Source organism: Hemibagrus wyckioides, linkage group LG05 (assembly GCF_019097595.1).
Source record: "Hemibagrus wyckioides isolate EC202008001 linkage group LG05, SWU_Hwy_1.0, whole genome shotgun sequence".
NCBI lineage: Eukaryota > Metazoa > Chordata > Actinopteri > Siluriformes > Bagridae > Hemibagrus > Hemibagrus wyckioides.
Window position 1 is genome coordinate 6210005 of NC_080714.1, and position 72089 is coordinate 6282093.

Consider the following 72089-nt stretch of genomic DNA (forward strand, 5'->3'; position numbering starts at 1 on the left):
AGGAAATGAATCATCGCGACCAGGCTTGAGAGCGAAAGTAGAAATACACAAAGCATGAGCAGACTGAGGTTTGGTTGTACAACGTTTGTTATCAGAATTTCTCAGACGTGTGTGTGATTGATATCCAGTTGAATTAGTCTGATGCAAAACAAGCAGCTCGGCTGAGTAGGCTACAGGTGAACAGGTCTGTCCAGTTGTGGCCGGTGTCTGAGGGTAAATTTTTAATCTTCGCAATCAGCAAATAACGAATGACTAACAAATGAGACACCGAAACTGTTCAAACCTCGTATTTTTTTCAAGCGCACTTTGTGCAAAGTTGTTGTTTTTCTCTCTCAAAAAAAGTGAAATCTGTACATCAACAAGAGTAAAATAAATAACTAGCCTTGTTTAACTGGTCATGTATGCATTGGGCTGTGAAAGAAACAAACACAGACACAGTTCACAGCTGTCTTCATCACCCCGCAAAATAACCCCCCACCCCCCACCCCCGAGCGAAATACTGCACGCTAAATGTTACATCCACTGAGAGAGAAAGAGAGAGAGAGAGAGAGAGAGAGAGGGAGGTGGGGGGAAAGCGGAGTGGGAGGGAATAACCAAGAGCGAAAGAGAGCGTAAGGGTGCAGTGCCACAGTTCACTCGTACATTCGGAGCAGGAGTGTCACTGCTCTTTGAGCTTTGGCAGTCGAATCACCTTCACTTTATTGCACTCAAGCCACAGCAAAACAAAACAAAAAAAACATCCCAAGCAAATGGACTACGTCTACAGGATCTGCCTTTCTTCTGGAATACATGAAGATCTTTTTTGTTTTCTATATATCTAACAAAAAGTAAAGGCACTTTTTTTTTAATGACTCTCCACAGTACTTTCTCACCTGGACTAGTGTTTCTCCAGCAGTTCGTTTTCTTCAAGACATCTAGAAGATCTTCAAGACGTCCACTGCATGAACTTTTCTTTTACCTCTACAGGGGCAGATGTATTCGTCAGGATGAGTGATGGTGAAGTTAAAAGGAATCATGTGTTGTGTGACACTGTGGTAATTTACGATCGCTCAAATATGTCTGTGTCAAATCAAGCCTCGGTCTAAAGGATCTCCTGCAAAACGCCTGACAAAGAAACCATCTGTGGTCGAGCTCACACGTTAGGGGCCGTAAACGCATATCAGGAATGCCATCGCTGGGACTTGTTCACTTTCTAAATGTCAAAACGAAGAGTTAGCTTTTAGTCTTGTAGGTGCCTTTCAACTACGAAGATGAGCAACGCGACCAATATAACAAATTCAAATGAGACTATGGAAGGTTACAGGTTCCTGATACCTGTTGTGATTATCATCATCATCATCATCATCTTGGGCAACCTGCTGGTCATCATTGCGATCGCACGGACAGCCCTGCTCCAGACTGTAACCAACATCTTCATTATGTCCTTGGCATGCGCCGATCTCATCATGGGGGTTATGGTGGTGCCCCTGGGTGCCACTATAGTCGTAACAGGTAAATGGCATCTCGGTGAAACATGGTGCAATTTATGGACGTCGGTGGACATCCTGTGCGTGACTGCCAGCATTGAGACACTGTGTGCGATCTCAGTGGACCGATACATCGCGATCACCAGACCCCTACGCCACAAGGTGCTGCTTAGCAAGTGGCGCGTTCGACTGATCGTGTGCGTAGTGTGGGTCGTGTCTGCTCTCATCTCGTTCCCCCTTGTCATGACCAGGGTTTGGCGGGCTGACCCCATAGATGAGGTTGCTAAAAACTGCTACGAAGATCCCCACTGTTGTGATTTCATCACGAATACAGGTTTCGCAATTATATCATCAGGCATTTCGTTTTACATCCCTCTAGTCATCATGATCTTTGTGTATGCCAAGGTGTTCGTCATTGCTGCAAGGCAGGTGCAGCAAATAGGGAAGAATCGCCAACGTTTCCAGAAGGAAAATCCGTCCAGCAATGGCAACAACAACCTCCCACGGAACACAAGCAGTAGCAGCCTTACGTCGGGCAAAAGGAAATCCTCGCGACGAAGGCCTTCTAGATTAAGCGTGGTGAAAGAGCAGAAGGCCTTAAAGACGCTGGGGATCATCATGGGATGCTTTACTCTGTGCTGGCTGCCCTTCTTCGTAGCCAACATCATCAACACCTATGATCGTGACCTGATCCCGTCGGACGTTTTCCGATTACTAAACTGGCTCGGCTACATCAATTCCGGCCTCAACCCCATAATCTACTGTAGAAGCAAAGAATTCCGTACAGCCTTCAAGAGCCTCCTAGGATGTCCCTGGCTGCAATTGCCCAGCATGAACTACCTTTATAAGGAGCTTAGGACTCGATGTCCGTGTTTCCTGGGCTTGACAGAAGCAGGCATGAATGGAGCTTTCCAGAAGCCTGTCAGCTCACAAGGGACAAAACCAGATCCTGTGCCGCAGGAGGACGGAGAAGAAAGTCTAGGAAGCAGTCAGAGCAGCTACAAGAGCGACAAGCCGTCACCGGGACTCGTTCGCTCCAACAGCAGCACACACTTCAGTTATTGCTCTGAAACGGAGATCGAGTTGTAAGTCAAACTTTTTTGTTCTAGCTGGTTAATAAAAAAAATAAAAATCCACCTTTTCACCAGTAATGCTAATAACGAGCTTATAACTGTCTTAACTTGGCTTGGCAATGTTCCAAAAGCTACATTTATGCATGTCATCAGCATATCCAGTGCAATATATTAATTTAGGCAGTGATCTTGTTTTATTGTGCTTAGTTCTGGGCAAATTTTTTACTCTGCATGGTAAACATGTCCAAATAGAAATGTATACATCTTCACCTGTATCACACATGTGAACATGTTTAAGAGGTTTAGCTTCATGAGTAAAGCACTTTAAGTCGCTACAGATGGGGGGGGGGATTCTTTGAACTTTTTGTGCAACTTGTCATGTTGTGGCCGAGAAAGTTTGTGAAAGAAAAATAAGTACAGGGTTCATAAGCGCCCATGTTTGCGGTCATATAAGTGGTGGAGTGTTGTTGGACACACATGGTTTTTAAGAAGCCACTTGCTTCCCTCTGAGTTCTCTCTCTCTCTCTCTCTCTCTCTCTCTCTCTCTCTCGATAAAAGCCACTACACAGTGAACCAGCAGTGCAGAATAGTTCCTGTGACTCACCGTTTAGCAGCCGTTTATCAAAGAATATTACACAAGCAAGGAGGAACACTTGGCCCAGTGTAAACATCACCACCTGTCCTGATGCCTGCCATCTTAATATTCATTATACTCATTTAGAATTTATAGCTTTTAATAACGCATTAATACGACGGGGAGATTTCACCAGGCACGTATCGGATGCTCTATCCATGGATCAGAGCTACAAGCTGAAAAACAGAAATCCGAACCGGAAAAAATAAGAGGTTGAGAAGAGGCGGCTGCTGTGAAATAATTCATCTACAAAATAAAACTGATTTAAAAAAAAAAAAAGGGATTCAGGATATGAGCAGACGTTTGTAACCTGCTTGACCGTAAACTGTTTCAAAAATTATTTACTGCTTAGAGGATTTAACAGATGATAACAGAGGATAAACACGGACAGTTATAGAGGGGGGAATAGAAGAAGAATATTTTTTATGGCAAACTGTCTACTCTCTACTGTACTTGCAAACTTTTAAACTGAGAAAGAAAGAGAGAGAGATGCATAGAAAAAAGAGAGAAAAATAGAGAGACAGAGAGAGAGAGGGATTATAGAAACAGAGAGAAATATAGAGAGATCTTAGTGAGAGAGAGAGAGTGGAGAGAGAAACAAAGTGAGATAGGTATAGAAAAAGAGAGAACAGAAATAGAGAGATAGATAAAGAGAGATTTGAGAGAGAAAAAAGAGAGACAGATTTAGAAAAAAGAGAAAAAATTGAGAGATATGTAGATAAAGAGAGAGAGAGAGAGAGAAGAAAGAAAGAGCACAAGAATGAGAGAGATAGAAAAGAAAAAAGACAGAGATTTTAGAGAAAGATTTCATTTTCATTTCATTTCATTTTCATCACCATTCATTTTCCCAGTAGGGGTGTACAAACTTTTGCACTTGCTTGTATTTCTGGAAAGATCTGACTGTTAGTTATCTACACGCTCCTTTACATCTCATTACTTATTATTTTCATTGTGTCCCACATTTACACGGATTGTTTTGATGCTCGGTGCAGTGTTTTATTTTAAGTTTGAAGAAGCTGACCTGCGAGACGAACGTTAACCCTTTAGCGTTTTTTTTTTTTTTTGGTATCAATACGACGTGTTTAATTGCAGACATCGTAGGATGGAGATGTGTAAGTTTGCACGATTAAAGTGAAAACGATACACGGCTACAGGAACCAGCAGCAGAGACTCTTCCTAGAAACGGCAGAGGAGAGGCTTTAACTCAGATGTTAAAGAGGGGTAGGCGGGCAAACCCTAGAGACCACTGCCTAGCTGAAATGAAGCGGAAAAAATGTCCGCACACACACACACACACACACACACATACGGCCTGGAGGGAGGAGGTCTGATTTAATCGACAGTAAGAAAGTAAGAAAATAAACACATTTTTTTCACTCATTTGGTCACTAAACCAGCAGCTAAATGTAGATCTCTTCCATCATAAAGACTAGAAAAAGGATTCGCCTTGTTTTTATTATTTAATTCCCCAAAACCCAGAAGTTTAAGCCAGGAGCTCAATTCGGTTTATTAAGTAAATCCACTCCACATCTGTTGAATTCTTAATTCCGGTCAGATACGGCAGCCGTAAAGTCGTGTTATTTTAGACGGCGTTTGAGTAACGAATGATGATTGATGTGGCTGAAGCTGTCTTTAAGGAGGATGCTTATTTATTTATAGATTTGTGGAAGGAGTCTCCAGTGTCAGGAGTTTTCTGTGCTTTCTGGTTTCTTAATAAGATGACGAAGCAAAAGAGAGAGAGAGAGAGCACAAGAAAGAGCGAGAAAGAGGGGGAGAGAATGGCAGAGAGTGAGAGAGAACGACAGAGAGAGAGAGTAAGAGAGAGAGAGGGAGTAAGGGGGAGTAAGAGAGAGAGAGAGAGAGAGTAAGGGGGGAGTAAGAGAGAGAGAGAGAAAATAGAATGCGAGAGGGGGGGGTAAGAGAGAGAGAGCCTGAAAGAGAGAGAGTAAGAGAGGGAGAGGGCGCAAGAGGGAGAGAGAGAGAGAAAGAGTAAGAGAGAGGGAGAGAAAGAGGAGGAGAAAATGACAGAGAGAGAGAGCACAAGAGAGAGAGGGAGAAAGAGGGAGAGGGAAAAAATAGAATGCGAGAGAGAGAGAGAGAGAGAGAGACTATTTATAGCTAAGTGGATGTTTCACAACATTAAATGTAATTATAAAGGGATAAATAAAACACTGTATGATCATTAATTCAGTAAAAATAATCTTAATGCTCTGTAAATAATCAGCTTCAGGTTTAGAAGTGTGACTCCAGCACTTCATCCCACTCCTGATTATTTTCCTATCACATCATTGGATTTTTTTTTTTCCTATTTCGGTGCATACTTTTAAGATTGCCACTATAAGGACTATTTGACCTTGGCGGATGATGTCACTCAACCTCCGAGAGCAATAAGCTAGAAACCAATCCGAGTCGAGCGACCTTTTTTTTTTTTTTTCCATTTGCAGAGATGACAGAATAATTTGTCTCGAATTTTACTGATTATCTAATCACCATGCTTGAAATATTATGTTACCTGTAATTTGCGTCTAGAAGAACATCTGTTTTTATCGTCTATACGTATACAGAAAGAAGCAGACGCTCACTCGGGTTTAATAAACAGCAATCGCGGACAAGATTAGACTCTGATCTCGTTCCAATTTTAACATTTCCGAATACAAGCAACAGATTGTTGTCCAGCAAAAGATTTTATCCAGACTGGAATTTGCCGGTTTTGTTTTGTTTCGTTTTTGTTTTGTTTTCCAGCAAAAGGAACAAAAGTCACATTACTGGTCAGTGGCACAGATCCCTCACGCACGTACCAGGTGTCGGTGTGCTGAGTGAAATCAAATCAGTGCTGTGAACTGCGAGAGGCCCTCGCATATCCTCACGTATCAGCCGTGTTAAAAGGCTGTTTGCTGAACGCTGATCCGTTCAGACGCCATCCGTCGCGTTAACACGCCGAGCCGTGTGGATGCTGTTAGGAGCTCGGCGCTGTTCCTAATCATTCGATGCCAGAGCACGTTGAACGCGTTTCGCTAAGCAGAAACGCCTTTATACTTTTAGGCCCAACGTTCGGTTCAGCTAGTTCAAGATGGTGCTGATTATTGACACTCATATTCTGGATGAGGTTTGGATAATGGAAAATAAATAAATAAATAAATCGATAAAAAACAGCAGAAGTGTCGGTCAGGATCTCGGCGTGCGTCACGGATAATAGCTCCGGCAGCGGTGTTGATTAACAATAAATGGAAGGGCATTTTCACGAGGCCACTTCTGCACTCGCAGATGGAACAGTGATTATTTCAACGCTGCCTCGACAACAACAAAAAAAAAAAAACGTTCGGTTATGAAACGACTGGAAAAGGAGGTCGGGCCTGGACGGCTTGTGACTGACTGCTGCGTTCAAACTTTAACGTGCTTGCTCTGCACCGAGATAATATTGAAGTGTGTTTAGTAGCGTGAGTGTATTTAGTGGCATGAGTTTGGAAGCACTCCCAACAGCTGATAAACGTTATCACTGAGCCACAACACTTCCGCTTCTCAGGAGAGGCTGTTTACCACCTAAAGAGAACACCAGCTCCGCAAACTAAATGTTAACGGATCTTCAATTACTGCTTTAGCAGTGAAACGCGCAATGATGAAGCAAAACTGATTCAGAAATATTCTCTAGTGATTACACAACATGGATTTCATCCATGGGTTAAAATGAAGATTTAATTGTTACAATAATAATAATAATAATAATAATAATAATAATAATAATAATAATAATAATAATAATTATTATTATTATTATTGTATACAATTGTTACAATAATAATATTAATAATAATAATAATAATTATTATTATTATTATTATTATTTACACTCTCTCTCTCTCTCTCTCTCTCTCTAATATATATATATATACATATATATATTAGTGTGCATTTGCATTATATTTTCCTTTTTGTTTATTTATACACAATACACAATACAGTATATTATATTTAATATTTATATTGTATTTATATAACAATTTGTTATATTATTTGTTTAACTGAATATATAGAACATTATTCTTATAATATTATTATAAATAATATATTATTTAAATTATTTATATTATTCCAATTAAAAATATATTAAATAATTAATTATTATTATTTTCAATTTATAATTATAATACTTTTTTTTTTTTACATATTTATTTATTTTTTTTTTTAGAATTTTTTCATTTAAATTTCTTTTAACTATAATCTGCATACAGAAGTATTTATACTTCTAAGAAGTAATTTAGTAATTTTCTTTAGTAAGAAAGTATTTATATATTAGATATATTATTAAACATCCATTGTTTTTAACAATATTATTAAATAATTGTTAGATATTAAATTAGATATTAAATAGTTATTAACTATACATAACTGTCCAGAATTTTTTTTTTTTTTGTAGCATTATCCTCAAGCTTTCTGATACAGTCATGTAAAGACATTTCTTCTACATATCGACGTTTTGTTTTGACTCATCGGGTTATTCCTCCCGCGCATGATTAGCAAAAAACTTCACCATCCACCACACGGTAAACAGACCGCCGCATTGGAAAGAGTAACATCACAGTAAAGAGCTCATCTGTCCAGTGCTGAGACATAAAGTACAAGCTTTTCTAAAACGTTGTGTCAAATCAAGCGATCAGAAAAGCAGCACCTCGTTTACATATCACAGGAACAAGCATGGCTTCATCCAAATCGACTGTTTGGCCCTCTGTGGTCATTAGCCATTTTTGTTTTTTGAACACAGTACAGCTAAATAAATCTTTATCTCTTTATCGTTTCAGGTTTGTTTTGATTCGCTGTTTAGGTGCTGGGCAGTTTCCAAAGAAACCAGAGTGACTTAACTACTGGGGTCGATCTGTCTACACCCAGTATTTTAGACACATGAATCAGATTCCTGTGTGATATTAAAAAAATAAATAAATGAATAAAACACCAGTCATTTAGGTTAATCAGTAATGCTAGAGAAGTGACGCAGAACTTTATGTCACACTCACGCATGTCTACTTGCTCACTCATATTTCACAGACTACACAATGCCAGAGCGAGGCGTCGAACCCGACACACTTCCTGTCGGACTGTTTCATACAATATTTCTGTTTCTGCATTGATGCGAACTGGAGTAAAGTCGTGAAGAAGAAAAGAAGTAGTCATGTTCTGTAACACTATCTGTCCCGTGTGCACTAAAGCATATGCTGTGCATTAACAAACACATGCCAGCCGCTGATTACAGCACCGGGCAGTTTAAAAAGAAAAGGAAGGAGGGAAGGAGATATAAGCAATGAGGTCATGCTTTACTTCAGGATATTAATACAATATGGAGGAATTCTTTCAAAATCAGACGTCTGGGAGGATGCCAGATCTTTCTTAAGCAAACATTTTGAATATATATATAGAGAGAGAAAGATATTTCCAAAAGATGACATTGGACGTGAGATTTACGTAAAAACGCTGGTGCTGGCGCTTCTTACAGATGGATAAAGGGAGGTGATGGTCAGTCAGTCAATCAGTCAGCGAGTCATCATGCTCCAGGTGGTGTGTGTTAAACTGTTTGTTTCAATCTGCTATGTTTCCAAACATACTAACACATTACTTCATCTAGCACATGGTCTAGCGCCTAGTTTCCAATTGGGGTTCATCATACAAATCAGATGATGCAGAAGGATACGCGCTTAGCAGGTGTGCGTCTCAAAACGATTCCTCATGCGATCGGCTTCACGGTTTATCTGATATTACTGTGTAATTATGATGATAAAATGGCAGGATGAAGGGCTTCAGCTTTCGGGTTGTAGGAAAACCATCAAGGATTTCATTTTTATCCATTTAGAGCTACGTTGTGGGACGTCCGTGTGAATTACCACGTTATAATGGCTTTATCGTCGTCCCCTCATCAGATTCTTTTACATTAATAAGACAAAACCTGAGTGCAGTTTGTCCTGGACACTCTATTTATCTTTCGGGACTCTTGACAATCCTGTGCAGAAACCTTTAGCATATCAACACTGCCAGCTGTGTCACCATAGAAACGATAGACTGCCCTTATAGAAAAGCGAATCAACCAATCAGCTGTATTCGCGGTAAACCTTTTAAACGGTTTTTCAAATCCTCCATGTCCTGATCTTTCCGTCCGATTTGGCAGACAAATTTGAGACAGCGTTGAATAAATATTTTAAGACTTGTTTATTTGTACAAGGGCCTCTTTAGCCATTAGAGCGCATTTGCATTCGAAAAATAAACTCAACAGCCAACCTGCTAGAGTGCTTTACGAGTCGCGAGTTGTAAAAAAAATAAAATAAAATACAAAAATGTAATGATTGATCCAATCAACAGTATGCTGCTATGCGTGGAAGGAAGTCCAGAGAGACTTCAGTTTGGACGATAAACACACACGCTGACTTCAGGTTTGGACTCTCATCACAGTGGTGGGATTGGAAGAGAGAGGACACATTATAAAACCATTAGCACCCATTAAAAGCAAAAACATAGAAGGACGTCTTTTGGAAATCAGGCGGGTGTCTGCAAGAGCAGTTATTCCTTGTAATAAGAGGAGGCAGGGGAGGTCTGGAGGCTGGACGAGGCGTGCCTTGGCGTGGGATGGATGGAGATTTTGGGTGGCTTTGAAAGCGACTCTGTGCACCACTGGGAACTGCTCAATTGGCTGGTTGTGGGACCGACGCCTCACTCGTGCCAAGTGAGTGTGAGCAGGCGAGCGTTAAAGCAAGTCTCGAAGCAAAGGACATGATTCTCTTTTGAAAGAGCAGGCAGGTCACAGCTTTCCTAGCCTGCATTGCAGAATGTTTAGTAACATGATGAAGGAAAAGTCCGGGTGGAGGTGTGGGTGAATAGGCTTTATGCTCTGGTTGAGTGAGTAGGTGTTTTGCTAGATAGAACTGTGCACCTTCCAGTGAAAGCAGAGAGTCTGATCTTCAACCGCAGATTTATTTTCTTAGACAGAGATCTAGGTATGCGTCCACTACCCACATCAACACACAGGGGAGCTTGCCGTGTCAGTCACGTAGACACGGATGAGAGTGCAGAATTGGCCGGCTTTAAGTGTTTACCAAAGGAGACGTTTTAACACATAGGGGCATTCCAACAAATTTCCTAATTTCCAATTTTAACCTTTTCTTCGTTCATTTCAGTTATATTTTTAAACCTTTCTGGTGGAAATAGACTTTTTTTTTTTTTTCAATTTAAAAAAAAAAATTATTTATAAAATTTATTATTGAATATTTGACTTTTATACTTTGTGTGGTGAAACAAATAGAAACAATTTTAAAAAGGAGCCCAAAAAATGATGTTATGAATCTCCATCTCCTATTTTATTAAATAAATAAATAAATAAATAAATAAATAAATAAATAAATAAATAAATAAATAAATAAATAAATAAATATGTGGCATCTGCTTGATTTTATTTTTATAATTAAAATGGGGTAAAGTAAATAAATAATTAAACATTTATTTATTTATTTATTTATTTATTTATTTATTTATTTATTTATTTATTTATTTATTTATTTACTTTTCCCAATTTTGATTTTAAACCTAAAATCAAACAGACGCCACATATCCAGATCGTGGAAGTCCTCTCGGAAACATCATACCAGAATAAAATCTACAGCTTAAGTAATCTTTGCTACTGTAACCCGTTATTAAAGGTATATGCGAATTCCTTCTCTGGAACTTCCTAAGACTTTAAAAGACCTTGAAAGACAACAGAGAGTCTGGAGGGAAATATTTTTCTATGGGCTATAGTTGGCACAAAGCTCATAACCGAATACCAACCATAAATCCTTTCTTAAAGGTTCATGGAGTACATCCACCTGCTGGCCTTTACCGTGTTAAGTACATAATACATTTTGCAGACTTTCGCCCAAAGGCACGATTAGACAATTAGACACACTACCGCAACCGCCACACACAAACCAGACGGTTCTATGGAAGGCTGATTCAGCTGAGATCCTGACGTCAACTCTGGAACACGATGCCAAAGTCACACTGTAGCGAAGAAGCAGAAAAAAAACGAAGCAATTAATCTGGCTTTGGACAAAGACATAAGACATATAGGGACGTTCTGATCTCAGTCACTAAGAGACTGCCAGCAAAATAATGAAACTCTGTTTATGATTCAAATCAAAACAAGGCCAACAAACAAACCTGCCAAAGTACTCTTTGTCTCGGGTCTGGGGTTTTGCCTTTCTCTCTGGAAAACAGGTCCAGTGTGGATGTGTTCAGAGTTCATGCACACCGCCTTCATAAAGTTGTTTATGGGATGCAACTGATCTGTAAAGCAAAGCCTGAGAAATGTCTTCCCTCATGCCGTAATTATCATCACGTAGCAGGACCAGCAGTAACCTGCGGCGCTCAGGATTTCCCCACTTCAACCGTATTCTCCATGTTACTTATTGATTTTTTTATATAAATCCACTGAACCTCATTATGCACCACTTCACATAACCTGATCAGCAAATCCCTCTTACATAATCTCCCTGGCCTGTGTATTATCAACTTTGTACTTTGCTGCAAAACATTCCTCCAATCACAAATGACAGCAATAGCGAGCTGTTTACATGGTTCCTGTACCTCCTGCCCAGTGCTGTCGGCTTCGATGAACACTGTTTAAATTGTTCAGTATTTCTCAGCTTGAAAAATATGATTGGACTTTTCTGTCAAAAAAAAATGCGCCATATTCAACAAATGGTTCAAAGTAGTTATGGAGATGGACGGTAAAAAAAAAAACAAGGAACGAGGAAAACGTGTTTTTATCACTTCGGAAATCAGATCGATCTGATTTGGGGTTGATCTGATTTGCTGCATATACAAACACGCTAATTAGGTTGGTAATTCTGTTTAAGAATTCTGATCCAAATAGATTTCAGATGAGCGAGGGGCGGGGGGGGAGGCGACGAAGGACTGGAAAGAGTTACAAAGTGCTTTCCCGAGCCAGACAGATTTCCAAATGGAAGTAATTCAGCACTGTTGATGCTCCACCTACAAAGCATGCATAAGTGCAAGGGTATGTGATACAATCCTTAAACTGGGAATTCAGTTTTTTTTTGTTCAGCTTTGTTTCTAGCGCTTATAACAACAGACCAAAACAATATGAGGAGACAACAAAAAGGAAGTGAGAAATCACTAAGGGTCAGGATCTTTAGAATCCGTAAACTTTTGTGATTCCAGACTGAGACAGACGGCAAGAAAGACAGAATATCTGCTTAACGCAATGATGAGCAAGCAGGGGTCAAAAGTCAGCTTAGTGGTTTCGGTTGGCAGACGAGTATATAAGAAGTAATCTGTACCCTCGAGGCTGGACTGGTTCAAACAGACCAGGGGAAATATTTTCCAAATTCTGCCGGCATTTTGTTGACAGCCGCCAGTGCCAATGCTACTTCTGTCTTATGTCTCAAAAGACAGACTAGTACAAAAGCTCCTTCAGAACTCCTTCAGAACGATCTGTTTGGCCACAAAATCATATTAGTCGCATTCTTCCCCAAAACGGATGATTTCATTTAGAAATCACATGAAGTCCACTGTACTCTGACGTTTGCCGTAGCTGTAACTGGCCCTATTCAATCCTTGTATGAATTTACAGCCATGGCATATGTAACATGTCACTTAGTTGCTGACAAAGCTTGGTCAAACACGCCAATGTTGTGGTTGGACGGGGCGGAGCAACTGATCTCAGCCGTCCGGATTCCAAAGCAAATTCGCAGCGGCTATTTCGAGACCGGGGCGAGCGAAATAGTGACAGTAAAAAAATCTACAGATGTGTTTACGCTGAAATTGGACCTAAAGAACACCGCATTAATATCTTGGCTTCTGGTCGAGGTGCCGTAACGGTGGCTGGTGAGAAGACAGTCTTGGAGGGTTAACGTTGTGCAGACTGTGCGAAACGCTCAAGGCTAGCTAAAAGTAATCGACGTATTAGCAGAACAGTCTGAGCAGAAGGGGTTCTTGGGAGAAAATGACAAACATGCTACACATCAGAGATGACGTACACAGTCTTGTTGTAAAAAAAATAAATAAATAAAAGGGACAAAGGTGTGGGCAAATAATTTTGAGATTTGTTGAAGATATAATATTTATATATTATAAGATATAAAGTTTAGTATTTTATGAATAGAGCTACTTTTAGTCTAAATCTTATAAACTAGTGATCCTCAAGCATTCTTTGGTAAACGGTTATAACTTCCTCAAGAGCTTGTACCTGAAACTATTTCTCGAAGCAAAAAACTCTGATGTTGGTTCTACCCAGAACCGTTAACAGTAAGAAAGTCAGACCACAAAACCCTTTTTTTGTTTGTCCTTGATTGACCTTCTTTTCTAAGCAAGCCCCTGAAGAGCAATAACGAACTTTCTTTTCCAATTATGTTCATATTAATACACATGAGGCGGACGGTTAAATCTGTCTGTTTGTCTCTCTGGGTCTAATACCTCTCTAATCTGTCAAAAAAAAATCGGAAAGTCCCACAGAACCTTCGCTCTGTTGTTTTCCACCACTCCCTGTGGTTCCTCCCACTATCCTCGGCCCAGCACAAATATTATCGGCGCACCATCCAGATCAAGCCTGAGGACTAGGTACAGAGTAAATGTATATAAATGGCGATGTGTTTAAACTGGGTCTGGACTTTTTTCTCATGATTAATTTGAAGAACAGCAGGAGCGAGTTCATATACTGTTGCATGTTATGCAATTCCCAGTTGCATCTGTGTCCCGTTCACTTTCTATGCTCGGGGTAAAGCCTGGCACCATGCGTCAGATTTCCTTTCAATGTGTGGGCAATTTTCTCATGAGAAAGAAGTTCTTTCAGCGTAACAAATCTAAACGCAGTCCGATTGTGTCTTTTTTGTCAATCCAACATTCGGTTATATTCAGGGGGAGTGAGGATTGATGAAAACTGTATGTCCTCCATCACTGCCTTGGGTATAAATAATGTCTTACAGGAACACAACAGGCCCTCCAGTGTACATGTAGAACCTATTTAATGTAACATAAATCATCCATGTCCATTGTTGGGCCGCATCAACACGCCGGTAACCTCGTTTCCCTCTTAGATGTACTAAGTGACAGGTATTGTACTGGGACTATATGGTGGTCAACTCAGTAAATCACTCGAATTTCTCACTGGGGAAACCTGAATGCGGAAGTGACCTCAGAGAAATATTTCCACTCTTGTTTCTTTAGGCGCAGTCATAGATGGTGCTGATTTTTTTTTTCCTTTTTGGATAGTTTCGGTCTACGTTTCAATTTGGCTGTAAAAACAGAACAGCGGGTCCATTGAGACTCTCGGCACACGCAGTCACCCGTGTTGGAGTTAATATATAGCCCCTAAAATGCAAACAGAAAGGGTGTGTACTGTTGACTGAGTCAAAGGGCAAAAGGTTTCGTGACATATGAAGAGAGGCGCAAATTAAGTATTGGCTTGTGGTGTGAGGGTTGAGTGTTCTCGTCACGTCTCACCTAGCGATAGCGATGTTAGCTAGGTTTATGCGGCAGTAATTAAATCCCATGATTGCCAGACAGCTTTACGCCTCGATTACATAATTATTATTGCGTCTATGGATCTTTGTGCACGTCTTCGGAAACCGACGGTACGTGTTGCAGTGGTGTAATATGTGTAATCATCCAGCTAAACAACTGCATATTTATTACGTCAATCGAAAGCAATTACAGCTCAGCACCAAGCGACGGCTAGCAAGGAAATGAGTGGGATAATTCTGATTAGCTACAGATGGTTAGGATGTACGCAGTGTCGTCGTTTACACCTGGTCTTTTCATGCGTATTGTATTTGGAGTGAATTCTGGTAGATTTTATCGATACGCAGCGCCGGATAGCCGTATCGCCTTCACTATGCTGATTCCCTCTTAACACTTGTTTCTACTGTATGTCTTCCCTCATTTGACATCGTTTTATGCTAAAAGGATGGAAATCAGGAAATTTGAATTCCTTTGAGATGTCAGATTCGGCCCTCGTGGACCAAAGCCGTTATGTTGTGTTTGGAGACCTTTCACCTGTCAGATTTACACGCTTATGAATCTGATTAAAATGCGTCTCACGCTTCGAGGTACAGCTCGAGCGCTGCAAATTAGATCTGCTTTAAATGCACCGTCTGTCTAAGACACTCGAGTCACAGAAAAAGTCCAGGTTTAAACAGGGTCAAAGCGTCTGCTGGGTGACTAAATGGAAATGATGCTGATGTTTGAAACATCTTAGTGTGTCTGAGCTGAAAATAGCGGTCTGGCTATAAAAATAAAACACGGTGAAGTGATTTTTCACAACTTGAATCGTTCCCCAAATCCTAAATCTTAATAAGAAATCAAAAATGTAAAGATAAGAAATAAAAAGAATAAAGAAAGCAAGTGGAAAATCCACAGGAAAATGAGACGGGTTTTTCTTTGTTGTTGTTGTTGTTTGGGAGAGTTGTATGTAACTGTGAGAAGGGATAGAAACATGACCCATTACACCGGGTTGATACGATTCTTTCTCTTGCTGATTTCGAAAAACGAGTCGCTGATCAAGATCAAAGGTCCAGAGATTAAACATGTGGTTGCACATCTGCCCCTTGCTCTTTTCAATCTTTATGCTTAGAAGATAATAGAAGCTAAAAAAAAAATGTATTGGAAATGTACATGGCCAAAAAAGATAATTAATTAAAAAATAATAATAATAATTCCATTTTAATTATCCATTTTATCCTTAAATTACTATAATTAAAAATTAAAATAGCCCTGATCTGCAAGATCACATGAGTGTTTAATAGAGTACTTTTTATTATGGATTTTATTTTTGGAATAAATGGCAGGCACACTTATCTAGCATTTTTTTTTTTTTTTAATTATGATTTATTATTTATTTAAACAAAATTTATTTCGTTTCTTTAATTATTAATTCTTGACATCTTTTAACAAGATGACATGCGCCTATATTTGTTGTGGCTTTATTAGTATAATCGCATTACATATTATACTTTTTTTCAAGCAGTGCCTAAAATTCACCGATTTCACCTCTTCTTCATCAGGAATTTCTTTCTAGAAAGTTCTTCCAATAATTTACGCATATACACAAAGTCATGATACTGTCTATACACCACTAAAGGTATCGTGTTAACAGTGTTTCTTTTTATTAGATTATTTTCTTATCATGGTATAGCATGTGGTGGCTCTGTAGTGCATCATCAGGTGCAGTAGAACTGGCACCTCACAACTCCAAGGTTCCTGTCAGGCTTAGGTTACTGCCTGTGTGGGGTTTTGCATGTTGTTCTGATATCCGTGTGGGTTTCCTCCAGGCTCTAAAGGGGTTCTACGTCCAGTAGGTGGATTAACTGCTTGATGTTGTGAATGTGTGTGAGTGTGCATGAAGTCTTGATGACGGACTGGCATCCCATCCAGCGTGTTTCCTTCTTGCACCCGGTGTTGCCGGGATTGTCTCCAGATCCAGGACACTGACCGGGATAAAGCACTTAAGCTTGATGAATGAAGGAATGATTACAGTTCCTGTACCGTGACCTGTTCTGCAGCTGCTTCTACCCTCTCGAGTCCTGGAGTAGCGCCTCTAGGAATCAACCCTGACCAGGATGAAGCAGTGCAGTTACTGAAAGATGGATGAATGATGAATGGTATACCATTTTACTGATCAACCGTCACACCGTTTATTGTCTCCAAATGATTTTTCAAAATGGATCCTTTACATCATTCCCTCATAACAGGGCCATTGAGTTTAATGGTCTCAGATATCCCTCTGGCCTTTTTAAAGAATAGTCTTGAAAGTAAAAATGAAAAAAAAAAAAAAAAAGCAAGCAGCAGAACTGCAAGTGGGAAAAAACACAGGGAAAGGTTTGAGATGAGTTAGCAGAATGGTAATATGAAGAAACATTAGACACGAGCCAGGTGGCCATTATGGGCCCGGCAGCAAAGAGAGACTTGATTCAAATATTTTCAGACCATCAATCATGGAAATCAGCAGACGTCTGGGTCTGACACCTCACTGGCGCGTTTTACCAAATACAGCAGCAGTCCATGGAACAGCATGAAATCAATCAATTTACTTACAACGGGAACAATTATTCACAATGATTAATTGGTCTATATTTTTAAGTGCGGACACAAACGCAGAGGTAATCTGATTAATCGAGCTGAAAAACGTCAGTAGAGGACTTGGATCAAGCTTAGGCAAGGTCTAGGCAATATATTGTTTCTTGTCATATATGACACCCTACCATTTACTGAAAGGATATATATATATATATATATATATATATATATAAGCTACCAGGGCCAGCAGATTAGCCTTGGCTATGTACAGAGACTTAATTAAAGTGTTTAAGGTCGCTATAGCGGAAAAATCATTGGATATACACCAGGACGAGACCAGGCAAAGTTTTTTGTTTTTTTTTCCTTCAGCCGTCTAGCAGATTTGGTGAGCCTGTAGCCTCGGATTCATGTTCTTGGCTGATATGACTGGAACCCGATGTGGTGCTCTACAGTTGTAGCTCATTCGCCTTATGGGTTTTGGCATGTTGAGATGTTTTTCTGCTCATCATGGTTGTAAAGAGTGGTTACAGACGTTGTGACTTCCTGTCAGGTCAAACCAGTCCAGCCATTTTTCCTTCACCAGTAAACACTTTTCATCGTTTAGATCTGATTAATCCGAAGGCAGGATTTGGTGGTGGTGTAATGTGAAATTATTAAACCTCGATTCTGGAGTGCTAGATCCAAGCTTCTGAGTGCTCCTCTGAAACGAGATCCTGTACACAAACACGCAAGTTATGCAAGCTGAGTTAGCATCATGAGGCCTGTGATTATTTACATATGGCACATGCATCATATTTAAGTAACGTTACCTTAATTATCTTTTCTATTTACGCGTTTACATCCAACAACACGCCATTTTCCCGACCAGTCGAGGGGTTAAGCTCCTTGTTTAAAGACTCCAACCGCAGCCATCTGAAGTTGTGACCCGAGATTTAAACAAGTGCGCAGAAACGTAACCACTTTAGCGTCGCTGTCAGTCAAAAGTCCGCCGCTTCTCTAGCCTACCAGGTGCAAAAACAAGGCTTTAAAATGACATCACTCACGATGGGATCTGCACTCTCTCCTATGCCTTGGAGGATTGAACTAAAGGGCCTGGCCCTCTCTGAACATTTCTTAGTTTGACCTCCCCCGCTAACCCCCCTCCCCCCTCCACCCACCCACCCAAACTTTTCCCTCTGATAGGACATAAACGCTGGGTATTGTTTATCTGTTCCTGTGGAGACATGTACAGTACAGTAGCTGCGATAGGATCGGAATCTGCGGCATTCCGAGTGATGAAGGGAGCGGTGATGAGATCAGCCGTGGAGGGAGGGGAACGGCATGAAGGGGAAAAAGATGAGCGACGGCATATGTTACAGGGACGAGGGATATGTGATATGCTCCCGACACTGTATTGCAGATCACTATAACTTTTTTTTGTTTTTTTTAAAACACAGTCAAATTTCAGACAGGATGCTTGAAGGGAAAAGTAGGAAAGGATATGTGGGAGGTTTAAGCTTTAAACTTAAAACCTAGCACTAATGCCGTAGTCATGTGCTGCATTTTCTGTCATCTCCAAGTCGTTCCCCGGTTGCCAAGTTCAACAGGACAGCCAAGCAGATGAGAAAACTGGCTTTAAATATATGGATGTTTAAGCAATGAGACCACAGATTTGAGATATTTTGACAAAGAAAACAGAGTAAAAGAAAGAGAGAGAGAGAGAGAGAGAGAGAGCTTCAGGCTTTAGCAATAATACAGCATTTTTAGGTCGTATCTATTGGGGAATAAAGTAGGTTATGCACACTATAAAAAAACACTCGAGCATTTAACAGTGTTGCAACACAGTAAACATCTGAGAGCAGTCAGTTAATCAGTTGTTGAATAGAAAGCTCTTTGACAAACACTTGTATAACATGTTTCCTTATTGAATTACGCTGTTTGTGGCCCCACCAGTGATCAGCGCTGTAACTCCAGCGTGTTCCAGTTCTTTAACAGAATTGCCATCATTTTATCATCTCATTACGCCGCAGTTCAGTGGAGCGTGACAGAATTTGTCATTTGTCATTTCAATTGCTTTCTGATTTCTCGTGTGTTTCACATCAAAGTAAGGAACAGAACATGAGTGTTTTATGTCTTTAATACTGTACCACAGTTGCCAAGAATGACTTGATGCTTATTAAAGAATGACATTTTATAGTTTCTAATCTGTTTAAAGTTACAGTTGATGACCACAAAAAGTCCCACAAACAATCCTGCTCACCTGCCGCTCTCTCTCCTCTCTCTGTCCTCTCTCTGTCTGTCTCTCTCTCTCTCTCTTCTCCTTCGTTCTTCTCCCTCTTTTGTCCCCCTCCCTTGCTCTTTTCGCCCTATTTCTTCTCTCTCTTCTTCTCTCTCTCTCTCTCTCTTTTTCTCCCTCCTCTCTCATCGTCTCTCTTCCATTCCTCTTTCTCTCTCTCACTTTTTCTCCCTCCTCTCCCTTTTCTCTCTACTTCTCTACCTTGCTCTGTTCGCCTTCTTTCCTCTCCCTCTTTCTTCTCTCTCGTCCTTCTCTCTTCCCTCTCCCCCCCCCCTCTCTTTGTCACTTTTCTCTTTACCTCTCTCTTCTCTCCCTCATTCTTCTCCCTCTTTTGTCTCTCTCATCTTTCTCTCTTTCTTCTCTCTCATCGTCTCTTCCCTTCTTCTTTCTCTCTCTTTTTCTCCCTCCTCTCTCAGTGTCTCTTTTCTCTCTACTTCTCTCCCTTACTCTGTTCACCCTCTTTTTTCCCCCTCTTTCTTCTCTCTCATCCTTCTCTCTTCCCTCTCTCTCTCTCTCTCTCTTTCTCTCTCTCCCCCCTCCTATCTCTTTGTCACTTTTCTCTTTACCGCTCTCTTTCCTCCCTCATTCTTCTCCCTCTTTTGTCTCTCTCATCTCCCCCCCTTGCTCCTTTCACCCTATTTCTTCTCTCTCTTTCTTCTCTCTCATCATCTCTCTTCCCTTCCTCTTTCTCTCTCTCTCTCTCTGTGTCTCTTTTCTCGCTACTTCTCTCCCTTGCTCTGTTCACCCTATTTCTTCTCCCTCTTTCTTCTCTCTCATCCTTCTCTCTTCCCTCTCTCTCTCTCCCTACTGCAAAATCACAAAATGTCCTCTATCTTGAAGACTTTCCAATGGCAGAAACCTTACTAGTGACACTGGTTTTTCGATTACTGCGGACCATCAAAAAAAGTCAACAAGCAGATGAAACTGACTTTCTGAACCGAGAAAACAGTGCTGTATTAATACAAACAAACAAACAAATAAACAAACAAGCAAATAAATAAAAATTTATTGTATCGTGTCATTTTAAACTTCAGACTTTATCTAGTGCACAGACAACACTTTCTACTTAAAGGTCGACGGCTAAATGGTTAAAAGATGAATAATCCGTCTTCTGTCTTCATTTGGGATAGAAGGTACACGTTAGAAAGCAAAGGAGTTACAGATGGTTTAAGGATGCCTGCTCTTGCGTGCTGCTCATGATTTGTCCATTAATTTTCATGATTTCTCAAAAGAGAGAGAGAGAGAGAGAGAGAGAGAGAGAGAGAGAGAGAGAGCAGCTTTCAAGGAAACCAAGCCCTCCTTTTCAGTTCTGCTAAGATGAAGCTATAGATTAAAAACGAATCATATATGGAAGAAATGCATGAGTGTCTGGCAAAGCTTCTAAGAAAATCTCCTTCTATTTCTTTTCTCTAGTTCCACCGTACATGGGCTGGGAGAATGAGAAGAAGAGAAGCTGAAATACAGAGCGAGAGAAAGAAAGAAAGAAACAGAGAAGACTAATTTCAGCTGAGATTGGAGAAACTTTCTGGCCGGCAGAACCGCGGACTGCAAGGAGCCACAAAAGCAACCTTTTAAATGACTGCGATGAAATACACAAACAAGATAAACCAAATGGGAACGGCTGATCGGACGGTGGCACGCACAGAGACGGCGCGCGCACAAGAGCGGATGGACAGCGGGGAGCGCGTCCAGGCTGCTATTACTCTTGGCCTTTAGGGAAAATAACTGGATTAAACCAGTTAAGCTGGGCCGGTGTGATGGACAACGATCTATAAGGGGTTGGTGGAAGCCAAGTTGGATCCGGAGTAGTCTCTGAGCACTCCGAATTTTCTCACAGGCCGACATCGTTCCAGCAACTTTCTATCTTTTTCCCAAAAAACAAAGACACAAACACTTATGGCGCACAAAACAAGACTTTTTATTATTATTATTTTTTCTTTTTCCTTTTTTTTGGAAGCACAAACAGATGTGATTTTTAGAATACAGAAAGTAGTGGTTGAAAGCAAATTTTGTACTTCATGTTAAATTATTTCCTATTTATTTTTTATCCCCTGATGTTACCTGTGAATGTGCTTTATCAGAGTTTATCAGAACGATACATGTATTCATGTCGTACAGGTTCGCGTCTGTTCACCGACATATACAGCTAATAGTATGGTAGCTAATGTTTTCTGTGTTTTTTGTTTTTGCATCTTTTATAAGCTGCAAACACCATGTGCACAAAAAAAACAACAAAAAAAACAAAAAACAAACAACCCTCAAACCCTTTGGCTCCACAAAAAAAAAAAAAAACAACTAAAAAGGAAAAAAAAGAGGAGAATTTCTTTCTTTTTCTCTACTTTTCATTCCCTTTCAGAGCTGCTAACATTTTTGAATTTCTTTCATAGGCAAAAAGACTGATGATGCGTATCGGTGGTCTGATCCCAAAGGCATGACGCACGATATTATTATTATTCTGTATTATATATATATATATATATATATATATATATATATATATATATATATATATATATATATATTTTACAAATAGCTTTTCATACTAACAAAACATCCTGATATAGAATTTATTCTAACATTAAAAGAAAAGAAAGAGAAAAAAAACCCCAACAACATAGGAAGAACAGATGACGCTTTTTCACGTGTTTCATTGTCAGGTGCAATTGCTGAGGATTTCAATTTCCGCCAGGAAAAGTAAACGAAAATGAATAATAATAGGATAAGATGTATTAAATGCAACGACGGACACACTTTCTGTGGATCTCAGGATATTTGTTGTGCCCTCTGATACAGTTCTGTTTTTTATTATTATTATTATTATTATTTTTATATATATATGTATATATATTTTTTTTTTTCTTCAGAGGAATCAGTCGGTAGCATCCATACTGCTTTTTGAGCTCTGTACATAATTCCTTCTTCAATGTGATTTTCTTGTAACATTATCGGAGCAGAATAATAACAGGAAATATGTAATAAATAAATAAATAAATAAATAAATAAATAAATAAATAAATAAATAAATAAATAAATAAATATCCAGGGCTGCACAATTATGTTTGAAAAATATTATTTTTTATTATATCTTTTATTTTTTCAGTGTTGTCATTGTGGTCTTTATCAGTTTGTTATTGTGTTAGAAAGTGATCTATATATAATAAAGCCGAATCCTGGAGTTATGAGCCGTTCTCCAGAGAGATTGAAACATTATGCTGAAGCTTAAACTCAAGCTGATCCCTTAATGCTAAAACACAGACATGTGACAGAATATTCGAAACCAAAAATGCCTTATTTCAGCGTAAGTGTACCACTATATACAACATCCGGCATTGATTGAGATTGTATGATTAATTATGCAGCCCTATAAAAATATATATTATAAATAAATAAAGTTAAAACTCTTAAGAGTCAGATTCCATTTTGTTGATGGTTGGTTGGTTGGTTGGGGAAAGAGGGAGGAAAGAGAAAGGGAAGGAAAGAAGGAAGAAGGTAAAGGGATGGGAGGAAAAGAGGAGAAAGAAAGGAACTGAGGCAGACAAAGAAAGCAAGCAGTGAAAGAAAGAAAGGAGAAAAGGAAATGAAAAAGGGAAGCAACAGAAAGAAAGAAGTGAGTTAAGGGAAGGAAGGAATGAATGAAGGAAGGAACGAATGAAGGAGGGCAGGTTTAAAGAAAGCTAGGGTAGGAAGGAAAGGTAAGGGAAAAAAGGAAAGAACAAAAAAAGGAGTAGGAAAGGAAGGAAGGAAGGAAGGAAGGGCAGGTTAAATGAATGGTAGAAAGGAAAGAAAGAGAAAGAAAGAAAGAAAGAAAGAAAGAAAGAAAGAAAGAAAGAAAGAAAGAAAGAAAGAAAGAAAGAAAGGGAAGGTTGAATGAATGGTAGGGTACAAAGAAAGAAAGAAAGAAAGAAAGAAAGAAAGAAAGAAAGAAAGAAAGAAAGAAAGAAAGGAAAGTGACCTTGAAGAATGGTAGTTAAGGGAAGGAAGGAAGGAAGGAAGGAAGGAAGGAAGGAATAAAAGACGGAAGGAAAAAATTAGATTGAACTCAAAGAAAGATTGAAGTTAAGGGAAGGAAGGAGGAAAGGAATGAAGGAAGAGAGAAAAGAAGGAAGGAAGGAAGGAAGGAAGGAAGGAAGGAAGGAAAGTGAACTTTAAGAAACAGAAGCTAAGGGAAGGAAGGAAGGCAGGAAGGAAGGAAGGGAGGTGAACTTAAAAAAAAGTTAGAAACTAAGGGATGGAAGAAAAGGAAAGAGGAAGAACTGAAAGTAAGAAATCTGATTCCAATTTGTGTTAGTACACTCTGGTAAACAACAACACAATCTATTTATTTACTAATAAAATAAATGCACTGTTTGTACTCCAAACTAACTGGAGTGTTTTCAGTGACACAGAGCAAGTGCTTGTGATTAGCGCTGTCCACTGCATTGTGTCTAAACGCTGTGTGAAGGTGCTCTGCTTCACCACACACCTCCACACACCAGCCATGGCAGTGCCCGGGCACCAGTGCCAGGTCTGGCCTGATGTTAAACACACAGCTGGAACCTTTTAGCTAAAAATGCTGCCGAGGACACGACATGTTCAGCCTGGTTTTGCTCCTGAACCAACAGGGAAGAGCAGATCCACAAAAACAGTGGGTTATGACAAGGTTTTGAGCCATATGAAAAGTTAATAAATACAGCGCTTCTTCAAATCCAAAAACTTTCATCTCTTAAGAAATCCCATAAATATTGAACGAGTTCAGGTCGAGGCAGATAGCCGTTTGTGAAGATAACCGAACTAAACTGGCACCACGATCTTATCGACGGAGGCATTTTCGTCATCTCGAGACGCACATGAGCCTCGGCTTCATCTCTCCCCGGTCGGGTAAAGCCTGGAGCTTGCAGCATTTCAACGCTGTTACATTTCAAAGAGCAGAATGAAAGCAGACAGGCTGCGTGGAGGACAGGCTTCCTGGAAGAGTACATCACGTTACACTTGAGCGTTGAGTAACAGTAGCCTACATGCAGATTCTCCAAAGCAAATACATGGTTGAATTGGAAAGTACATCAGTGGGCAAAGCGTCTCTGAAAACACACTGTCCGGTTTTACCAGATATGATCAAATTATAACCAAATGTACAGTCAAGACATTTCTTCCTGGACAGAACCAGGCAGAGTTTTCCATTGCAAGTGTCTATTTGCAATGCAATTTGACCAATGTTTAAAAAAAACAAAAAAAAAACTGAAATAATAACGTCCATTTGGAAAGCCAAGTGAAAACAAAAAAGCTGTGGAGTTACTTCTGAAAGAACTATAACGGTGGAGAACAAGGCAAAAATGTTCAAGCAGAAAAAGCAGAGTGAAATTCTGTTCTTTGTATATTCCAGCTTAGGGTATTAAGGTCATAGCACAGGGTTAAGGGCCTCACTAAAGAGGCAAAAGTGTCAGCTTGGAAAGAAGGAAGGAAGGAAGGGCAGGTTGAATGAATGGTAGAAAGAAAGAAAGAAAGAAAGAAAGAAAGAAAGAAAGAAAGAAAGAAAGAAAGAAAGAAAGAAAGAAAGAAAGAAAGAAAGAAAGAAAGAAAGAAAGAAAGAAAGAAAGAAAGAAAGCACAGTGAAATTATTTTCTTTGTATATCCCATCTTAGGAAGCACCTTGCTAAAGAGTCCAAAAGTGTCATCTTAGAAGGAAGGAAGGAAGGAAGGAAGGAAGGAAGGAAGGAAGGAAGGGAGGGAGGGAGAGAGGAAGGAAGGAATTGATTGGTAGGGTAGGAAGGAAAGAAAGGGAAAAAAGGAAAGTCCAAAAAACGGGAGTAAGAAAGAAAGAAAGAAAGAAAGAAAGAAAGAAAGAAAGAAAGGAAGCACAGTGAAATTATTTTCTTTGTATATCCCATCTTAGGAAGCACCTTGCTAAAGAGCCCAAAAGTGTCATCTTAGAAGGAGGGAGGGAGGGAGGGAGGAAGGGAGGGAGAGAGGAAGGAAGGAATTGATTGGTAGGGTAGGAAGGAAAGAAAGGGAAAAAAGGAAAGTCCAAAAAACGGGAGTAGGAAAGAAAGAAAGAAAGAAAGAAAGAAAGAAAGAAAGAAAGAAAGAAAGGAAGCACAGTGAAATTATTTTCTTTGTATATCCCATCTTAGGAAGCACCTTGCTAAAGAGCCCAAAAGTGTCATCTTAGAAGGAGGGAGGGAGGGAGGGAGGGAGGAAGGAAGGAATTGATTGGTAGGGTAGGAAGGAAAGAAAGGGAAAAAAGGAAAGTCCAAAAAACGGGAGTAGGAAAGAAAGAAAGAAAGAAAGAAAGAAAGAAAGAAAGAAAGAAAGAAAGTTGAGGTCATAGCACAGATGAGAGTTAAGCACCTTGCTAAAGAGCCTAAAAGTGTAAGCTTAGAAGGGAGGGAGGGAGGGAGAGAGAGAGAGAGAGAGAGAGAGAAAGAAAGAAAGAAAGAAAGAAAGAAAGAAAGAAAGAAAGAAAGAAAGAAAGAAAGAAAGAAAGAAAGTTGAGGTCATAGCACAGATGAGAGTTAAGCACCTTGCTAAAGAGCCTAAAAGTGTCAGCTTAGAAGGGAGGGAGGGAGAGAGAGAGAGAGAGAGAGAGAGAGAGAGAGAGAGAGAGAGAGAGAGAGAGAGAGAAAGAAAGAAAGAAAGAAAGAAAGAAAGAAAGAAAGAAAGAAAGAAAGAAAGAAAGAAAGAAAGCTGTGGAGTTACTTCTAAAAAGAACTGTAAAGTAAAGTACTACTCAAAAATTTTCACGCTAAAAAAGCAGAGTGAAATTCTTTGCTTTGTATATCCCAGATTAGGAAGTTGAGGTCATAGCACAGTTGAGGGCCTCAGTAAAGAGCACAAAAGTGTCAGCTTGGCAGAGCTCAGGGTTGAAGCCTCAGCTTTCCAATGAACAACCCAAAGCTTTAACCAGTTGAGCCTCCCGCAGTATGTTACTAATTATGCTAGTAACTGTATGCTTCTAATGGTTAGACTTAATGGTAAAAAAAAAAACAAAAAAAAAACAACAACAACAAACGAGGACTAGTCCAGTCTAACAACATATTTCTCATTTTGTCTTCAGAGGCGAAGGGACCGGTGGTTTTTGTCCTGAAAGTAAACTGCAGCGCTCGGCAGGGTGTTGAAGTGCAGATAAGCAGACGCACAAGATAACGGCAGGATAGCGTGAGTCGTGTGTGCACCTTCTGAGAATTCAGTGAAGATGAAACAGGAATTCCTTTTAAGAGTCAAGATAAAAAAAAGTCAGTCAAAGTACCGGCTCGACGGACCGACGGGCTCGGAAAGAAAAAACACGGCAGACAGTTGGTTCGAGAATGCCACCTGGTAGCTGAAAGTCACCCGTCGGCTACGCCCAGGAGGCCGTCTGGAGTTTAAGAATCTGTTGCTTCTCATCTGCATTGGTGCTTCTTGCCGTATGCTTTTAGCAAAAGGGACTTTGAAGTTGAAGCAGCATTACAACCAAACCATAAAGCTAAGCAGTTGAGGGTTAAAGGTCTTGCTCAAGGGCCACACACTGGAATTTACAAGACTGGGGTCCAGTTGTTTCCCACTGATATCACTAACTTTTTAAGTTAAAAAAAGAAATTTTGAAACTTAAAATACTTTTCACTCATCACATGTTCAACTGGGCAGTTACATCAACAAATTTCCTAAATATCATGGAAAAAAACAAGGAAAAAAGATATCTGTTACTTTTGTCATGGTCGGAAATAAATTATTAATTTAAAAAGTAAATTTGAATAAATAATTTGCATTTATTTTTAAAACTTAAATATATGTAAATAATTTTATTTATTTATTTGATTATTTGCTACTCCACTTTATCTTTTTTTTTTTTGTCTTATTCCATTTCATTTCATTTTGTCTATGTTTTTTTTTAATCAAGAATCGATTTTAAAATTGATTTTATTTTTTATAAAACATAGTCGTAAAAAAGCATTTTACTGCATGTGTCAAATCGTGTATGATTTTGTATGTGATATTTCTATATTTCAAATTGATATTTCTATTTATTCCAACAGCTTGATTCTGATATTAACAGACAAATGGGGGGAAAACACATGAGGCTCTGAAAACTCCATTTCAAAAATTACCAGGTGGTGAAAAGAAGCAATCGTAGATTAAATATAATATATAGATATAATAGTAAAGAATAATATAAATATAATAGTAAAGAATAGCCCTTCAAAAAAACATCCCCATGTGCTTGTAATATTAGCAAATGTCTTCCTTATGCAACTTAGGAACAGCCTTCAAAGCTTCTCAAAAAAACGTTCATAGCTATGGGAATAGTGAAAGTCTTCACCCTCCTGCTTGTAAATGTATTAATCACACCTAAACACAAAAGAGCAAAAAAAAAAAACTGAAGACCTAAAAAGTGAATGTTTTGGCTAACTGTCACAGCTAAAGTAATAAACGAGCAATTTACGTAGTCACGCTGCAAAGTATACAGTAGTTTCCCCCAGGTTTAATCTGGCACATCCACATCATCCAAAAGTCAACAATCTCTACTGTGGATCAATTATGCTCTATTCCAGGGCTTCTCAGTTCACCCTTCTCAGCACATTCTTGCGATTCCTCTGCTCGAACACCAGCAGCGAGGTTTGAAATCCAGACTTCCCTGAGAAAAGCACTCGGGTCCACCTCGGCTCCACCAACCTCCATCTTTAGACACCACGTTCCAGGTTCCTGTTCATCTCAAGGCCTCTTCAATCACTTGAACTCTTCTTAGAGGAGCTCAGCACCTGATTCCAATCATTTTATAAAAAAGTACACCTTTCAGCATCACACCAGCCAGAAGAAAAGGACCAATATGCTGGTTTGACGTTTTACTCCTTCATTTATCTTCATGAACCGCTCCAGCTTGGTCATGGTGGAGCCGGAGCCAAACCCAGGAACAGTGGGTGCAGGGTGGGAATAGACTCTGAACTGACACACCAGTTCATCAATTCAGAGCAGCCAACCCACCTGCCTGCATGTTTTTGCAACGTGGATGAAAACCTGGATGTCCCATTTGGGCCAGTTTACTGTTTTCAGAAGAAACCAAACCAAAGGAGTTCAAACCGGATAGCGAACTTTTGAAAAGAAAGCAAAATGTAAAGAAAAATAGCTCAATGCTGTTTTTATAACGTATTCCATTAAAAACATTAGTTCTGAACCAAACGTCATAACTGGAAATACTAAAGAAAATCCTTCATTTAAATCTAAAAGTTGTAACCAAAAACTGCAATATTTCTGTTGGTTGTTTAATTATACAAGATCGTACAAGCAAGCAGGCCGTTTTTTTAAGCAGTAGGTAATCACAGCTGTGATGATATTCAGCACAGCAGCATGACTCTGTTTAGGCAACAAGAAATTAATATCACGCTAACTGACATTCCAGACACAACATGGTCAAGAACTGTGTTTATATTTCCTCAGACAAGGAAAATAGATCCCGGTTGTGTTACCATGCCAGCGCACAGACTGACTGACACATGGTCACAAATTATTACACAATTTTGAAATTGTATGTAGCAAATAGAGACAAGAGGAGTGATAAAAACACATCCCAGTTTTACACAAGTGTGTAGGATAATAGTGTGAGTAGTGTGTTCCTACAAGAAGAAGTACCAGGATGATGCACTTATTCACCCGCAAAAATATTGGACACTCACAGTTTTTCTTACGTTGCAGAAGAAAGGCGGAGCTGACGCTGGGTGAGAAGAAAATTTCAAGATGGCTGACGACACTCTGGCGGATAAGCCAAGACGTCTTTTTTAATGAACTCATATTGTGTGATTGATTTTTTAAACATGTTCTACTATAGCCAGATTGACATCATTTGCTATCCACTGGGAAATGGCTTATACTTCCAGTTAGTGCTCCATTTGAGACGATCCCACCCTTCTGAAGTCCATACATGAGACACTAGGGTACATAGTGTAAGTGTATAGTACATCATTTGGGACACAGTGAAATGCATCAGTGCTGTTATACTTGCAGCACAAACGCTGATGGACCAAACCAATTAGTGGACTGTTGTATAACATACCCTCATTTTTCTGTATGTCACCCTTAACATCTTAGTGTTTAAAACTAGTTACAAATTTTAATACAATGGCCTGTGCCTCATGCATGCAATCCTTCTTTGCACCTTACACACTTTAGTGTAGACGGGGCAAATGAAAGATTTTTACAATCCCAGGGTGACCCCTGATCTCAGTTCCAACAACAGAAGCAGAAGAATTTGCCTCTTGTTATCAGTGCTGTTTTTGTCACTCTTACAGTTGAACAGAGCTACATACAAGATAAACTCTGCATTCCTGCATGCGAGACAAAGTGCTTCGTGTTCACCCCGTGCATCCGGCTGCATGCTCAATGGTGTCCGACTGCTGCATAAACGTACACGGGCAGGTAGCGTGAACAATCTGTTTCAGTGTGAGCCTTTCAAATGACAACGTGGACATAAGATCGTAGTTTTTTTGTGTGTGTGTTAATCATGTGTTTTTATCGACTGAATGCAAGAACCATGATCATATTCCGTGTGAAACCAATTACAGCATTTTTTTCTGATTATTATTAAAGTCAAGCATTGCTAAATAAAGAGGGCAAATTGATGCAAGACAAAATCCCAGCAGAGTCTTCAGTGTTTTTACTGGCAGAAGGGATTACAGCAATTACAGCTCAGACAGCCATATGCATCCAGCTTGTAAGCCTTGTAAGAGTATAAAAAGGTTTTGTTGAATAAGAACGAGAACAGGAACATGCTTTTTCGATTAAAGCGTTGGATTTGAAGTGAACAGGTCCAAATTCGTTAACATTAATATGTTAAGATATGGCGGTTTTTAGAGGAACTACTGAAGCAAATGTTGGAGATTTCTTTTGTCTTCAATCAGCCCCATTTTTTCTCTTCCATTCATTTGTTATGTACTTTAAACAATCACTTAAAGATGCTGCTAGGCTACTGTGGTTTGAATCTCTTTAAGTGGAACCATGTGTATGTGCCATTATAGCAACTTTTATCAAGGGCCCCATAATTAACATTAATAAAAGGCTGATATTTATCAGTGTAGTCGCGGTGGATCACTATGTGATGACCTCCGGGTGGTTGCATGTCTCTTCCGTTTTTGGCAGAACCTAAATGTAGTGCTTTTTTTTATACAGACTTTTGTGTTTTAAACCAACTTTGGATTTTTACTTCAGAACTGCACCAGTGTACATCATGCACACCTCCCAACTTTCCTTCTTACAAAACTGATTCCACAATTCTGATGCCATTTGTGTGAAATGCATTATAAACATAGTCAAATTGTCCTTCACAACAACTTCTTGCTGGCCCACAGCTCCAGGGTCCTGAGTTCAATCTTGAGCTCAGGTTACTGTCTGTTTGTGAGTTTTGCACGTTCTCCTCATATATTTTTCCTCCAGGTTCTCCAGGTTTCTCCCACTGTCCAAAAACATGTAGAGAGACTATGCAACATTCCCCCTAGATGAGCATGAGTGTGTGACAACCTCTAAACACACATAGAAAACAGTATTTTTCATCACCCCAGTCTACTATAACTAAAATTTAATGGTATTTAATGGTTAGAATAGTTCACAACCACTTCACTACTGTTTTATCCCGAATTTCCTCAAGATCATCGGAAGAAGAAAAATATGTTTAGACTGTTTGTAATGTCATCTTGATATTAGCATGGATGAAAGTTCACATTTTGTGTATCTGGTCATTTACTTCAACAATTTTTTGCCTGAGATTAGTTAACACGTTTTTCAATGGTACGGGAATGCTTTTGTTAACTGCTTTTAAATGATTTTTTTTTAGAAGTTTAAAGAGCTCAATGGAACCCCAAAGGAATCAGCAACCTGTCACTTTTCGACGCCAGTCACTGACCCTCTGAAGGAACAGGTAGCCCATACCTGACCTAAGCATCTTTCAACTTCATAATTTAGTTTAAGAAACACTTTTGTTTCTTCGAATTGAAGTCTTTTCACCATGACAAGCAGCAGAACACTAAGTCCGTCCAAAATTCAAACAGGTTTTGTTTTTATTCATTTAACATCTCCATGCTTAGCCAACTCCACGCGGAAGCCATGTTGTTTAAAGGTCTCGCGCTGCCCTCTGGCGGCCATTTTAGTTTATCAGGCTGTTTTACGGCGTTCAGTAAACACCTGAGATTCATTCACTAATTTTTTTTCATTAATCACTCGCGTCTTCGAGTCTGATTTCGCCTCGTCTTTCAGTAAGTTAAAATGTCCTAGCACTAAAATCATAACGATCTAAGTCATTAAGAAGGTATAAACACTGAGCTTAATGAAAACAGATCTCTCAATTGAACTGAATGTAGCATTTAAGTTTGAAGTCACGTGCATGTCATACTTGTAATAATGACTTGTTTAATGTATGACTGCATGGCATATAACGAATGTTTAATCAATTTAAGCTATTCTGTGGCTTAAATGCAACACCAAATACTTTCATAAGTACAACTATCACCCATGAACATCTCTGCATTTTGCTTGTGAGGTCTGAAATTTCAAAGAAATGACCACCTGCATTGCTGAAGACATTTCCATAACTTCAGTCGATTTGTCAGACGTAACCAGCTCTTCATCCATTTCCGATAAAGTCTGTGTTCACTGGGGTAGGACCTGGCTGTTTTATTTCTTACCTTATTTTTTGTTTTCGAATAACTACCACCAGCCACTCTGCATTCATGTGTTTGTCTTTTATCCAGGATGTGAGCTCAGTTCCAGCCAAACCACAGTCGTGTTTGAGGCAGAAGATGATCTTTTGGAGAACCAGTTCTTCATCAAAACAGTAAGATCACTCATCTGTTCATAAGTGACTGATCGTCTGCCCTGGATTGGACCGAAACCAGATTTAGGTTGAAGATGTCTAGAATGTGTCTCGAATAGAGCAAGATGCTGTTTTTCCCTACTGGGCTTAAAATAAAAGAAGATAAGACAGGATAAGTGGACCCGATCAATACTGTGTGAAAATCCGATCCGTTCTTTCCATCCCCGATGAAAAACTCGCATACTATTATTAGTTGTGCCAAATCTGAGATGGCCCAGTGCCAGCCAACCCGTACCACTTTCGTTCGGCCCGCATATGGCCATGGAACAATGGCAACGAACTCATCCAAAACTGGCTCCCAGAACACAGCAACAACTCAACCTTGATGACATCTTTGCTGAAAACATGATATGAACCAGAGCATACAGTTGAGCCCAAAACTGCAATCCTTTGCTAGTACATATGGGTCGATGAATCTGGCCCAGATTCTAGATGCTATTAAAAACCTTAAAAGTGGATAATCTCAAGTCTCTTCATTGTGTTAACTTCCATTTACGTCCCTGAACTGTCTGAAACGTGGGTAGTTGTTCCACGCTTGGTAAATGAATTTGCTGCTGCATGGGTGGAATATTGTGTATAAATTTGCAATTTTGGAATAAATGGTGTGAGCAGCTGTACTGTGAGTAACAAGTTTCAGTGGGAATGCAAATGATCAACTTTCTTACTTCATTCTGTTTGTGTTGAGCTTCTGAAAATGTGCAACAGCTTTTTTTTCCCCATATTTTTTATTACAGGTTAGAGAATCACTCAGACAGCATAATAATCACTTATTCGTTTGGCCTATCTTGGTGTCTCAACTGCAAGTTGTCTATTTTTTTTTTTTTCTACCTATTTTTTCAAGTGGGTTGAAATGTGCTTTTTACTTAAAGGCAAGAGCAGCAAATGTACCCTCCTAAAGTTTCAGACAGTTCAAGATTGGTGATTAGAATTTAATTCCACTTTCTCCGGCTGCTGGTACAGATATGCCTGAGTGCACAGGCAAGTGATGAGCTGCATGTAGTTGCTGTATCTGACGGAGTTGGCGAGTCCAAGCCTATTCCGATTGCGACCCTGCGTCACTGTATGCCCACAGTGAGTCGATCACAATCTAACAAACTAATTTCTCGGTCAGTACATTTATGCAGCATGCACTTGATCACGCACTTTATCTGGTGTTTCAGGTCAGCTTCCCTGCCTTGGAGCTAATGCCGCCTGTTACCTTCAATTTGTGTTCAGGCAAAGGGCCGGTCTTCATCTCTGCACAGCACATTACACGTGAGCACCAAGTATGTAGTGTATATAGCTTGGGTATGGTTTTAATAAACAGTTATATTTTCCATTTTTGTTTTTTCAGTTAATCCTACTGAAAATACAGAAGAGGAGGAGGATGGAGGAGGAAGCTTCTTGGTTGATGATCTGACAGACTGAACTATCATCAATCCAATGTGTGGATGAATTTGAGCATTTTTTGAGATCAAAATGTTGACAACAGCTTGGATGTGTGGGATCGGTGATGTGATGTTTATGATTCGGAATGAAAGAAATATGTCACAGGAAACAAATCCAGAGTCTTGGTATATTTAGGCAGCAGGCTGTGATGTTATTTGTCTGCCTTTTCTTTTAGCACTAATCAGATACAGGCGATGAACCCACGGTCAAGTGCTTACTTGCTGAAATTAATGAATGCGATGCAAATTAGAAAAGAGCAACGATGATTGCCGCACTGAATTCACTGATGCGTCTTAATATATGAATAGAAGTGGGTTTGATCATCTGTCTGACCGTGAATAATAGTGATTTGTATTGTTAATATGAAAAGTGTGACTGGGGTTTTTTTTTGTGTGTGTGTGACGAAAATGCAATTAAATGTCATTTTTATCACTGATGCAAATCAGACTGGGTGTGAAATAAAACATTAAGAAGGGCAGGGAAGTGTGTGTGTAGGGGGGGGGGTGTCCATGAAATCAGCATAACTATAATTGTAAACTAACACTAGGTTTTAAACAAGCTGTAACACGGGCTGCGTCCCAAATTTCCTTCTAAACACTTCAGTTGACCATGCATGGTGTAGTGGACTAGTATGTTTAGGCATATTATGCGGTTTAGGACATGCACCATGGCTGCCGGTTACCGAGAAACGTCTCGTGCTACCTTAGCAACTACTAGTAAACACACGTAGGCCACATTGGTTCACGCGACGCACCTGCAATATCGCGAGAGCCGAATCCTTTTACATTTATTAAGTTAAACGACATTTCACATAGTAATGGTTTCCTGGCTTTCTGCCCTCCGGGACACCCCCGGGGTTACGCTCAACACCGAGGAGAAACTTTTGGCAGATTTTCAGCGTGACTCGCATCCTGACAAGGTCTGCCTCGCGGGCAGGGGTGAGTGACGCAACTGCCGGATTTGCAGGCGCGCGCGAGACATCAATTAACTCAGGGGCTACTGTACAACATCCAAAAATTGAAATAGATTCAGAAACGTGGGTCTTAAATATCATCAGGATTATAAAATGCAGATGGAAATGTCCAGAAGGCAATTTCAAAAAGAGATTTTTTTTTTACTCTGGAATTCGATTTCATCCATCTTAATTCAGATTAAATTCACATCAAAATCCGGGTGTAGATGCACCTCGGAATTACCTGTTCATTTCATGCGTCTTAATTCAGATTTAATTCACATTAAACTCCAGATGTAAATGCATCTGAGACGTTCCTGTTGATTTCATGCGTCTTAATTCAGATTTAATTCACATTAAACTCCAGATGTAAATGCATCCGAGACGTTCCTGTTGATTTCATGCGTCTTAATTCGGATTTGATTGACATCAAACTCCAGATGTAAATGCACCTGAGACGTTCCTGTTGATTTCATACGTCTTAATTCAGATTTAATTCACATTAAACTCCAGATGTAAATGCACCCGAGACGTACCTGTTCATTTCATGCCTCTTAATTTGTATTTGCTTCACATCGAACTCCAGATGTAAATGCACCCGAGACGTACCTGGTCATTTCATACATCTTAATTCGGATTTAATTCACATCAAACTCCAGAAGTAAATGCACCTGAGACGTTCCTGTTCATTTCATGCGTCTTAATTCAGATTTAATTCACATCAAACTCCAGATGTAAATGCACCCGAGACGTACCTGTTCATTTCATGCCTCTTAATTTGTATTTGCTTCACATCAAACTCCAGATGTAAATGCACCCGAGACGTACCTGTTCATTTCATGCGTCTTAATTCAGATTTAATTCACATCAAACTCCAGAAGTAAATGCACCTGAGACGTTCCTGTTCATTTCATGCGTCTTAATTCAGATTTAATTCACATCAAACTCCAGATGTAAATGCACCTGAGACGTTCCTGTTCATTTCATGCCTCTTAATTTGTATTTGCTTCACATCAAACTCCAGAAGTAAATGCACCTGAGACGTTCCTGTTCATTTCATGCGTCTTAATTAAAATAGAATATGATTGGTCGGTTTCTGGAAAGGAAGCAAACCTAATTCTAATTCTAACTGGTTGTCATGCAGGTTCATTTACAGTATATCTGACCTCAGACCTCTAGAAATGCTCTTGGATTTAAATCTGTTTATCCTTGCTGCATTTACATGTGCATTTTGATGTGGTTTATTCAGATATTTTGAGGATAATCACTATGAATGGCATGACCAGTAGCAAAGATATCACCACCGATCTCGCTGCTCTGCTACACCAACTGACCCGTAAACAGTCTGATAAATTGAACCAGGTGAACAGAGAACTGACCAAACTGCACCACCGAACACTGGCACCGTGCATGAGAACCTCTACTGCACTAATCATTAACTTTGTGTTCTTCTACTTCAGAATATTTGGGTGAGAATGGTCAGCCCATTGTGAATCCTCTCATCAAGAAGATCAAACAGCAAATTGCCACTGACCCTACCCTTATCCCAGAGTACCCACCTCCACTCGGAATCCCAGAATTCACCAGCAGGGCGGCGCAGCTGGCTTTAGGACGTGATAGCCGTGCCATTGTGGAGAACAGGGTGAAGTCTGTTTCTGTTTGTATGACACACACCATCTGGTGTAGTCATTGTGATTTCAGTGAACGTTTCTTATCACACTTTAGATTGTCCCAGTAAAATCTTGGCTGGATAATGTGCATTTTTCCATGTCAGATTAAATGACGATCCTCTAAAAAAGTAACGATTCACCAGAAAATGACTTCAGTACCTTTTGCTGATGTCATCAATCAGAGTGATTTGGGCTTGTGTAGAAAACAAGCTCACATAAATGGAAACTCGATTCAAAAAGGCGCTTATGTGTATTTTGTATTCTGTCCTTTAGCTTGTCTCATTTACCTTCACCACTTGGAGCTGTCCTGTGAGTCTCCTGTAATCCTGTGCCATCTTCCTATTGGTGGCTTTTAGACAAGCATAATCACACTTCCTACCAGTGCCAGTACTTGACCGTGTTTAGTCGTAATCAACACCACGTCACGTTTATGCAAAACTCAATTTATTAATGAATTCTTTTACAACGTTTACGTCTGCGACACCGACGCCCTACCGCTGCGGTCTGTCTGTATGAGATACGACTCTGTTTGTTGAAATTGCTCGTTAAAATCCCTGAGCTTTTTATTAGTCGCTGACGACTTGCCAGCTGAATACACTGATAACACCAGTGACAATATCTACACACTGTAGGATGTTTAGACGAGAAACAAGAACACTTTGAAGCCTTTGACTGGATGTTGGTTTGATCTGTAAACCAAAGCCCGGTCTTTCTTATATGTAAATATGTAATCTTGTCGCACCATCATTTGTCATCATCCAGACGGTAATAGACGAACGTGTCTGGGTTACGCGAAATGACGACAACGATGACAGGCACAGCTACAGAGAGATATTTTGACCTCCATGTAATTTCTTTCTGAATTGCTTAATAGTGGGGCCTGCCATGTAAGACTTTCCTCCACTCACATAATTGTAGCTTTCACTAGGGGTGAAATCTCCTTGCTTGTACTTGACATTGGCCCTGTAATTGGAAATCCATCCAGCATTCACAAGGTGGTAGCTGTGAAGCCGTAGGAATGAGAAACAATTCAAAAGCTAAACACTGTTTTTTGGGGTTTTTTTTTAATACCCGTGTTTTCATTTCTGCCAGTCAGCAAGGCTTATAGTAGGAACCTTCAATTAAATCTACTGAGACTAGTCATTTGGCAGTTTTTTCATCTTTCTCATTAAGACGCATTCAAATGGAAGTACAAACCTCATTACAAGGAATATAAGCATCTAAACACACCGAATACTGAACATCAGTTTTGTCCAATGCACAAAGCATCACCTATGAATGCCTACTCGAAAGAAATTCTGTAAATATGACTAATTTTAATCAGTTAATGTGATAAATCACCTATTTTTGTAGCCCAGAAACATAACCCTGTTAATCACAGCGTGCTCCAGTTGATCTGTCTGGGCTTTTTGGCACGAATATTGAATAAAAAAAAATAAATAAATAAATAAAATAAAAATAAACATTCAACACTGATAAAATTTGAGTGTTTCAGGTCTACGAGATGACACACACTCTAACTGCTGCCCCTTAAACATTCTGCTCCCATTGTAAGCAGACAAATATTGAAAATAATAATAGTAAAATACACAGGCTGGCTCTCATTTTTCTTTTCTAGCTCATAAAAGGCAAGCCATCACAGATGAATAAGATGAAGATTATAGGCCAGATAGGGACGTTATTGCACTGGAAAGAAAGGTGAGATGCAATAGACAGACAGAATTGCTTCTTTTGTGACATTTGAAAAACGTGCCATAGTGAAAAGGAAAACCTTCACTGTATTACTGCTATAGTATGCTGTATTATTTCTCAGTGGAAAAACAGTCAGCCGGAGGAGAAGCAGTGAAAGCTTTTTAACAAATCCAGCTTGTAATGTTATGTAAAGGAATGTTGCGTCCTCAGGTTATAGTGTGGAGTTTTTATATCTGGCCGCTTCTTGATATTGCTTCACTTGCTGTAGGTTTTAGGTGTTCAGGCGGTGGGCAGCACCGGAGCCGTGCGTCTGGGAGCCGAGTTACTGAAGCGCTGCTCATCCTGGGCTGGTCATGTTCTCCTGTCTTCTCCATGTGATGGTGTGTATAACAAGAAGCACTAGGATAAAGGTTCGAAAGACTCCCTAGCACCTTGTACCTTCTCAAAGTGAAAGAGTAGACAGAATGTTAAAGAATTCTCCTCATGCTATAGTGGTTAAGGGTTTGAGTTCCAGGTCCACCAAGCTGCCACTGCTGGGCCCCTGAGCAAGGCACTTAACCTTCAGTTATATAAAATGAGATTTACCAATTCTGAGCAGTGACAGGTGACGTGAATAACACTGATGATCTCCTCATCATGGCACCTGTTAGTGGGTGGGATATATTAGGCAGCAAATGAACATTTTGTCCTCAAAGGTGATGTGTTAGAAGCAGGACAAGCGTAAGGATTTGAGCGAATTTGACAAGGGCCAAACTGTGATATCTAGATGACTGGATCAGAGTATCTCCAAAACTGCAGCTCTAGTGGTCAGAATCTATCAAAAGTATCCTTTAAGTCTTGTAACCTGCAACTTAGAGGACTTAAAGGATCTGCTGTTAACATCTTGGTGCGAGATACCACAGAAGACCTTCAGGGATCTAGTGGAGTCCATGCCTCCACAGGTCAGCAAAAGAGGGACCAACATATACTGTAATATTAAGCAGGTGGTCATAATGTTATGCCTGATCAGTGTAAAATGTAAGTCGCTCTGGATAAGGGCATCTACCAAATTCCATAAATGGAAATGTACTAGTAATGAACAAAGACCTTCCATAAAAGGGCTGTTTACTTTAAATAAATGGTAGCCTATCTAGCTCATAAGACATACCAGGTAAAAAAAAACAGAGACTCTTACTGCTCTGTTACAAAAACCGACCCGTTAATGGACTGATAAATTGAACCAGGTGAACAGGGAATTGATCAAACTGCGCCATCAAACACTGTCACTGTGCACTAATCACTAACCTATGTGCCGTTCCTCCTCTTGTATGTAGGAGTAGGAGAACACCTCTATATCGAGGAGTACAATATGTGAGCGAGGATGGTCTAACAACATGAAGAGCAGAGAAAACAACAGTATATAATATGATATTGTGCTGTAGGGTTAGCTTCAGCTTTTCACACAGTCCCACTACTTCATAGATATGAATTCAGACAACTACAAGAAATCTAGACTTTAACATGTTTAGTATCAGCATACAAAATGCACTTTAACAGCTACCACTGATAAGACTGCACTGATACCAAAAACATTTTTATTGTTAAATTCCATTTATTTGTTCACAGAGTCATTACCTGGTATATTCGAGGCAGCCGGCATCGAGACGGTGAAGCGTCACCGCTACTGGGACGCCAGGAATCGCAAAGTGTGTGTGGAGGAAATGGTGGAAGACCTAGAGAAAGCTCCGGAACAAAGCGTGGTGGTCCTGTCTGCCTCAGGACACTGTCCCACCGGAGCGGATCTCTCGCAGGACGAATGGAAACGTGTGACTGAAATCCTGGTGGTAAAGGCACTGCTTTGTTTCTGTTTAGTAACAAACGTAGTCACAATTTTCGAAAAAACATGCGAATAAAATATATTGAAAATCTGATCAATTCTCCCGTAGTATTATTATATTAATATTATATTGCAGTGTAGTCCATTTTTATATGATGCCACCCTGTACAATAAATACTTTATCAAATAAAGGTAAAAAATAATGTTAAAATATTTGTTTTTTTTAATCTTAAAATCATTTAGTATATCACTTTGCACTAATAATTAAACACACCCTTATTTATTATACATATAACCCAAATACACATAAAAGCAATTAAGCTAATTCAGCACTTTTTTTAAGATATTTATAATAGTTAGCAGTCATAAATCTGTAGAAAAATGAGAATGCACTCTTGTAGGGCGCGAGTCTTTGACATGTTATTGTTTAATCACGAATGTTGTATCAGGGTCATCTTTATTCACTTGCTCTCTATTTCACCTTTCTCAGAAACGTCAGCTTCTGCCCTTCTTCTTACTGCCAGCTCAGGGTTTGCACAGCAGGGATATAGATGAAGACTCCTGGCCACTGAGATATTGTGTATCTTTGGGGATGGAAGTGCTGTGTGCTCAGTCTTTCTCCCACAACTTCAACCTGTATGGTAGGAGGAAATGTAGAAATATAGCAGTACACCTTCGTAGAAAATACAATAAAATAAAATAAATAAGTAACACCATGAACAGTTGTATTGCCCAGTAGATACAGATGACTTTTTTTCTTTCCCTAAATGCAACAAGTATCCTTTAGACAATGGACACAACCCCATATAATATGAATAAGTAAATAAAATAAAAATAGCACAAGATTATTAAAGGCTGTATTCAGAGTTGAGCTGCAGTATTCAGACATAATGACACACTCATGAACCAGCAGCTGCACTTTTATATATTAGGTAGCAAGTGAACATCTTGTCCTCAAAGTCGATGTGTTAGAAGCAGGAAAAATGGACAAGCGTAAGGACTTGAGCGAGTTTGACCAGGGCCAAATCGTGATGGCTAGACCACTGGATCAGAGCATCTCCAAAACTGCAGCTCTTGTGGGGTGTTCCCGCTCTGCAGTGGACAGTATCTATCAAAAGTATCCTTTAAGTCCTGTTAATTTGCGAGGTGGGGCCTTAAAGAATCTGCTTGGTGCCAGATACCACAGCAGACCTTCAGGGATCTAGTGGAGTCCATGCCTCAGTGGGTCATTTTGGCAACACAATAACAGGCAGGTGGTCATAATATTATGCCTGATCAGTGTATAGCCCTTATGAGTAATTTTTATATCCAACTATTGATGAAGTTACTTGATTAGCTTGAGGAAGTTGTGTTCATCAATGAGTTTGTGTGTATGTTTTGACTCAAAAACTATAGCTTTTGTATTCTGTTTCTTCGTTTAACCCAGACAGCCAGATGTAACATTGTGTAACTACACATTACTCCACAGACAGTCTGCCTCTGTTTGGAAAATTATACCGAATGTGTTCAGTGAAATCTTTCAGTTCAGACTTACACTTCATCCTTCACTTTCCACATTCTCAGGAGAGAGAGTGGCTCACCTCCTGTGTGTCCTGAAGGAAAACACAGATCTGGTGGCCATCCAATCCCAGGCAGAGAAGATCGTCCAAACGCTCTGGTCCCGCCCACCGGTGGAAGGTGCCAGAGTGGTGACAACGGTGCTCAGCAATCCTGCACATATGGTGGAATGGTAATTCTGTTCAAATTCTTTTTACAGTTCATCATTTCTGATTGTACTTTGGAAACAGTGGGGCCTTTATTTATAGCTTGACTTTGTACTTTGAATACGGTCCAAAGACTTGACCCAAGAAATGCAAGTGAAATAAAATTCTGTATTATATTTCGAAATGTAAAGAAAGGTACAAAGTAGACACTTTTCTGACAGTATGTTGTGCTGAAATTCCTGCAGATCCGGAAACTATGGAAAGCCATATTCAAGGTTAATATATGATACTTAGAATATTATCACACTATAAATGAATTATTGCCCATATAAACTTCAATTCGATTTTAATTTGTATAGCAAGGGGCATTGTTACAAAGCAGCTTTACAGAAATATATAAATTATACATTGTAATTTTAAATGTATGCCTAATGAGTAAGCCAGAGGTGATGGTGGTGTGGAAAAACTCTGAGGAAGAAACCTTGAGAGGAACCGGACTCATAAGGGGACCTTATCTTTATTTGGGTGACACTGGAGAGTGTGATTAGAAATCTTTCTATAACTGTATACTATATGGTCCAAAAGTGCAGCTAAATAACCAGGATTCTGGATTCAGGATTAGGATTTCATGCTAAATTCTATTTAGCATGAAATCTGTCTTGCTGACGATATCAACTCTTGCACCTTCCATCCACAGCAATCCCATGTATCTCTTGGCTGTCCATGTAGGGCCATCATCAGATCCTAAAATCCACCAAATCTGTCTTTAGTTCATTTTTTTCTGATTTTCCCGGCTTCACATCAAAAGGTGTCTGCTTAAAAAAATACAGCGCAGATGTTTCTAGTTAAGAAAAATCTGGCAACCTAAACATGAATTATATGCATGTAACTTTAATAATCTGACTGATTTAATCCAGAGAAGCAGCTGGATCTGACCACAATGAACTAAATATCTCCAACTTAGTTCCAAAAGTGAAATACATCAGTTCTACTGTGAAAAGGCTTGATACATTGTGAAGCGACTGCTTTAAATGGCTTTTCTGTCAGGCAGGAAGGGCTGAAAGGCACAGTGGAGAGATGCACGCTGACGAAAGAGCGTCTCCGAGAGAAGATGAGGCTGTTAGGAAGCCGGGTTGCATGGGAGAACTTGATGAAGTCGGGAGGACTCTACTGTTGTATTGGACTCTCTGGTGAGCGATGTGTGTGTTAACAAATCAATTCAATAAAGCGACTAAATTCTAACAGCAGTGTGTGTGACTACGATCACAGATTCATTAGTGGAAAATCAAGACCGAGATCGACTTTTTGGGAAGTCACCGAACAGCACGTTTTGTTCTGTACACAGGGGTTAAGTAAAGAGGGAAAGATTTTCACTGTGGATGTGGAAGTGCTCTGCAAAGACTACAAAGTTGTTCATTTTTAAGCTGTCGCGAGTCTCAAATCTCCTTGTACTGGTTTAGGTTAAGAAAGAGAAGTGAATAAGCTGATCTGAGATTGTTAGCATGTCGGTTTTCCTTCCTCAGAGTGATGCTGACTCTTTAACAGTGAAAAGGTTTAGCCTTCTTGTGGTCGTTTGATGGTTGTGTCGAGACAGAATCCTGAGTCATGCCTCCTTTTGCCAGAAGAAACGATGACTAAACAATAACCCAGTCGCACATCTGTCAAAATCTGTGAGTTATTTCTGACATTTAGTCAAACTCTTAAGAAGCTTGAATTCTCTGTCTTCTGCATCTCCGGATGATCAATTTAGCGAGCTAGTCACACAATCTGAAACAGCTTTAAATTGTAATGGGAGAATTTTGAAGTCTGTGCTCTTTTCAGATCGTTAGAGAAGAGACGCTTGTCCTTTCAAAAACTTTCGCTGTCTAATGAGAGGTTGAGTGTGTGTGAAATCTTTTAAAGAATTTTAATGCATGAAATGTCATTTCGCTGGCAATCTTTGTCTTGATCTTTCGCTAATGAATGAGCACGAATGCAAATGCAGGAATGATGTCTGTTGTAAGTGGTGTCCATCTGACACTGGTAGTGTGCGAGGTGAGAAAAAAAAAGATGAACTCACTGACTGAGGTTGTTCAGTACAGTATTTAGGACTCGTGCTTGTAAAAAGAAAGGGGGGGGGGGCGTAATTTCGCCAAACAATTCTGAACAAGAGCTTTACATCAGTGATTCATCCAGTGGGAAGTGATTCTGAAAGGAAAGGTTGAACAGAAGGTTAATAAATGGTTGCCTGTTTCTAAGCATTTAATTCGTTTCGCCCGTTAGTTCAGCAGGTGGAATTTCTGGTGAAGCAGAGACACGTGTATCTGCTCCCGGGGGGCTGCTTCAACGTGAGTGCCATCAACAGCTCTAACCTGGACTACGTGGCAGAATCTCTTCATTTGACTTTGACCTCTCAGCTCTGACCTACACAGCATAGACAGTTACTGTGGAACCTCGGCATATGAACTGAATTAGAAAATATGTGAATGCAGATAATCTGTTCCAGCCACCCAAAAATATTACCAATATTATCAATATGAAGCGTATGTAAACTGTATGGCTGCTTTCAAAGAACTGACCCAAGCCGAGCATTCCAAGTCAAGGGTCCTCACAGGAAGTTGTGCCACCAAGCTTGGGCTAAAAATAGAACAGATCACCCACGCCCCCAATCTGTCAACAAAAAACACACAAGAATTCACATAGTAAACTCTCTTCGGTTAGCTTCGCTTGGCTTTCCATTGACGCAAACAAGTTTTGAACGGCTCTCGGGCGTACGCGCAACTTAGCCGGCTTTCGGTTTGGTTCGTTCTTATGCTAAAAATGCTTCGTACGGCGATATACGAAGATGTCAATTCTTAAGCTGAAAATTCGTAAGGGAGGGCATTATGCTGAGGTTCCACTGTACAGAATATCTGAAACACGTCATGTCGATCTACTGTGCTGGATAATCATATAGTTATGTCTTTCTATGTCTAGAAAAATAGGCTGTAGATTTTTTGCATTAAATAGATCTCAGCTTATAGCGACATCTGAAGTTGTTTGCAAATCATGTTAGTTATCGCTTACCTTATAACAGCTATAAACCTCCTTAGCCACTCTTTTATTCTGTATGTTATCACTAAGATGAAAAAAAGCACAACTCGTCACATGACTAAGAAACCAGGAAGTGCAATATCCTGAAGATTATCCTGACTGCTACAAAGCACTGATTTTTGGAGACTCCTTCAATAAATGTTATATAAAACATCTTCCTCTATCTTTCTTTGTGGAATCTTGCGTCTGAATCATGAGACATTCTTAAGATCATTATGAAAAACACGTTCAATTAAATCCAGACACTCAGTCACTAGCATTTCATCTGTAGCCCAATCAAATAGAATACATGTCACATTGCAACGCAGTCATTACAGCAGTGTAATCCATTATGTTTCTACCCGGATGCTTGATATGTTTTCAAATAAATGTCTAAATAATAAATTGGCAGCTTTTTCGTAATTGAATGCAAGCCACCTTGAAATAAACTCAGCAGCCCATTCCGGTGTTGAAGTCTTGAAGTACACCGAGTTCAATTTGATGCCATGCAGGAGAGAAGTGTATAATTTCACAGCCTTAATAACGATAACGATTTCAACCCAGCAGCTCTTTTATTCAACCCGAAGGCATTTCTCTACCGAGGTGCTTTCATAGATAACCATCACAAAACCTAATTTATTCATTTGCACCGATGATCTTAACTGGCTACAGGAAAAATATTTTATGACATTTTTATTAGAGATGCCTCTGGGAACTCATAATAATAACCACAGGTTAAAATATGTATGTAAAGACATTTCCATTCATCCTGCTTGGTAATGTGGTTACTGTTTATATTGCACAGAGGTGTAATGATTCTCTGTTTCCTAACGTTTCGGAGGTGATCTGAAAACTCACTGAAGTCTCTGACATATCCATTTTATGTGACATAAATATATTTTACCCAAATGACATAGAAACCATTTTAATTTGGTGTCATGTTTGAACATTTTTTTTTTTCTTTCCCTAATATTTTTTGTGCTGACTTTAGCCTTAGATTCCTGTTCTTGGCTAGTGATAGCTGATCCAGGTGAGGTTTTTTTGCTGTTGCTGCCAATCCTCTTAATGTTTTGCGTACTGTGATGCTCTTCTGCTCATTAGATTAGATTATATTAGATTACATTAGATTAAGTGCAAAGTATCAGTGCAGTATAAAAATATGTACCACTTTTGATAGATACTGACCACTGCAGACCGGGAACACCCCACATGAGCTGCAGTTTTGGAGATGCTCTGATCCAGTGGTCTAGCCATCACAATTTGGCCCTTCCTCAAACTCACTCAAATCCTTACTCTTGTCCTTTTTTCCTGCTTCTAACACATCAACTTTGAGGACAAAATGTTCACTAGCTGCCTAATATATCCCACCCACTAACAGGGGCCATGATGAGGAGATCATCAGTGTTATTCACATCACCTGTCACTTCACCAATCATGCATGATTGGTGTATATATATATATATATATATATATATATATATATATATATATATATATATATATTACAGTTGTAAAGAGCAGTAATTAAGTTACACTCGACATTCTATCAATTCAAAGCATTTCTCCTTTGTCCTCTCGTCTCTAGTATCGGAAAGAGATGTTAGATGTGGGGGGTTTTTCCTCCACCCTATTTTGTGTATGTCTATTCACTGCAAACTGTAGCGTGTCAGCCACTGAATCTAAATCTGCATATTAGTGTAATCTGTGAGAGGCAGTGAAGCTCAAAAACTCTTTTCATGGCCAATAATTCCTGCCATGGTGATTTTATGTGCAATAATACCCTTACACAATGTGCAATAACATACACCACAAACTTTTCATGTGCAATATCTCAAAAACCGCCACACTACAGACCCCTCATGTGCAATAATACCCTTACATAGTGATTTCTCATGTGCAATAACGTACACCACAGACTTTTCATGTGCAATAACTCAATACCCACCACACTACAGACCCCTCATGTGCAATAACTCAATAACTTCACTACAGACCCCTTATGTGCAATAACTCAATAACTGCCACACTACAGACCCCTCATGTGCAATAACAGGAATGTACACATTGTTATCCACTCATTGTACTGCTTACTGTTTACATAGCACTGTTGCTCTTTACTATTACTCTGTCTAGTCTTTCTAAATTTTCAGTAATTAGTTTTGTTTCCTCTTATACCACATGTTCTGGAATGACAGTAAACCTGCCTTGATTCTTGATCCTATTAGTTTTAGATCATGTGGAGCATCTGTCATTAAAGTACCCGTGAATTAGTCATTGCTGTAAACATTAATACTAAAATGGGTATTTTAATAGAGACCTAAACAATACAGCCAGTAGTATGTGGACATTTGCCAAGGTTGGAGTAGAAGAACTCGAATTGGTGTGCACACGACCCTGACCTCAACCCCACTGAACATTCTTTGGGATGGGCTGGAAAGTTTACGGTGCACCAGCTCTCCTGCCTGGGCATCAATGATACTCTGGTGGCCATAAATCCAGTTGAATGCTTTCCCAGTTGGAGTGGAGGTTATTACAACAGCAAAACGGTGACTAAATCTGTAATGGAAATGGAATGTTCATGAAGTACATATCAGTGTGATGGTCCCTGACATTCAGTGACTGCTTCAAACTAAACTTCAATTCATATATTCCCAAAACATTGCAATGATTTATTGTGACACATCAATTTGCAGGCGGTGAAGCATGTGTCACACACCATATGAGCCACTTAAGACTCACTGTGTTTCAGATGCAACAAAGTCCAATTTCCGCATATTACAGGGAGGCGACAGCACATCAGCAGTGCCTTAAAGAAACCTGCCAACGTGCTACTTCTAATCTCCGCACAGTCTGAACCATCATCTGTTCCAGATAATAAGGCCACAAATCAGCCAAATTACTTGCACAAATGACTTCGCGAGCCCTGGTAAACGTGGACTGGCCCTAAAGAGTCTATTTGCTATTTACACAAAAATGAATGCACATCACAGAACATGAACGGACGCGGAGGTTTGCTTACAACAGATCAGGTTTTGAGGGATGATCAAAAAAACGCCGCACGTCCACTCACATCTTCTTCTTGATCTTAGTCAATAAGCTACAATCAGCGTTGCACTCTTCTGCGTCAGACCACAAATGAGAGTGGAAAGAAATGAATAACTGGGGTATGAATGGCATCACAAGAAGGTTGAAATATAAGGCTAAATAATTTAACCCTTTAAATTCCTAGATTATTGTTACTGTTATATTTTAAAGGTTAGTTAATGCACTGAAGTTGATTATTTTCAATTATATATTTAATAATTTATAGCTATTATACCAGTTATACACATTTTCATTTATTACACAACGACACGTCATTCATATAATCTGTTTATAGATACAGGTAATGCAATTAAAGTTTGAGAAAGCTGTCCATCCTCAAGACTTTCCCGTGATGGAAAACGTACAGCTTTCACTCTCACTGACACTGGAGACTCCTTCCAAAAACTACTAATTAAACAACTCTTTTCAGAAAACGTCATCAGATCACAGTTTTTAATCCTGTATTATGTGAACCAGTGAGATTTGAGAATTCACACTTCAGTGGTGTTTCAAATACATTATTCGCTCCATTCTTAGACAACAAGAAGAAGCACAACAAAAAAAAAGTAAAGCCGCTAGCACTTTTTGAATTTCTGTTCACATCCTATTCCAATCCTGTCTGTCCAGACCGGTGATAAGAGAGACAACACAACCATTTACTGTAATTTACTGTAAATTCTGGCCACTCAGGCCGGTGGTATCATAATAGCTCAAAATAGCTCTTCTTATGTGCACAGCCTTAAAGGTCTATATCTTCAGCCATGGTGTATGTTATGGATTATATAAAGCTGTTTCTTATATTACTATAAGATATTAAAACAAATACTATAGGTTGGATATCCATATGAAAAGGTAGCTGAGGGAGACTCACTCTTCTGCTTTAGGTGCCAGCAGAGTGCTGGTTTGAGGAAACAGCTGCTGCAAGTATTATTGCATGTAATTCCCTGAAGATCTGGAAAATATATGCCATTATGTAGTCAGAATGAAAATGTTGGGTGTGCAAGCCTACTAGATGTGGTGAAATAAACCCAATTTATATATCATAAACACTGGAAAATTCTTGTCCTATTCACATACGTTCATAAGAATTTGGACAGTGAGACAATTTTGCCTCTCTTCACCACTACAATGGACGTGAATCAATAAAGCAATCAAGACACGGAAGATTAAATTGTTTTGGCCTTATTATCTGAAGCATATAGGCAGGTCCATACATAACATTGCCCAACAATGGCTGTGAAATTAAGTAATCAAGATGTGATTGAAGTGTAGAGTTTCAGATTTAATTCAAGGGGTTAAACAAAAATAGCAAATAAAACGTTTAGGAATTACAGCCTTATTTTTTCCTCTGGAGTTGATTCCAAGTGTCGAATTTACATGTCCATGGGAGCTCTCACTATGTGGTCCGAAGAGGTGTAGAGTGAATTGAAGGAGTGGTAGGCTCGAAGAAAACAAAAGAGATCTATCAGAGAGATCGTAGAGATACAGAAGTGGCCAAATAAACTGGTTCGGCCTTAAAAAGAAAGAATGCACTAGAGATCTTGGAGAACACCAAAAGGTCTAGAAGACCACAGAAGACAATTAAAGGTGATGAATGCCGAATTCAAAAAAACCCCTTCACAACATCTTGCCAATTCAAGAAAATTTTCAAGGAGGTAGGCGTATCATTGTCAATGTCTACAATCAAGACACCCTCATGAATATAAATTCAGGTTGTAATACACTGGTAACACTCAAGACGCAGAAAGGCCAGATAAGACTTCGCTAGGAAATGTCTTAAAAAACCCTGCACTTTTCTGGAACAAGATTCTTTGATGATACCAAGGTTAGCTTCTACCAGAATGAAGGAAAAAGTAGAGTATGGAGGAAAAAATGGCAGGGTCGCTAGTGTTTATTGATGATGTGATGCGGATGTAAGCAGCACAATAAATTCTGAAGTGAATAGAGCTGTACTGTCTGCTCAGATTCATTCAAATGCTGCAAAACTAAGATAGTGCTACAGATGAATAATGACTCAAAACATACTGCACAAACAGCCGAGAAGCTTCTTAAGGCAGAGAAATGGAATGAAAAAGTTACCTGACCTCAACTCAATAAAACATGGTTTTCAATTACTGAAGACAAAACTGAAAGCAGAAACTCCAACAAACAAGCAGCAGCTAAAGGAAGCCACAGTAAAAGCTTTACAAAGCATATCAAGCGAGAAAAGTGGCATTTTGGGATGACAATGGGTTCCAGACTTTAGGTGGTCATTGACTGCAAAGGAGTAAAATAATCCCTATATTTATAATGATGTTCATTTCTTTAATTACTTTTGAGCCTGTATTGAATTAAAGCTGAAAGTCTGCACATCAATCAATCTTGATTTCTTCATTTGCTTCACTCATTGTTGTGGACTGTGGTGTATGGGCAAATGGGTTCACTGTTTTTCTTTCGCCGTCATCTTATTTTCCGTTTCTTGAAGCCTGCGAACACACTCACATCATTATAGTGCAAAGACTCGTACACCACATACCACAGGAAAAAGCACAGAGGATAAAAGACAAAATGCTAATGAAGTACAAATGATGGAAGACGCAAAGATGTCACCGGAAGGTCCGACCACTTAGAGATAATTAAAGACCTCACAAGATCCATGACTTTACACGCTATCCATCAAGTCAAGCCTAATGTGAATGCCACTGTTGCCATGTCAGCCTCAATCAGATCAGTCTGCTTACTTTGTGTGTATTTTTATCCTTATACCGAATAATAGTTAACTTAATACACTAAATGGCAAAAAAGTATGTGGATACCTGACCATCACACCCACATGTGCTTGTTTTAGCATTTGCAACAACTTCCACTATTCTAGGAAGGTTTACCAATTGATTCTGGAGCATGGCTGTGAGGTTTTGTGCCCAGTGAGCCACAAGAGCATTACAGAGATTGAGCAGTGATGTCAGGCAATAAGGCCTTGTCTGCTTTCTAACTCATCCCAAAGCTGTTCAGAGGGGTTGAAGTCATGGATCTGTGCACACCACTCGAGCACTTCTACTCCAGCCTTCGCAAACAAAGTTTTTATGGAACTACTAAGATTTAATTTAACTTAATCTTAATCCTATATCCTTAATAGACATCCTATACGATTGTGTGGAGTTCAGAGAAGACCCACATATGTGGAGTTTTTCCACACCAAAATTGGCAAATAATGTCTTTGTGAGCACGGTTGGGTCCCTTTGTTTGTCATTCTAGAAAATTTTGTGACATTTTGGCAACTGACATATAGGTGTGATGGTCGTGTCCACATACTTTTGGCTATACAGTGCATCTGCTGGAGATGAAAAAGAAAGGAAACAGCTGTTGCCTTGTTTTCCCTCCTTCAGCCTCTTTCTCTTCCCTCCTCTAATCTTTAACTCCATTTTCTGACAAAACCATTTTCTCCCTTCATATGTCGCTCGTTTTTTTTTTTTGTTTTTTTTTTAATACCCGTTTCCTCCAGGGATGTATAATTAGTAGTATATTCACAGCTCTGAGTGTCTGTTAAAATCCAGCTGAGAGGAGACGTAATGTGCTAACTGGTTTTCACCGACAGACATTGACAATATGCGTAATTACTCAGGATCACAGAGAAAGCCATTAGTGCCTTGAAATTAGGGCTCTATGCTGACCCTACTTTCACTCACTGTGTGCTTACACAACCGCACATATATCGAAAGCAAAGGCTGCTTTCAGTGCACCTGAGCTAATGTGGCTGAGATCTAGAGCCCTGGCTAATCTGTTAAAAGCACTGCTACCAAGGTGGAGGTCAATTCTTCCAATAGGATTCACAAGAAAATTGGCCCACTGGATGGGAAGAAAAGTAATATTCTGTCTCTTTTGTCAAGAAGAAATGTAGGTAGTGAGTGAGGACTCTATTTCCAGGCTCTGTACATGTCAATTCATATGAAATCCATCTGGAGACATGTTCACAACCTTGTAGTGAAAAGAATTGCTGAGATGCTTCTTCAACATTTTTACTAATGAAAGGTGGCAACTAGTATTGGTGCATCACATCTCCATATGTTTTTCCTCATTTTTGAATACTTTTGTCTATGTCCCACAAAATAGAAAGTAAGATGTCAAATTGAACCAATCACTTATCTTCCACAATAAAAGATATTTCGCACCAATTTCATTTTGCTTGAAGAGAATCCCATGGCAGTAATTTCGAGAAGACGAGGGATCAGTTCTCTGGACCACTCCGCCAAGCATTCTGATCTCTCAAGCCCCAAGTGTGTAGAAAAACAGCAGACAAAATTGTAAAACTTTCCCTAGATATCATGCAAGCGACTGGCGCCCCATGCAGGGTGTATTTCTCCTAAATCCACCAAAACCCTGACCAAGATCAAATCTGTAGCTAGTTAAAAAATATCATATTCAATGAAGATGGCATGTATTAATGACTATTATATGATTTTGTTTCCACTAGAATCCAGTCATTTGGATCAAAAAACATGGCCGTCGTTTGATTGATTTCCATTGGTATGAAGAATGTGCTGTTTGTGAAAAAAAGAAATCCATCTAGATGAACCAGGCTAATTTATTTGCTCCATGTATTCCAGGCGGGGAGCTTTGGGAAATCTCTCTTTGACTGCACACACTTATTATATCTCCTTATCTTTAACCGTTTTACCAATTTCCCTTGCACTAACCTCATGAGAGAACCTGTCCAACCTTAAGCGAAGGGATTTTGCATGATTTCATAAATCATAACTCACTGTGCAGATCTTTTCATCCGACTTCACCCAGGTGAAACTGTGGCAGATAACAGATTAGTCACAGCAGAGTGGTGAGATTAAAGATTGAACATCATTGCAAGTCACCTTCGCAAGGTTTGTGCCTGCGGTTTGAGTTTATTGGGCGGTCCATTTGTACCCAATAAGAGACAGGGACTAGCAGGCAGCCCCCCCGACAGGCAGCTTCAACACAGTAAATTGTGGGTATTGATTTATTCAGTGAAGCCTAAATACAGGTTTTAACCAAGCTGCTCTCTGAACCACATGGCAGTCATTTAAAGTAAGACAGAAACACAGTCAAGTGGCAGTGTTAAAGCGATACATTTGCGTATCCAATTTTTCATCAAACACTTTCGATCCACTATGTAAAATCACATAATCGCCAGAAGTTCTGAGGGAGAAGCATCTGTGTGGACTTTTAGGCTTCATAATTGCAACTGGCTGAATAAACTCTTTCTGATTAAAGTGCTTGGAAGAGAAGTCTTTTATATACGTTGACTCATTCCACGAAGAGCATAATATCCTCAGCGTCCCCCGGATAACACAATGTGCCAGTGAGCAGAAAGAAATGTCACAAATGTCGTGGGCGTAAGTAAATCAGTCCTGTTGCTTCAAGAGACTGACTGAGTGACTGACTGCATGAGGGAGGTTTGCCTGAGGGGGGAGAAAAAGTGTTGTTTGCATCTTAGAGCTAAGAAATGAACATTCAATGCATGGAAATGAACGTATGGGAAGTGTACAGACATCTCACAGACGTTAGAAAGCCCACATAGAAAGTCTTCAGGGACGGACTCATAGATCTATGTTCCAGTTATGATTCAGTGACAAAAAAAAATGGTACAGATTATTGATTTGAGGAAATTACTAAAATGAGATTATTAAAATAAGAGCACAAAAAATGTCCACACAATGGAGCTAATCTGTAACACACTTAATGACACTCATTATTAAAAAATATCATTTTATTCAATTACTATTCCCCAACTATTTCCACCATGGAAACTCACTGGCTCGGCTTGTACACTGGATGAAGCTACAGTTTCTCCTGCTTTCCATTTTCACTTCATTAAGTTGGAATTGAAGCCATTTTGTCGAACCGCTTAACTTCAACAATAACTAAATGGCTCAATTTTAAAAATGTGATTAGTACTTAAAAAAATAAGTATGTTTCACATATTCACATATTCCGCATAACCACATAAGAACCACAGAAGGTTCACATCATATTACTTTTTATTATTAGATGTTGCCCAGGCTGCAGTCAAAGGGAAAAAAATATTTTAATATGTTTGTTTTTTTTCTAATCAGGACCTAAACATATATAATATAATATAATAAATAACATAAATTATTTAATAATTTAATTTAATAATTTATTTTTATTTCTAGTTATTTAGCTATTTTTTATTTTCATTTTTTTCACCTCCCCTTTCTCCGTTTCTCTTCTTTTGTAAAGCTGCTTTGAGACGATGTTCATTGTAAAAGCCGCTATACAAAATAAATTGAAATGAATTGAAATATCAATGGTGTGGTCCTCACCAATCTGTGGTGACACCCACAGACAGCAAAAAAATCAACATGTATCCTCCTACTTAGACTTCAATAAATGTTTAAAATAATAATAATAATTAAATAATAAATCCATTTTTAAGAACGTAATTAGCAGCCATGTGTTATTAAGGAAATATTAGTGTATGATTATCTGAAGCACTGAAGTGTTTTTCTACAGTCATGACAACAGAGGAGTAACTGCTGTTGTTCAGCAATCTGGGATCAGAATATTCTTACGACAAACCTAAGGCTGTCCACCAGCATTAGCTGGGTCATGCAGAAGGACGATGAACCCATAAACATCATTAAATTGACATCAGAATGGCTAAAGAAGACAAAAATCGACACACTGGTATGGCTAAGTATACGTCAAGTCCACTGCTGTCTATCTTAACAGAGCTGTGTTAAGTAAACGTATATCCTCAAATCAACTGCAGTGAGCTGAAGAGCCAAATGATTCTCTAAAATGATGCAAGAGACTGGAAAAACTTCTACAGAACTCCTATCATTTCAGGTGAATGTTGCTAAAGGTGGTTCTACGTGTTACTGAATTCAAAGGTGTACTTATTTTTTCCCCACCTGGTTGCTTGGTTAACGTTTTGGGGAAAAATGACTACATATTGAACGATGACCAGAGTTGAATCCTTAAATAATTTGTTTCTATATTGAAGTTGTTACTTTCTATGATACATAAAATCATAGAAATGAAGAAGGATATATGACCGTATAACGACTGTTTTTCTTATGATGATGTGTAAGAAACCTTGTATACATGTTTGAGGCTGTGGTGGGGATGTTTTTGTGCTCATATGGCTGAGTCAAGGCTAGATATTGAAAGGGGTTTAGTGGTAGGCCAAGCTGTTAGAGGTATGAGCTGTCACACACTTCATAATGGCCAGAGTGGGTTTGCTTTTACTCCGAAAAGCAAGACCTGCAAATTGCTTCTTCTTTGATCGCAGAAAAGAATATTTCATGTTCTTGAAGAAACACACACACACATAACACTTCCTTGATGCAACCACAGATTAAAAGACACAACAACAACAACAAAAAAAAACATTTACACTTTCTGTTCTCCAGTTGCTTTGTATTACTGTGAAAAACTTTGAGATAAATTGGTTGTGTGAATTTATTTTTTAACTAAAAGTGAATTTTTACTTGATGACCACTGTAAGCCCACTGTAAAGCCCTCGTATATGACCCCTTAGTAATTACATATCAGTCCCAAAGCGCCAAGGTTTGTTTGAGCTTTTTCTTTGCTTTCTGTCCCCTGTGCCCTTTTAAAGGCCTAATTCAAAGATTATTATTTCTACAACCAGGGAACGTTTCCAGCCTTCCTCTGTGAGACCAAGACGAAGAGCATGGAGTAATTGAAAGCTGCACATTCATGCAAGTTCCTTACTTTATACTCCTGTAATCAGAAGAACAGGTAAGTAGATGATGTAATACATTCAGTAGTTTCTAGCTGTACTTTTTTGGTGTGTTGCTGTGCCCATGTACAGACATAAGAGCAGATCTGAATTACTTTAATACCACATATTGTAAGTCTTGTGTAGAACAAAGGAGGTACATGGTGTTCTGTTACAATTCATTTTCCAAGTCTGATTATTGCTATCAGCGAAGGATAAACAGTATGATGACAACTCCCATGATAAGCCATAGACTTGATTTTGCCTTATAGCAAAAACCATAAGCTCACTGAACTCATCTCGGGTCACCTGTGAACCCTATATAATCATGTTGATCCATCGGACAGAATAATCTCCCATCCTGCTTATAATACATTGAGAAATCTCTTGTCTGCTGAAATGGAATGAGAATGTGGATAAGTTTAACCTTGTTATATTCAGGACACACACACACACACAGCCAAGTATTTTTAACTGTCTGTATGTACTGAGGTACCATAAAATGGGAGATAAATAAACATGGATGTGACAATGCAGTTCATTTTAATTACTAAAATGATAGAGGGTCTTTGTAGGTTGTATAACTTTCTATAGGCAAATGTGGTTTAAGTGATGCTAATAATAATATATTAAATATTTCAAAGGAAATATTCTATTCATACATCACTTATTCTACACGGGGTTTCAGGGAACCTGGAGTCGATTCTTGGGGACTCAAGGTAGGGGACATCCCTGGATGGGATGTCCATCACAGGGCAAAAATTTAGACATGCCAATAGTGCTAGGCCTCCTAGTGGTCCAGCAACAGATTCCCAGGCAGGGTGCTAACCCAGCCACTAAAGAGTTAACTCTCAGTGCCGGTCCAAAGCCCGGATAAAATGGGAGGGTTGCATCAGGAAGGGCATCCGGCGTAAAACCGGATGATCCGCTGTGGCGACCCCAAACAGAGAGCAGCCAGTAGAATCATCCTATAGTGCATGTCTTCGGACTGGGTGAGGAAACCACGGTATCCAGATGAAACCCCCTGAAGCACAGGGGAGCATGCAAACATGCCCCACACACACACACAGGGTGGAGACAGGAATCGAATCCCTAACCCCAGAGGACTGAGACATTCATGCTAAAAATGAAACTACAATACGCACTAGAAGAAATATTATAACTCTCTTGTTATAATAAGTTATGTGAAGGAGGAGTGAGTCAAGATATCAAACAAATCCTCAATCAAAACATAGCAAACAGTGTTGTATCATTACACCACAGCCACTTCACGATATTGAATCTGCTGCTCTTTGCCATATCACATGACAAATTCTATTAAGAAACGTTCTCATTATTCAAATCATACACACGTCACAGAAAATTAAACTGTGTCAATGTCACATTTCCAGAAAGGGAGAAAAGACAATGTGCAAAAGGGAGGAGGGGGGAAAAAGAGTTAACTGAATCAGTCTGGCTCCGGGTAGACCACGGGCTGATTGAACAATGAAAGAAATCTCAGGGCTGATCAAATCAAGTTCCATTTGATTCAGAAAAGCTGAAAAATTGCACCTGACAAGAAACACATGTTTATCTTGCAGTCTGTGCCATTTCATTTTGTAGGCCTGATGGAAACCGGTGAAACAGTACTATGCGTTTGAGAATGTACCCATTCCTCGAAGCTAAACTTTAGATGTATGCCGATTCACGCAAGTTGAATTTAGTGACAATAAATCTATCAAAGACAGGAGCTATTCATTGTACCTTTCTTACACCAGTCTTACAAATACTTCAGCCTTTTTGATAAATGCTGATTTGCCAGCACAAAGGTTGGCTATTCAGCTTAGCATTCCTTATAATTAAAAGGTCAGATGGATGGTATTTGCAAGTACAGATCCTGCATTAGTCCCTGCCATTAGCCTGAATAGGCTTGTGTGTATTTATTCGCTGCATGAATCCTTTGTGCCAATGTAATAACTATTCCAAACAGGCCCACAAATTTGCTTTCCTTCAATGTGTTTAAACCTTCATCTGGTCCTACTAATTCTGTGTTGGGAAAAAAAAAAAAAATTATGGTAGAAAATAATCCATCACAAAGTGCCCTAAATGTGATGGCTCTGTTAATGAATGATTCATTTCCCATATACATAAGAACTTTAGTATTACTCTGTAGCAATCATCATTGTGGAAATATTATCATTTCCATGTCCAGATTCCAAAAATGTAATGTTTTTTTGTTCATAACTTTGAGTTTAGTTATGACTAAATATGACCAGAAAATATTACTTTTATAAATTAAAATGTGATTCAGTGTTAGAGCCCTGTCCAACACCCAATTTATCCCTCAGAATCATAGATAAGTCACTGTTAACATCTCCAAACTGATAGCTTTAAGAATTGAAATTTTGCAAGAAATTTGCCTTAGCATAGAAGGCGTACAAATGAACCGAATGTGGCTAAGTTGCGCGTACAACCAGAGAGCTTGTTTCAAAAGAGTCAAACCACAATAACAACATTCTTGACATGTGCTCAAAAAGCTAGGTGATTTTTCATGTTTTTTTGTTGACAGATTGGTGCCATGGGTGGTCTGTTCTATTTTTAGCCCAAGCTTGGATGCGCACCTTGGAGGACCCTTGACCCTTAGAAATTGGCAATATTTGTAATATTTCTGGGTGGCTGGAACGGATTATCTGCATTTACATTATTTCTTATGGGAAAATTCGTATCACAGTACGAATTTATGCCTTATGAACAAATTAAATTCGTATGCCCGGGTTCCACTGTACACATACATATAAATGAACCACAATTGCATCTGTTTTATTATATTGTACGTGATGTTAGTAGGTCATTTACTTCTGTCTCTGTTCTGAAAAGATATTTAAATCATGATTGAAATTAAATTAGCCTTTATTTGTCACATATACATTACAGCACAGTGAAATTCTTTCTTCGCATATCCCAGCCTTGGAGGATTGGGGTCAGAGCACAGGGTCAGCCATGATACAGCACCCCTGGAGCAGAGAGGGTTAAGGGGTTTGCTCAAGGGCCCAACAGTGGCAACTTGGCAGTGCTGGGGCTTGAACCTCTAAGCTTCCAGTCAACGACCCAGAGCCTTAACCACTTAAGCCACCACATATGTTTCTTCTGTGACCATGAACTTATTTGGTGAGCTACAAACTTTAGAGGTTTGAATTTGGCTTGCAGAATCATAGCTGACAAGGGTCAAAGTCAGTTTTGGAATAGACAGCTAGTACTAAGGGTGGAGTTTATTATTTTTAACAGCGGTTCAATTGCGCCTGGTAGTCAATTCTTTGAGAAAGGGTGCGGGCATTGGATCGAGTCCACACACTGATGAGACTGAAGAAGAGATCAATGAAATTATTTCAGCCTTTTGGACTGGGGTAAAGGATTCCTTTCACTCTACTGGTGTAGTTATATTGGCCTTTATATAACTAGGTGTCGAATCGACTGGGATTAGATTCATACATAATATTCTGTTTTAATGGTTTCAATTTTTAATGCTAAAAAAACATGAAATCGTCGCTACTGCAGACGGTAATCCTTTGTGCTGGTGTTTTATTCATAGTTAACGTTGTGGAGCAAGTAAGTGAAATCTGAAGCAGTTTTTTTGTTTTTTAATTTAATAGTATAGAACAGATAGCAACAGGTCAGTGTAGCACAGGAAAACATCAAATAGAAAGCAACCATGACGCAAACATCTAATAAGGTTGCAAATGTTCGCTTGGTTTATCAGATTTTTAGCAGGAAAATAATGAATATTAATACACAGCTGTCTGTGATATCTCTGTGAGTGTGTGAGTGTGAATGTGCATGAAAGTGACTGAGTTCATCTATTTAACTGTTATGTCCTTGATGCTGCCTCTGTACACTTTGACCAGGTTAAATATAAGAATATATAAAGAGATTAGAAACCCTACATGCCTACAGTATATTATCGAGACAGCCTCACATGTCCATGAGACAGAGCATTATTTCTGAGAATGTCTAATGCACTACTAATAGATGAAGGTCCATTCTTTACACATGATCTTCCAGTACTAGAGCCACAATGATGCTCAACCCTATAAACCGTACAAAGAGCGCGAGCGTGTCGTGACTATAAGTGTGGGTGCTTTAATGTCTCCGAAAGTTACCATACCGTACCACTGCATATTCTGGTACCCAGCTGACTTGCATTGAAATCACGTTCGGGAGTCAGAGTGAGGACAAAATAATAAAAAATCAATGGCCATTCACAGTCGATTTTTACTTCTCTTTAGAGCAGCAGAGAGTTAAATCTCTCACTCCTTTGGCTTTGTTGTCGAACTAAGAAGTTATTGTTTGCTCTGATCTGGAGACGTGTATTGTGAAAATGTAAAGCGACAGTAACAAGTGCTTATCAACCCAGTGGGTAATGGATTACTGTTAGGCTTGAGTAGTTTCTCAAAGCACTGATGTTCATCTCTTTGAACTACTTCAGAACGGCTCATTTCAATGCACAAAATCCAACTACAAAGTTGGATCTTTTGTAGAAATAAATAAATAAATTGCCTCATGACTTGCCATTACCCATGCCCATCCTAGTTACACTGGAAAAGCGGCGTATTACAATATCAAATAAAGCCAACAATGGGAAGTTGTAGACGTCCATAAAGAACTTGGCATTGCTTGCTACCTGGCAAAACTAATAATAATTGCTTTTTGTCATAGAGGACTTTAAGACTGCTCTTTATCTGACCTCCACCTTCAGCCTCTAGGTCTATTCACCTTTTTTTGTTCAAGCCCATTCACCACATCAAGGTCTCAATCCCTTGAAGTGGCTCACTGAACTACAAAACAAATAAATGGCTTAACTGGAGAAACTCTAAAACACCATCACGCCTTTCCATTATAGACCATAATGATTCTTTTATTCTTTTACTCTCAACCCTAATTGGCCTGATGTCAACTTTCGAAAGCTGTGGCTGGATGATATTATATATATATATATATATATATATATATATATATATATATATATATATATATATATACACTATATTGCCAAAGGTATTCGCTCACCCATCCAAATAATCAGAATCAGGTGTTCCAATCACTTCCACGGCCACAGGTGTATAAAATCAAGCACCTAGGCATGCAGACTGTTTTTACAAACATTTGTGAAAGAATGGGTCGCTCTCAGGAGCTCAGTGAATTCCAGCGTGGAACTGTGATAGGATGCCACCTGTGCAACAAATCCAGTCGTGAAATTTCCTCGCTCCTAAATATTCCACAGTCAACTGTCAGCTGTATTATAAGAACGTGGAAGTGTTTGGGAACGACAGCAACTCAGCCACGAAGTGGTAGGCCACGTAAACTGACGGAGCGGGGTCAGCGGATGCTGAGGCACATAGTGCGAAGAGGTCGCCAACTTTCTGCAGAGTCAATCGCTACAGACCTCCAAACTTCATGTGGCCTTCAGATTAGCTCAAGAACAGTGCGCAGAGAGCTTCATGGAATGGGTTTCCATGGCCGAGCAGCTGCATCCAAGCCATACATCACCAAGTGCAATGCAAAGCGTCGGATGCAGTGGTGTAAAGCACGCCGCCACTGGACTCTAGAGCAGTGGAGACGCGTTCTCTGGAGGGACGAATCACGTTTCTCCATCTGGCAATCTGATGGACGAGTCTGGGTTTGGCGGTTGCCAGGAGAACGGTACTTGTCTGACTGCATTGTGCCAAGTGTAAAGTTTGGTGGAGGGGGGATTATGGTGTGGGGTTGTTTTTCAGGAGCTGGGCTTGGCCCCTTAGTTCCAGTGAAAGGAACTCTGAATGCTTCAGCATACCAAGACATTTTGGACAATTCCATGCTCCCAACTTTGTGGGAACAGTTTGGAGCTGGCCCCTTCCTCTTCCAACATGACTGTGCACCAGTGCACAAAGCAAGGTCCATAAAGACATGGATGACAGTCTGGTGTGGATGAACTTGACTGGCCTGCACAGAGTCCTGACCTCAACCCGATAGAACACCTTTGGGATGAATTAGAGCGGAGACTGAGAGCCAGGCCTTCTCGTCCAACATCAGTGTGTGACCTCACAAATGCGCTTCTGGAAGAATGGTCAAAAATTCCCATAAACACACTCATAAACCTTGTGGACAGCCTTCCCAGAAGAGTTGAAGCTGTTATAGCTGCAAAGGGTGGACCGACGTCATATTGAACCCTATAGATTAGGAATGGGATGTCACTTAAGTTCATATGCGAGTCAAGGCAGGTGAGCGAATACTTTTGGCAATATAGTGTATATAAGCTGGTGTATGACGTACGTCTTCAAATCACAAGTCACTTCCAACCTGATTCCCATCACACAGAACTAGCTGTGAATTGCTATTAGAAGATGACTCATTTGACTCACAGCACCTCGGGCGCATTAAGTCGTACATTAAGTATCCTTTTTTATTATTAATAGCACAGAAATCACATGCTTTAACACTGGAGTCAGAACACCAATTATAGACATTCTGAGTAAAACAGTGACAAATTTATAAACCGAGCATGTCAGTAATTTTATACTGAAATGAGATGAATCAAACAAATGAACAAATAAGAACTAGCAACAAGAGCTGCAGAACCATTAATAATTTCCACCTTGCTGACCCAAACCCTACCAGAATAACCGTTAGACTGAGACGAAGTCCAGAAGTGTGTCTATTTAAATATTACCCACTTTGTTCGATTTGACTTTAAAATTTACCCCATAGCTGTTTCTAATAGGCTATTCGTTAGTTTTCCTCTGGAAAAGCCAGATTCCTCCTCTTACTGCTTCACTAAAGCTAGAAACTAGAATGAAGGTCACATTACAAGTACAAATCTTAAGAGAATCTGACACAGCTGTTCAGCTCAGCAAGAAAACAAGACAAATTCTACTTTATAGTCTAAATCCAATGATTTAACAGAAGTTAAAGTGTACCTATCTACTGTATAACTTTGATTTTATTAAGCAAAATGAACTTGTCTAGCTTAAAATTCGAACAACATTATGATTGGCATAACAATTTCTGACTTGTTTAACAAAGTGTGCTAAAAGGAAATTTAGGTTAAAGATGTAAGCGAATATGAATACGTTATTTGGATTAAACAGAAATGTTTTCTAGAGGAACAAATACGAATTGTGCTCTGGTAGTCCAACATAAACCCTCTCTTACTGAGCTCCAAAATATAAGTCCATATACACCGATCAGGCATAACATTATAAACAGTGACAGGTGAAGTGAATAACACTGATCTCCTCATCATGGCACCTGTTAGTGGGTGGGATATATTAGGCAGCAAGTGAACATTTTGTCCTCAAAGTTGATGTGTTAGAAGCAGGAAAAATGGGCAAGCGTAAGGATTTGAGCGAGTTTGATGAATTGTGATGGCTAGATGACTGGATCAGAGCATCTCCAAAAGTGCAGCTCTTGTGGGGTGTTCCCAGTGTGCAGTGGTCAGTATCTATCAAAAGTGGTCCAAGGAAGGAACAGTGGTGAACCGTTGACAGGGTCATGGGCGGCCAGGGCTCATTCATGTACGTGGAGAGCGAAGGCTGGCCCGTGTGGTCCGATCCAACAGACGAGCTACTGTTACTCAAATTGCTGAAGAAGTGAATGCTGGTTCTGATGACGGGTCAGTGCATGACGGGTCAGGGCTGTTTTGGACCAACACAATATTATGAAGGTGGTCATAATGTTATGCGTGGTCAGTGTACTGTATGACTCAGTTACATTAAAATAAAATCCAGACCATGTACTATTGGGACTCCAACAAATTAAATTAATATAAAATTGACCTGTACATTCATTCACATGTTTTTTTTTCTTTATTAAATGAAAATCTTCCTGGGAAAAGTGTCATAATGAAATACCACAAAAAGGACACCCTAACAGCAGCACTGTGTCCCAATTTCTTCACACCAGTGTGTCTAGCTATGTTTTCGAATGCAACAAACCCGAAATCTTGCAAATCTTACACTCTAGTATTAGTTGGTTAATTTAGAGTACAATATATCATACATCATTATTTACATCAGAAGCATGTTCAGACTGAGATTCCATGGCACTTAGGCAGCTGTCAGATAAGCTAACTGCTTTATTCGTACAAATGAATCAGCCAAATCTCATGAATTATTCAGGGGTGAATTCTAACACAACAGCGTAATACAGGTACTTCACTCTGTATAAATGAAAGATGAGCTTTCCACGTAGCAAACATGTTCTGAAGAACCAGCACGTAGGCTCTTTAGTCCTGTGTCATTTCAGTAGTAAACAAAGATTAACCTTGCTTAACCTGCGGATTCTCAGCCTCCAGGCAAGACTGTTGAAAGCACAAGAAAAAGTGATTAACTTTCAGTGGTGGTGACTTTCTATCAAGCCGGCTCATTCTTACATAAGCCCGAACTGGAGCGATGGCAGTATATCCATCAAAAGACGAATCCTTGAATTATCAGAGGAGAAAATGTGCGCTGCGAATACTGAGCAGGAAACTATTTAGTCGAGCTGTGACTAATTAAATGTTTCCAGTGGGCTTTTATGTAATGATAAGAGACAACAATTAGAGTTGACATAACTGCAGCACGTTTGGTCTACCCTCAGCGCTAATCAGGTGAATCTAAAACGGGTCAATAGGCATTGACTCAACGAGAGAATTCTCAGTAATCAAGCAGCTTAGCTAATCAGAGCCCATGTCAAACAGCTTTTTATCTTGTGAATGATTCATGGGATATTCTCACCATTTTCTCGCCTATTATCTTATGGACAAATTTTATTCTTTTAGAGACTGAACTATCCAGTCTCTCTAGAGATGTCTTGCTAGATGAATTGCATCTTTTTTTTTTTCACTCCATTTTGGTTCTGAGCATACATAAATGTTTTTTTGTTTTGTTTTTTGCTGTTGTTGCACTGCTGGTCAGACATGAATGTGGTTATACACCGATCAACCATAACATTATGACCATAACAATTTTTCGCCTGGTTTCTTCAACAAAATACTATTAGACATTTAGGTTATAGATGTAAGCGATGTAAAGAGAAAGAGATACAAATCAGAGGCTCCAGCAGTCCAACATCAACCCTTTCTTACTGAGAGCCAAAATATAAGTCCATATACCCTGAGGAGGCATAACATTATAACCACCTGCTTAATATTGTGTTGGTCCCCCTTTTGCTGCCAAAACAGCCCCGTTGAGGCATGGAATCCACTAGATCCCTGAAGGTGTGCTGTGGTATCTGGCACCAAGATGTTAGCAGCAGATCCTTTAAGTCCTGTAAGTTGTGAGGTGGGGTCTGCATGGATCTGATTTGTTGGTCCAGCACATCCCACAGATGCTCGAATGGACTGAGATCTGGGGAATTTGGAGGCCAAGTCAACACCTCAAACTCATTGTTGTGCTCATCAAATCATTCCTGAACCATTTTCGCTTTGTGGCACGGTGCATTATCCTGCTGAAAGAGGCCACAGCCATCAGGGAATACCATTTACATGAAAGGGTGTAGATGGTCTGCAACAATGCTTAGGTAGGTGGTACGTGTCAAAGTAACATCCACATGGATGGCAGGTGGCAAGATTTCCCAGCAGAAAATCGCCCAATGCATGACACTGCCTCTGCCGGTTTGCCTTCTTCCCATAGTGCATCTTGGTGCCATGTGTTCCCCAGGTAAGCAACACACATGCAGCCAGCCATCCACGTGATGTTAAAGAAAATGTGATTCCTCAGACCAGGCCACCTTCTTTCATTGCTCTGTGGTTCAGTTCTGATTCTCACATGCCCATATTGTTGGCACTTTCGATGGTGCACAGGAGTCAGCATGGGCACCCTGACTGGTCTGCGGCTATGCGGCCCCATACACAAAAAACTGTTTATTCTGACACCTTTCTATCAGAACCAGCATTAACTTCTTCAGCAATTTGAGCAACAGTAGCTCGTCTGTTGGATCGGATCACACGGGCCAGCCTTCACTCCCCATGTGCATCAATGAGAGGTTCACCACTGTTCCTTCCTTGGATCACTTTTGATAGATACTGACCACTGCAGACCGGGAACACCCCACAAGAGCTGCAGTTTTGGAGATGCTCTGATCCAGTCATCTAGCCATCACAATTTGGCTCTTCGTGCAACTCGCTCAAATCCTTACGCTTGTCCATTTTTCCTGCTTCTAACACATCAGCTTTGAGGACAAAATGTTCACTTGCCGCCTAATATATCCCACCCACTAACAGGGGCCATGATGAGGAGATCATCAGTCTTATTCACGTCACCTGTCACTGCTCATAATGTTACGCCTGATCAGTGTATTTTGTATATTATTAGGCTAAATGTGGTTTAAATCAGAATATTTTATTCCTCACAAGCTCTCTATTTAGGAGAAAAAAAAATGGTGTTTTTGGTGTTTCTACAATTCAGGTGGCATTGAAACCACTCTTTGTAAACATTGTATTTAACCATTCAAAATGGTCTTAAACATTTTTAGAGTTTCAGGTTTCAGAAATCTCAGATTTTTACAGTTCCTTTGCTGATAATATCTGTATTTTCCTAGTAACAGGGTTTAAATGAACAGTGTTGAGTTTTTTGGGCTTTTGGGGAATTAGCAAATATTTAAATATTTCTTTAGCATCCATGCTAATGACTCAACGACTGTAATGGCATAATGCTAATACTACTACTACTACTAATAATAATAATAATAATAATAATAATAATTTGCTTGTAAAAAAAAATTTGCTTGTGGTTAGGTTGGGGGGTGGGAGCTTATTTTTTTCTTATTTTTTGGTGTTTTGTGTACTTTAAAGTATTTGAATAATTATATTAATTTATAAATTCATAAATAAGGAAACTACTACTCATAATAATAATAATAATAATAATAATAATAATAATAATAATATAGTAGAAACTTAGATTTCATATATTAGTTTACTCATTTTTGATTATTTGCATTCATCCTTCCATCCATTTCCGCTTGTCTTTATTTATTTTTTGTAGATTATTTGTTGTTTACTTTACATCAGTGTTGATTTATCAGCCCCTGATCCCGCGTGTGTCCGCAGTGGCCGCGCGCGAGGCTCGGAGACTCCGCCTCCAGCCTCGCGCTCAAAGCGGGAAACCTGAGGGGCGCGAGGACGCGCGCGCGCAGCTCTCAAACAGCGCGAGCGGCACGGAAACCAATGAAAGCCGCAGCAGGGCGAGTCTAACACTGTTTATCTGGGTATTAAAGGAGATTTGTGGCGAAATATTATCAGGTAAGATTACTCTAAAGACTATTTTTGTGCGTCATTAAATTAACTGATAATGTTAAGAACCAATTGAAAAAGCAGGTTTAATTTAATTACGACCAATTATTAGTAATTGCCTAATGGAACTATAGCTATGGCTAATTATTATTTAGCATTTCTTGCTATATTTTGTGAAACTATGGTTACATGTCATCACTTTAATATGATTAAATCATTATAAGCTATTTTTATATCTAATATATATATCTATATAATTTTTTTAAAGATCTGTTTAACATTTATTTATTTATTTATTTATTTATTTATTTATTTATTTATTTAATATTCACTGGTAACTGATTTTATTTGGTCATTTTTCTTGGTCATGGGTGACAGCTAAAGTCTAGCTCTAGCTATTTAGAGTTATCTAGTTAGTGCAAAAATCTCAATTTACTTTTTATGTATTAATAAAAACCAGATACTATCTACACATCAAAGTTGAGCAACCGTGTAATGGCTGCAATATACTATAATGTAAAAGTGTGTGTGTGTGTGTGTGTGTGTGAAGATATTTCTTGATCACGGCTTAAAAAGCTTATCACAGTGATTCAATTCTAATTCTCACAAAATGCCCCGAATCCTGGTGTAAACACGCAAAGCAGCTGATTTATACCAATATTCCGGGAACCAAGCTAAAATGAACTGCCTCTAAACACATGCTCAGTGCAGGAGAAATGCTTATGATTACCTATACTCTTCAATCTTCTTCAGTCATAGCCAAAATTGCACAAGAAACATTCCTTTAAGATGGTGGTCCGTGTTGAGATGAATGCATGCATCACACAATTCCTGCAGATTTTTCCAGGTGCACTCTCATGCTGCGAATTTCCTGCTCCACCACATCCCAAAGGTGTCCTCCTGAATTCTGATCAGGTTTTGCTTTGTGCCATGGTGCATTCGTTCATCGTGCTGGAAATAGGCGAAGGAAGATGGGTAAATTGTGGTCAGGAATGGATGCACATGGTGAGCGAAGTAGTCTGTGGCATTGTTGACTGGTATCAGCAGACCCAAAGTGTGCCAAGAAAACATTTCCCCACACCAGTGCACTCCAACTCCACCAGCCTGGATGTGTGGGCCGTGGATCCATCACATTTTGACACCACCATATGCAGAAATCCAGACTCATCAGTCCAGGCTATGTTTTTCCCATCCAGCTGTTCAGCCCTCATGTTTCTACATGATGTGGTCATCTCATGTTGTGGCCCATCCTTGTGCATTCTGTAAAAGTACATGGTAGGGTACAATTATCTAAATTACCTCAGCCTTTCTATCCACTTGAACCGTTCTGGCCATTTTCCGTCGGCCTCTCACAGAGATTGCCCTTCACTGGATGTTTTCTCTTTATTTCACCATTCTTAGTAAACTCTAGAGACCTGAAAATCCCAGGAGAGCTACATTTATAGAAACACTCAAACCTGACATCAACAATCCTGCCACAGATAAGATAATTGAAAATACATTTTTTTTTCCCCCTCATTTTGATGGTCGGTGTGAAAATTACCTGAAGCAGTTGGTCTGTATCTCTATGAATGCACGCACTGTACTGCTGGCAAATGACTGGCAGATTAGTAAATTGCGTGAATGAGTAGGTGTAGAGATATTTCTAATAATCTGCTCAGTGAGTGTATATACTCAATGAGACCAATCCAGGGGAAAAACTTACACATGTTTCTGTGTAGTCGTGTGATCGGAGCCGTGCCAATGCAAATTTCCTTCCATTTAGTGCTTTTACAGACGGTAAAATGAAAGGTTTGAGAAGTACTAAGATTTAAAACTTAGATTACTGTGCGACTATGCCAAGAATTCGTTTAGACTTTTACTATAACTATGCCAGATTTTATGCATGGGCAACTTGGCAACACTCCCTGTGAACACTGGTGGCCTGCATTTACATACAGGAACCAGTAGGGTCTTGCCAGATAGTAACTCTGCCAGTTACAGAGAGGAGCTCACATCTTCTGGTGATAACTTTGTGGCACCGCAGGTAGCGTTTTACATTTACATTCACGCCATTTGGCAGATACCTTCATCCGGAGTGACGTGCAAAAAGTGCTTTGAAATCTCGATCAATGAATACAGGTCAGAGGATACTAAAATGCTGGGGAAAAAAATAAAACAGAAGAAGCATTTTCACCTCCCGGCTCCAGGGTTCTGGGTTTGATCAGTCCAGTGTGGAGTTTAACATGTTCTACCATGCCAGCATGGGTCTCCTCTGGGTAGTGTGGATTCTTCACAGCTTCCAAATACATGGCAGTAGGTAGACTGACTAACATAAAATGCCCTATGATGTGAGTGTGTGTGTTGCCCTGTGATGGACCAGTGTCCAGCTCATTGTTGTTTAGGGAATCCACTGCAAGCCCCGCCCAGAATAACTAAAGCAATGACTCAAATCAATTAATTAAAGGATTCCTCCTATAATCAGTCTGCTCGATGAACAGGTGAGTTTTTATAGATAAATAAAATGTCCTGCTGAACAGCTTGTCAAAACACACTCAGGGTGAAGGCAATCCACATGGCTGACAAAAACACCTATTAAGCGAGGTGACTTTGAGTTTGAATTGTATTACAGCTTCGTCAAACAATCCCTCAAGCCTTACTTTGAGTTCTACTCAACAATTCCACCAGCGCAGTCATTATAGCGAGAAAGCGATTGCAGCACACGGACGGAAGTATAGTCGGAGAGATGAAGGCTGCCTATAGGTTAGTCACATGTCACATGACGTGCCTTTCTCCGTCTAATTTGTTTTATTGACTCTCTCCCAGGATGAGTCACTAGAGTTTCAGTGTTGGTGAAGGACAAATACGGCTGAAAATAAAGACAGGAAATGCAGCACCTGTAAATGGCCATACAATATGCTGAGGAAGGGTTGACGGATAGAAAATGCTATAAAGAAGCCATCAGCTTGTAAATTGGAAAATATGAATGCTTCCCAGCTTTATTTTGTTGTCTGTGTTACATTAAAACAACAACGTGGGACCATTTTACTTTGGTACCAAACGGAATGAAAGAACAAAAATGCCATTACTTCTTTTTATATTTGTATCCGTATATGTAAATGACGCTCTTGTGGTTATTTAGCATTATATCAGGACGCAATTATTTGTAATCTGTGGAAACTTGCGGGGTGTAGTACAACCAGGGTTCTTTGTATGCGTGCAATAGCAGACACATACAACATTAATTCATTTATTATATCTTTTATTTATTTATTTTTTTAATAAAGGAACCCAACTGAGACCAAGTCTCTTTCACATTACATCAGCATTAACAACCCATCACACTGAGTCGTAATGAAAGCAGAGAATATAAAACAGTTTGGTTTTTTTTTACTGCTTTCTTCATTGTGCTATGCTTCAACACCTCACGCCTTGATGAGCTTTGTTTAAAAAAAATAAGTGTAAATGTCGTTAGCACTTAAACTAGAACACTTCATGGCCTTGTGATCTCAAGAAAGTTGCAAAGGTCAGGAGTTAAAAGCATAACGGTGGACTTATGCTAGTCACCTGTGCTGCACAGAAAGATGTACACAAAGGACTGATATCTAATTACGATGCAGCCGACATACTGCTCATTGAAATACGTTATTGGTGCAAAAGGGCGCAAGTAATCATAGAAGCCAAAATTAAAATTTAACGTCAATTAATTTTGACCCTGGCAGAGATCATCAGACGGCTAGAAATGACATAATAGCATAAACCTCCCAAGCTTGGCTAAAGAAAAAGAAATTCATTCATTTTGTTGCTGCAGGCATTTGAACATGAATGAAAGAGTTTGGCTATGAATGGCCATGGGAAATTACTAAGCTTGAGATCAGAGCAAAATATAAGCCTTTCAGAAAGCGTGGCCTCGGAGGCAGATCAGGGCAAAGCGCGAGTCTGATGACAGAGGAAGACCTCTGAAATTCTTCTGAGCAAATAATAGCTACAGGTCAGGCCTTTTTTCCTGCCTCATAATCACGTAGGATGTAAACGCACTTAAGGTGGAACAAGTGTATTTCTGAGACTTTTGATGTCGAGCAAGTTCCATGTAGCCGTCTACCTCGCTGTACTCTCAAACCAATTGCAAGCTATTTGGCTTTCCCAGGCTAAGGCGGAGAGTCAGATGCTGAGAAAGAAGGTGCTGAAGGCCAACTCATCAGACTGAACATCTTCAAAATAAATGTATCCAATTTTGCACTTTTCAAAGCACATATGTTGTGCTCAGGTGATGGAGAGGAATGAGTATAATAGAAAAATCATGCCTTTGGCCAAACCAGGGGGGAGAGAGACAAGATATAATAAAACCATAAGGCATCACACTGTTACAGGTAGCCAGACAGAAATAACAATGAAGGATTGTTGTACAAAGTTCTAACAAAGAATCATCTAAACCACTTTATCTAGTAGTGTTGATGAATTCTTGTTTCTGATTGGTCAGAAAGCATTATCTAAAACACCAGTAGCTCTTACAACTTCGAGAAAAATCACAGGTTTATAATAATGCATTTGTTGTAATATAGTTTTGTTTTTATTGTAACAGCTCACACTGGGACCTGTACAGTGAATGCGCTATGTATCTATTGATGTAGTTTTCTGAAAAGGAGGCGTTTATTTAGCATTTTTGGAAGGAGTCTCCAGTGTCAGCACAAGAAAAGCTCTATTTTTGTTTCTTTTTTCCAACACAAGAAATTTTTTAATGTAACTATAAATGGATTAAAAGAAAGCATATACTTAATAAATATAAAATGACACTTTGGGAAATTGCTGTGTGATAAGAGGAATAAAACAATTTGTGACATGCATTATAGGACAATAATGCAAAGATTAGTGTGTTAGAAGTAACTGGTTTATGTATAAAGCCACATTACACTTTTTCCAGGAGTTAAAACTGAGTTTGTGAAACTGTACACGTGTAAACAGCACTTTTCAGCAGGCTCTAACCACTTCCTTGACTGTTTATGAGCTGAAAACTTAAAAAAAAACATATCTTAATCTATGCAAATAATACTCAACAATTTAAGTTCTTTAGTAATCCTGAGCTGAACACAGTTAAAGTCACTAATGGAGAAAACCTCACCGTTAACAGTCATGTGATTAGAGACTGGATAGTCACTTAATTCTTTATTCACTTAAGACATCCATTTGCATTTACAATTCACACCACATGCAAATATACTTCACTGGGAAGAATATATCCAAGACTTCAATGAGTTGAAGTATGGGACACATTTTTTTTTTTGAGACTAACAAGCATGAGCTTCTGACTTCTTTCTGAGTCTTACCATATGTTACGAGTTAATGATTTTCACACCTAATCCCTAAATAAGAAGATTAACACACCAGTGTAAGCTGCTGAATCTTAAAACCATCTCATTTCATGTCTTTTTACACATATTTCCTGTCATCTGTTCAAAAAATGAAATAAGGCG

General features: G+C 39.4%; 4 protein-coding genes across 8 annotated transcripts in view; all 4 read left to right on the forward strand.

The window, feature by feature from the left end:
• Window positions 1-614: 614 nt before the first annotated feature.
• Window positions 615-29275, forward strand: adrb3a (adrenoceptor beta 3a). Of its 3 annotated transcripts, none has more exons than XM_058389778.1 (2): window positions 615-2551; window positions 29137-29275. In XM_058389778.1, the coding sequence occupies exons 1-2, from the start codon at window positions 1251-1253 to the stop codon at window positions 29243-29245; spliced, it is 1410 nt and encodes a 469-aa protein (XP_058245761.1). In that variant the 5' UTR covers window positions 615-1250; the 3' UTR covers window positions 29246-29275. The 3 variants fall into 3 exon arrangements, with proteins under 3 accessions (XP_058245761.1, XP_058245762.1, XP_058245763.1); XM_058389779.1 differs by lacking the exon at window positions 29137-29275 and adding an exon at window positions 16621-17524; XM_058389780.1 differs by lacking the exon at window positions 29137-29275 and adding an exon at window positions 20908-21789 and having other exon boundaries at window positions 617-2551.
• Window positions 29276-29847: 572 nt separating this feature from the next.
• Window positions 29848-34200, forward strand: npm2a (nucleophosmin/nucleoplasmin, 2a). 3 transcript variants are annotated; one of them, XM_058389786.1, is made up of 6 exons: window positions 29848-31351; window positions 31970-32087; window positions 32181-32263; window positions 33263-33373; window positions 33463-33556; window positions 33636-34197. In XM_058389786.1, the coding sequence occupies exons 2-6, from the start codon at window positions 31988-31990 to the stop codon at window positions 33707-33709; spliced, it is 462 nt and encodes a 153-aa protein (XP_058245769.1). In that variant the 5' UTR covers window positions 29848-31351; window positions 31970-31987; the 3' UTR covers window positions 33710-34197. The 3 variants fall into 3 exon arrangements, with proteins under 3 accessions (XP_058245769.1, XP_058245767.1, XP_058245768.1); XM_058389784.1 differs by having other exon boundaries at window positions 31970-32263; window positions 33636-34200; XM_058389785.1 differs by lacking the exon at window positions 29848-31351 and having other exon boundaries at window positions 31949-32087; window positions 33636-34198.
• Window positions 34201-34417: 217 nt separating this feature from the next.
• Window positions 34418-44865, forward strand: got1l1 (glutamic-oxaloacetic transaminase 1 like 1). Its single transcript, XM_058389781.1, has 8 exons — window positions 34418-34668; window positions 36143-36324; window positions 38313-38424; window positions 39650-39867; window positions 40351-40501; window positions 41424-41589; window positions 42611-42753; window positions 43826-44865. The coding sequence occupies exons 1-8, from the start codon at window positions 34548-34550 to the stop codon at window positions 43963-43965; spliced, it is 1233 nt and encodes a 410-aa protein (XP_058245764.1). The 5' UTR covers window positions 34418-34547; the 3' UTR covers window positions 43966-44865.
• Window positions 44866-66511: 21646 nt separating this feature from the next.
• The window catches only part of prlhr2a (prolactin releasing hormone receptor 2a), a 10045-nt gene continuing 4467 nt past the window's right edge, over window positions 66512-72089 (forward strand). Inside the window, exon 1 of the mRNA XM_058389782.1 lies at window positions 66512-66648. The gene's annotated coding sequence lies outside the window, so the exon portion shown is untranslated. The remainder of the gene's footprint in view (window positions 66649-72089) is intronic.

Bases quoted from the DNA above. Each gene is read 5' to 3' on its own strand.
- adrb3a (XM_058389778.1), top strand. From the start codon at position 1,251: ATGAGCAACGCGACCAATATAACAAATTCAAATGAGACTATGGAAGGT. The intron at 2,552-29,136 runs GTAAGTCAAACT...CTTACGTTGCAG, and splicing joins TCTGAAACGGAGATCGAGTT to AAGAAAGGCGGAGCTGACGC.
- npm2a (XM_058389784.1), top strand. From the start codon at position 31,988: ATGACCACCTGCATTGCTGAAGACATTTCCATAACTTCAGTCGATTTG. The intron at 32,264-33,262 runs GTAAGATCACTC...CTGCTGGTACAG, and splicing joins ACCAGTTCTTCATCAAAACA to ATATGCCTGAGTGCACAGGC. The intron at 33,374-33,462 runs GTGAGTCGATCA...CTGGTGTTTCAG, and splicing joins TGCGTCACTGTATGCCCACA to GTCAGCTTCCCTGCCTTGGA.
- got1l1 (XM_058389781.1), top strand. From the start codon at position 34,548: ATGGTTTCCTGGCTTTCTGCCCTCCGGGACACCCCCGGGGTTACGCTC. The intron at 40,502-41,423 runs GTAGGAGGAAAT...CCACATTCTCAG, and splicing joins CCACAACTTCAACCTGTATG to GAGAGAGAGTGGCTCACCTC. The intron at 41,590-42,610 runs GTAATTCTGTTC...CTTTTCTGTCAG, and splicing joins CCTGCACATATGGTGGAATG to GCAGGAAGGGCTGAAAGGCA.